General features: G+C 51.4%; 11 non-coding genes across 11 annotated transcripts; all 11 read right to left on the bottom strand.

Annotated features, from left to right (window-relative positions):
• Positions 1–1280: 1280 nt before the first annotated feature.
• LOC140629795 (U2 spliceosomal RNA) lies at positions 1281–1471 on the bottom strand. The gene has a single exon (XR_012027617.1). It is a non-coding gene; the product is annotated as a U2 spliceosomal RNA (small nuclear RNA).
• Positions 1472–7971: 6500 nt separating this feature from the next.
• On the bottom strand, positions 7972–8162 carry LOC140629797 (U2 spliceosomal RNA). Its single transcript, XR_012027618.1, has one exon. It is a non-coding gene; the product is annotated as a U2 spliceosomal RNA (small nuclear RNA).
• Positions 8163–14658: 6496 nt separating this feature from the next.
• On the bottom strand, positions 14659–14849 carry LOC140629798 (U2 spliceosomal RNA). Its single transcript, XR_012027619.1, has one exon. It is a non-coding gene; the product is annotated as a U2 spliceosomal RNA (small nuclear RNA).
• A 6494-nt stretch (positions 14850–21343) lies between these two features.
• Positions 21344–21534, bottom strand: LOC140629784 (U2 spliceosomal RNA). Its single transcript, XR_012027606.1, has one exon. It is a non-coding gene; the product is annotated as a U2 spliceosomal RNA (small nuclear RNA).
• A 6495-nt stretch (positions 21535–28029) lies between these two features.
• On the bottom strand, positions 28030–28220 carry LOC140629786 (U2 spliceosomal RNA). Its single transcript, XR_012027607.1, has one exon. It is a non-coding gene; the product is annotated as a U2 spliceosomal RNA (small nuclear RNA).
• A 6494-nt stretch (positions 28221–34714) lies between these two features.
• LOC140629787 (U2 spliceosomal RNA) lies at positions 34715–34905 on the bottom strand. Its single transcript, XR_012027608.1, has one exon. It is a non-coding gene; the product is annotated as a U2 spliceosomal RNA (small nuclear RNA).
• A 6509-nt stretch (positions 34906–41414) lies between these two features.
• Positions 41415–41605, bottom strand: LOC140629793 (U2 spliceosomal RNA). The gene has a single exon (XR_012027615.1). It is a non-coding gene; the product is annotated as a U2 spliceosomal RNA (small nuclear RNA).
• Positions 41606–48104: 6499 nt separating this feature from the next.
• On the bottom strand, positions 48105–48295 carry LOC140629788 (U2 spliceosomal RNA). Its single transcript, XR_012027609.1, has one exon. It is a non-coding gene; the product is annotated as a U2 spliceosomal RNA (small nuclear RNA).
• A 6505-nt stretch (positions 48296–54800) lies between these two features.
• Positions 54801–54991, bottom strand: LOC140629789 (U2 spliceosomal RNA). The gene has a single exon (XR_012027610.1). It is a non-coding gene; the product is annotated as a U2 spliceosomal RNA (small nuclear RNA).
• Positions 54992–61499: 6508 nt separating this feature from the next.
• Positions 61500–61690, bottom strand: LOC140629790 (U2 spliceosomal RNA). The gene has a single exon (XR_012027611.1). It is a non-coding gene; the product is annotated as a U2 spliceosomal RNA (small nuclear RNA).
• Positions 61691–68187: 6497 nt separating this feature from the next.
• Positions 68188–68378, bottom strand: LOC140629791 (U2 spliceosomal RNA). The gene has a single exon (XR_012027613.1). It is a non-coding gene; the product is annotated as a U2 spliceosomal RNA (small nuclear RNA).
• Between the last annotated feature and the right edge of the window lie 1878 nt (positions 68379–70256).

A 70256-nucleotide genomic window follows, 5' to 3' on the forward strand; every position in this document is an offset into this window, starting at 1 on the left:
ATAAATACATAGAATTGGAAAAAAAATAAAAAGTAAAAAAATACAAATAATAATAATGATAATTCACCTAGGAGTGCTTGGCTGGCTTAGTTGGTAGAGCATGCAAGTCTTGATCTCTGGGTCGCGGGTTCCAGCCCCACATTGGGTGTGGAGATTACTTAAATAAACAATAGAGCTGAAACATTCCATTGTAGGCACACAAAAAAACAGTTCATCTAAAAACGTTTTATCCTATTCGTATGTATTTGATTTACTTGTTTTGTTAAATTATATTCAGACTACCCACAGAATTTCATGAGACAGGAGACAAAATCTGCCTCACGCCGAGGTATTTTCCTTGCTGGCAAATTTTATAAGAGATCCTTTTTAAAAAGATTTTATTGATTTTATATATATATATATATATATATATATATATATATATATATATATTTTTTTTTTTTTTTTTTTTTATGATAGGCACACAGTGAGAGAGAGAGAGAGGCAGAGACACAACACAGGCAGAGGGAGAAGCAGGCTTCATGCACCGGGAGCCCGACGTGGGATTCGATCCTCGATCTCCAGGATCGCGCCCTGGGCCAAAGGCAGGCGCCAAACCGCTGCGCCACCCAGGGATCCCCCCTTATTGATTTTAAATATTCTCTTTATTCATGAGAAACACGGAGAGAGGTAGAGACCTAAGCAGAGGAAGAAGAGGGAGAAGCAAGCTCCCTGCAGAGAGCCCTTTGCGGACCTCGATCCCAGGACTCTGGGATCAGGCCCTAGATTCATGAGGGCAGACACTCGACCCCTGAACCGCCCAGGTGTCTTAAGGGTTTTAAGGGGGCAGGCCTGGGTGGCTCAGCGGTTTAGCGCCGTCTTCAGCCCCGGACGTGATCCTGGGGATCCAAGATCGGGTCCCACGTCAGGCTCCCTGCATGGAGCCTGCTTCTCTCTCCCTCTCTGCTTTTCATAAGTAAATGAAAACTTAAGGGAAAAAAAAAAAAAAGAGGCAAAACTAAAACTTAAAAACAGCTTTAGGGAAATGAACAACCTAAACCAGAAAGAGAAAAACAGTAGTACAACGGTCAGTTGCTCCCACAAACCGTGAAAGTGCGGCTGAGGTTAGCAGAGCTGGAGAAGAAAAGAAAACAAGAAGTCAACTTCGATTCGAGTCTCGCCCTGAGCTTTCCTCTTGCGCTAAGCCCCGCTCCCAACCCTCCCCGAGAACAGCAAAGAGCCTCTGTAAGCGCGGCTCCGGAGAACTTAGGCTCTGTCTTTGACAACCCAGTGTTTCCCCGAGGGGGTGCACCGTTCCTGGAGGTACTGCAATACCAGGTCGATGCGCGGAGTGGACGGAGCAAGCTCCTATTCCATCTCCCTGCTCCAAAAATCCATTTAATATATTGTCCTCGGATAGAGGACGTATCAGATATTAAACTGATAAGAACAGATACTACACTTGATCTTAGCCAAAAGGCCGAGAAGCGATACCGCCGCGCACCCCCCCGCGCACGCCCTCCCGACGACGTCCACCTTACACTCACGGTGACTCGCCTCCCGCTCCGCCCACGTCCCGCTCCCCCCGCTTCTCCCACCGTGGCACGGGCGGCACTAGCCGCTAGGCTCTCCTGAGCCCTTGTAAAGTCTCTTCCTTTTAAAAGACAAACGATGCGTCCGTCGTCGCGTCGTCGCCGGCCCCGCAAGGCCCTTCCTAATTTGAATGGCCCGCCCCTCCGCGCGCGGAGCCCTAGAGGCGCGGCGGGCGGCGGAACCCGGCTGCGGGCCAGGCGCCCTCGGCTTCCCGCTTTGGCCCGCCTCGGGGGAGGGCCGTGGAACCGGGCGTGGGGCTGGCGCCGGGGGCTGGCGCGGAGTCGTCCCAGGGCCCAGGAGGCTCCTCACCGTCGTCACTGCGGGACCCTACAGGCTGGCTGGGGCCAGGGCGTGGGGAGCCCAGAAGCGCCTGGCTGGCGTCACCTGCCAAGGGCTCCAGACACCAGTTGGGACCCGAGACCGGGCCCTGAACGGGTGGCCTCCCTACCGCCCCATCGGGAGGGCTCCCTGGGCATCTACCTAACCCCCTGGGCCTCCGTTTCCCCAGGGCAGAAGTGGCCACCTTCCTACGTTCCCTCCTTCGTGGGACTGAGGGAAGGCCGAGGTAGCTCGTGACCTGACCTGGGGGTTTGAGTGGTCCAGGATGTGGGTCCTAGGTGCCACGAGGTACCAGTGGAGGCGTCGTGCCTGTGACACCGAAACGAGTGAGCCGCGTGCGCTATACCGTAGCCAGACGCTTCTCCTCGGCTGGGCCAGACTTGCGCTCAGCGCTCTCTTCGCGTCCAACTTGCAGAGTTTACCTGCGGAAGGAGGGAAGGAGCGGTGGAGGCAGAGGTTAGGCAACTGGCCCGAGACCACACAGCTTGGCGAGTGCAAGGGGCAGGCTAGGCCGAGGAAGCCGGGGGCGCCGACAAACGAGGAATGGTTCTTCTGAGTCAGGCCCACGAGGAGACTGAGCATTGCCGATGCTGACACACGGGTCCTCTGGGGTCCTCTGCCCGCTGCCTCCGCCGACGGGACGCGGGCGGGGGTGGGGGGTGGGGCGGGTGCGCCCCGGAGCGTGGAGCTGGCGTGCGTGGGCGCTAAGCCCTGCGGACCTGTGGGACCTAGCGAGTCACCTGGCCTCCTCCGTCAACCCTTCCATCTGACATCTCTAAACCGGGAGATGATGAGATGACAACTTATCAGACATGATTATTAGCAGTAAGGATACAGGCTTCTTTCTTTTTTTTAAGATTCAATTCATTCATTCATTCATTCTTTCATGCATGCATGCATGTATGTATGTATGTATGTATGTATGTATGTATGAGAGACCGAGGGGGAGAGAGAGGCAGAGACATAGGCAGGGGGAGGAACGGGCTCCCTCCCAGGAGCCCCATGCACGACTCGATCCCAAGACCCGGGATCACCACCTGGGCCACAGACTGACTGACGCTCAACCGCTGAGCCACCCAGGTGGCCCACGACACATGTTCCGCATACGGTATATCGGTGAGAACCAGACGCAGGCCAAAACCTGTCAGGCAGGTCCTTTCTCTGTAGCCTCCTCGTCTGGAAAGGGAGACTATCAACAGCTGGCAGAGAGTCCTGTGCTTCATCTTCCCTCATCCACCCAGGGCCCCTGCTTCTCCCTTACCTGGCTTCCCTGTATTCCACAGCACGGCGTCACTTGACATTTTATACATTTATTTATTGCCGTTTAGCCTCATAGCATGTAAGCTCTAGAACGGGGAGCTTGTTCTGTTTGGTGCACATTTATACCTCCAGCGCTTCCATCGAACAGAACGTGGCATACGCTGACTATATTTCATTGAGTAAACGAATCAGTAAATATTATATAATGTGACCCGTACCTATAGAAAGTGACTAGCCAACCTCTGGGCCTGTCGTAATCATGACTCTGCCTGGGTTCTAGTATAGTTCCGCTCCCTTCCACGCTCCTAAGGCCATCTTGTGCTCGCCAATTTAGCTTTGTAGCATTTCATCTTAGAATGAGGTGCTTTGGATTGCAGATATGCATGTTCTGTCAAGGAAAAGGAATATTTGGGATCCCTGGGTGGCGCAGCGGTTTGGCGCCTGCCTTTGGCCCAGGGCGCGATCCTGGAGACCCGGGATCGAATCCCACATCGGGCTCCCGGTGCGTGGAGCCTGCTTCTCCCTCTGCCTGTGTCTCTGCCCCTCTCTCTCTCTCTCTCTCTCTCTGTGACTATCATAAATAATTTTTTAAAAAAATGTACATAAAAAAAAGGAAAAGGAATATTTATCATCGTGAAGTAGTGATTTCCTATTCTAGGGGGCACCTGGTTGGCTGGGTCCTCCGAGCACGTGACTCTTAATATCGAGGTCATGAGTTCAAGTCCCACGCCTGATGTGGAGCCTAATGAAAAATAAACAAATAAAATACTTAAAGAAAAAGATTTTATTTATTTATTCGTGAGAGACACATAAAGAGTGTCAGAGACGGCAGAGGGAGAAGCTGGCTCCTCGCCAGGAGCCGGATGCGGGACTCTGTCCCAGGATCCGGGATCACCCCCGGAGCCAAAGGCAGATGTCCAACCACTGAGCTACCCAGGTGCCCTTAAATAAAATACTTTATTTTTCTTAAAAAATTTTATTTATTTATTCATGAGAACACACACACACACACACACACACACACACACAGAGGCAGAGACACAGGGAGAAGCAGGGAGAAGCAGGCTCCATGCAGGGAGCCCGACGTGGGACTCGATCCCGGGTCTGCAGTATCACGCTCTGGGCCGAAGGCAGGCACCAAACCCCTGAGCCACCGGGGCTGCCCTAAAATACTTTAAAAAATGGTTTATCGGGGCACCTGGGTGGCTCAGTTGGTTAGGCATCTCCCTTCGTCTCAGGTCTTGAGCCTAGGATCCTGGGATCGAGTTCTGCATCGGGCTCCCTGCGAGGAGCCTGTTTCTCCCTCTGCCTATGTCTCTGCCTCTGTCTCTGTGTCTCTTGTGAATAAATAGATAAATAATCTTTAAAAAAATAATAGAATCTTTAGAAAAATCACTCGAGGTGGGACAGTTTGCCACCTTGCTGCTCAAAGTGTGGTCCCTACCCCAGCAGCACCGGGGTCCCATGAGCATGTTGGAAATGCAGAGCCACAGAGTATTTAACAAGACTCTCCTGGAACGCACGTGTACCTTACGGGTTGACGAGCGTTCTGCTACAGGACTTGATGACTGAGGGAGAGAGACGGGAGCAGCAGCAAACATAGTTTTTAGGATCTCAGCTCTCACAACCAATATACGCAACCCAATCTTCTCACCGCTCTTCTCTCACCTTTACCTTCTGAACCTCTGAGGAGAGTCTGCAAAGCAGTTTCCACAATCTTCTGGTGGTCAGACAGAGAAAAGGAGGGTGCCCAGAACACAGGAGGCAAGGTTTCGTTTTTTCTTTTTAAGTTGTTAGTGACTCAGAGCCTCCAAGAACTGTGGCTGGGATAATAAAAAAGCCTTAATGCTCCTGGAGAGAGACGAACAAAGAAGCGTGGAGCTGTCACACTGCGTTTCTTTGACACGTGTCGGTGTTGATCCAAGCCTGAAAGCCCAGGATGTTACGCGTGGTGGTCAAGGCAGTGCATGGGCCCACAGAGCGCCTGCCCCCAGCCTCTCATCCCGAATATATTCAGGATCCTGGGACTAAAATAGCAGGGCTTATGTGCTGGAGAGCAAGTTTCATGTCCCGCTAGATTAGATCTGTAATACTAGTGAGACTCAGAACCCAGAACGGGGCTTCACAAGTTGCCTGCCATTATTTAGCACCCACTGTGTGCCAGCTAATCCCTTCGTTTTCTGTTTTGGTCTTTCCACAATCCCAAAGGGAAAATGTTATCTATCATGTTTTTCACCTGAAGAAATCGAGGCTGCCAAGGACCACCGCCCAATATCTTCATTCAGCTTTCTTCCTCTTCCTCCTCTCACAGAATTAAGGGGACCCTTACTCTTGGCTGGTTGTTTTACATCTTGGTTATCGGTGGATCCTTATTCCCATCCACCATGTGAGGACGTGGGTCAGGGTTTATGATCTCCACTTAACAGATGGGAAAACTGAGCTTCAGAAAGAGATTTGAGCTAACTAGACGCGGAAACAGACTCAGGTGCATATGGCATGGCGGGGCGGGGCGGGGGGAGGGGGGGCGGGGGTTGCGTTGGCACGCACTGATTTAAGAAGCTGGAAAACACGCTCCCAAGAGCAGAATGTTGGGAGTCTGGCCCATTGTTTAAGATCCAAAGTGGGGGGCACCTGGATGGCACAGTCAGCTGCGTCCGACTGTTGGTTTCTGCTCAGGTCGTGACCTCAGGATCGTGAGATGAAGCCCCACAGCGGGGTGAGTCTTCAGCCAGGAGTCTGCTTAGATTTCTCTCGCCGTCTGCCCCTCCCCTCCCTTCCCTTCCAACAAATCAATAAATAAATCTTTTTTTTTTTAAATGTTTATTTATTTATGATAGTCACACACACACAGAGAGAGAGAGAGAGAGAAAGAGAGAGAGAGGCAGAGACATAGGCAGAGGGAAAAGCAGGCTCCATGCACCCGGAACCCGACGTGGGATTGGATCCCGGGTCTCCAGGATCACGCCGTGGGCCAAAGGCAGGCGCTAAACCGCTGCGCCACCCAGGGATCCCAAGGATGCTTAACTCTTAGAAATCTTTAATTTCCAGTGAAAACTAAGAAGCAAGCCACCGTGAACCATCTTAGCATTTTGTGGCTTGGCAGATTTATCCTTTTGTAATTTCTAGAAACACATGCTTTCTCATGTACATTTCTTACTGTGGCACTAAACACGTTTATTAATAGATCCAAATATATTCAATTCCTCTATTTAAGAAAAAAAGCAAAAAGCGGATAAGCCACTTTTTTTGTTCAGTAAGCGATGTTTCAATGTTTCATTTATTATCTTATTTGGATGTGATCCGGATATCTAACGAAAGTAACTCATCTCTTAGCTTAGCTTAGCAAAACTTTAAGGTTTCAGGCGGAGTCAGTTAGGTTGAGCGTCCGCTTTCAGCTCAGGTCATGATCCCAGGGTCCTGGGATCAAGGCCTGAGTCAGGCTCCCTGCCCAGCAGAGTCCGATTCTCCCTCTCCCTCTGCCCCCTGCTCATGCTCTCTCACACACACTCTATCTCAAATAAATACATAGAATTGGAAAAAAAATAAAAAGTAAAAAAATACAAATAATAATAATGATAATTCACCTAGGAGTGCTTGGCTGGCTTAGTTGGTAGAGCATGCAAGTCTTGATCTCTGGGTCGCGGGTTCCAGCCCCACATTGGGTGTGGAGATTACTTAAATAAACAATAGAGCTGAAACATTCCATTGTAGGCACACAAAAAAACAGTTCATCTAAAAACGTTTTATCCTATTCGTATGTATTTGATTTACTTGTTTTGTTAAATTATATTCAGACTACCCACAGAATTTCATGAGACAGGAGACAAAATCTGCCTCACGCCGAGGTATTTTCCTTGCTGGCAAATTTTATAAGAGATCCTTTTTAAAAAGATTTTATTGATTTTATATATATATATATATATATATATATATATATATATATATATATATTTTTTTTTTTTTTTTTTTTTTATGATAGGCACACAGTGAGAGAGAGAGAGAGGCAGAGACACAACACAGGCAGAGGGAGAAGCAGGCTTCATGCACCGGGAGCCCGACGTGGGATTCGATCCTCGATCTCCAGGATCGCGCCCTGGGCCAAAGGCAGGCGCCAAACCGCTGCGCCACCCAGGGATCCCCCCTTATTGATTTTAAATATTCTCTTTATTCATGAGAAACACGGAGAGAGGTAGAGACCTAAGCAGAGGAAGAAGAGGGAGAAGCAAGCTCCCTGCAGAGAGCCCTTTGCGGACCTCGATCCCAGGACTCTGGGATCAGGCCCTAGATTCATGAGGGCAGACACTCGACCCCTGAACCGCCCAGGTGTCTTAAGGGTTTTAAGGGGGCAGGCCTGGGTGGCTCAGCGGTTTAGCGCCGTCTTCAGCCCCGGACGTGATCCTGGGGATCCAAGATCGGGTCCCACGTCAGGCTCCCTGCATGGAGCCTGCTTCTCTCTCCCTCTCTGCTTTTCATAAGTAAATGAAAACTTAAGGGAAAAAAAAAAAAAAGAGGCAAAACTAAAACTTAAAAACAGCTTTAGGGAAATGAACAACCTAAACCAGAAAGAGAAAAACAGTAGTACAACGGTCAGTTGCTCCCACAAACCGTGAAAGTGCGGCTGAGGTTAGCAGAGCTGGAGAAGAAAAGAAAACAAGAAGTCAACTTCGATTCGAGTCTCGCCCTGAGCTTTCCTCTTGCGCTAAGCCCCGCTCCCAACCCTCCCCGAGAACAGCAAAGAGCCTCTGTAAGCGCGGCTCCGGAGAACTTAGGCTCTGTCTTTGACAACCCAGTGTTTCCCCGAGGGGGTGCACCGTTCCTGGAGGTACTGCAATACCAGGTCGATGCGCGGAGTGGACGGAGCAAGCTCCTATTCCATCTCCCTGCTCCAAAAATCCATTTAATATATTGTCCTCGGATAGAGGACGTATCAGATATTAAACTGATAAGAACAGATACTACACTTGATCTTAGCCAAAAGGCCGAGAAGCGATACCGCCGCGCACCCCCCCGCGCACGCCCTCCCGACGACGTCCACCTTACACTCACGGTGACTCGCCTCCCGCTCCGCCCACGTCCCGCTCCCCCCGCTTCTCCCACCGTGGCACGGGCGGCACTAGCCGCTAGGCTCTCCTGAGCCCTTGTAAAGTCTCTTCCTTTTAAAAGACAAACGATGCGTCCGTCGTCGCGTCGTCGCCGGCCCCGCAAGGCCCTTCCTAATTTGAATGGCCCGCCCCTCCGCGCGCGGAGCCCTAGAGGCGCGGCGGGCGGCGGAACCCGGCTGCGGGCCAGGCGCCCTCGGCTTCCCGCTTTGGCCCGCCTCGGGGGAGGGCCGTGGAACCGGGCGTGGGGCTGGCGCCGGGGGCTGGCGCGGAGTCGTCCCAGGGCCCAGGAGGCTCCTCACGTCGTCACTGCGGGACCCTACAGGCTGGCTGGGGCCAGGGCGTGGGGAGCCCAGAAGCGCCTGGCTGGCGTCACCTGCCAAGGGCTCCAGACACCAGTTAGGACCCGAGACCGGGCCCTGAACGGGTGGCCTCCCTACCGCCCCATCGGGAGGGCTCCCTGGGCATCTACCTAACCCCCTGGGCCTCCGTTTCCCCAGGGCAGAAGTGGCCACCTTCCTACGTTCCCTCCTTCGTGGGACTGAGGGAAGGCCGAGGTAGCTCGTGACCTGACCTGGGGGTTTGAGTGGTCCAGGATGTGGGTCCTAGGTGCCACGAGGTACCAGTGGAGGCGTCGTGCCTGTGACACCGAAACGAGTGAGCCGCGTGCGCTATACCGTAGCCAGACGCTTCTCCTCGGCTGGGCCAGACTTGCGCTCAGCGCTCTCTTCGCGTCCAACTTGCAGAGTTTACCTGCGGAAGGAGGGAAGGAGCGGTGGAGGCAGAGGTTAGGCAACTGGCCCGAGACCACACAGCTTGGCGAGTGCAAGGGGCAGGCTAGGCCGAGGAAGCCGGGGGCGCCGACAAACGAGGAATGGTTCTTCTGAGTCAGGCCCACGAGGAGACTGAGCATTGCCGATGCTGACACACGGGTCCTCTGGGGTCCTCTGCCCGCTGCCTCCGCCGACGGGACGCGGGCGGGGGTGGGGGGTGGGGCGGGTGCGCCCCGGAGCGTGGAGCTGGCGTGCGTGGGCGCTAAGCCCTGCGGACCTGTGGGACCTAGCGAGTCACCTGGCCTCCTCCGTCAACCCTTCCATCTGACATCTCTAAACCGGGAGATGATGAGATGACAACTTATCAGACATGATTATTAGCAGTAAGGATACAGGCTTCTTTCTTTTTTTTAAGATTCAATTCATTCATTCATTCATTCTTTCATGCATGCATGTATGTATGTATGTATGTATGTATGTATGTATGTATGAGAGACCGAGGGGGAGAGAGAGGCAGAGACATAGGCAGGGGGAGGAACGGGCTCCCTCCCAGGAGCCCCATGCACGACTCGATCCCAAGACCCGGGATCACCACCTGGGCCACAGACTGACTGACGCTCAACCGCTGAGCCACCCAGGTGGCCCACGACACATGTTCCGCATACGGTATATCGGTGAGAACCAGACGCAGGCCAAAACCTGTCAGGCAGGTCCTTTCTCTGTAGCCTCCTCGTCTGGAAAGGGAGACTATCAACAGCTGGCAGAGAGTCCTGTGCTTCATCTTCCCTCATCCACCCAGGGCCCCTGCTTCTCCCTTACCTGGCTTCCCTGTATTCCACAGCACGGCGTCACTTGACATTTTATACATTTATTTATTGCCGTTTAGCCTCATAGCATGTAAGCTCTAGAACGGGGAGCTTGTTCTGTTTGGTGCACATTTATACCTCCAGCGCTTCCATCGAACAGAACGTGGCATACGCTGACTATATTTCATTGAGTAAACGAATCAGTAAATATTATATAATGTGACCCGTACCTATAGAAAGTGACTAGCCAACCTCTGGGCCTGTCGTAATCATGACTCTGCCTGGGTTCTAGTATAGTTCCGCTCCCTTCCACGCTCCTAAGGCCATCTTGTGCTCGCCAATTTAGCTTTGTAGCATTTCATCTTAGAATGAGGTGCTTTGGATTGCAGATATGCATGTTCTGTCAAGGAAAAGGAATATTTGGGATCCCTGGGTGGCGCAGCGGTTTGGCGCCTGCCTTTGGCCCAGGGCGCGATCCTGGAGACCCGGGATCGAATCCCACATCGGGCTCCCGGTGCGTGGAGCCTGCTTCTCCCTCTGCCTGTGTCTCTGCCCCTCTCTCTCTCTCTCTCTCTCTCTGTGACTATCATAAATAATTTTTTAAAAAAATGTACATAAAAAAAAGGAAAAGGAATATTTATCATCGTGAAGTAGTGATTTCCTATTCTAGGGGGCACCTGGTTGGCTGGGTCCTCCGAGCACGTGACTCTTAATATCGAGGTCATGAGTTCAAGTCCCACGCCTGATGTGGAGCCTAATGAAAAATAAACAAATAAAATACTTAAAGAAAAAGATTTTATTTATTTATTCGTGAGAGACACATAAAGAGTGTCAGAGACGGCAGAGGGAGAAGCTGGCTCCTCGCCAGGAGCCGGATGCGGGACTCTGTCCCAGGATCCGGGATCACCCCCGGAGCCAAAGGCAGATGTCCAACCACTGAGCTACCCAGGTGCCCTTAAATAAAATACTTTATTTTTCTTAAAAAATTTTATTTATTTATTCATGAGAACACACACACACACACACACACACACACACACAGAGGCAGAGACACAGGGAGAAGCAGGGAGAAGCAGGCTCCATGCAGGGAGCCCGACGTGGGACTCGATCCCGGGTCTGCAGTATCACGCTCTGGGCCGAAGGCAGGCACCAAACCCCTGAGCCACCGGGGCTGCCCTAAAATACTTTAAAAAATGGTTTATCGGGGCACCTGGGTGGCTCAGTTGGTTAGGCATCTCCCTTCGTCTCAGGTCTTGAGCCTAGGATCCTGGGATCGAGTTCTGCATCGGGCTCCCTGCGAGGAGCCTGTTTCTCCCTCTGCCTATGTCTCTGCCTCTGTCTCTGTGTCTCTTGTGAATAAATAGATAAATAATCTTTAAAAAAATAATAGAATCTTTAGAAAAATCACTCGAGGTGGGACAGTTTGCCACCTTGCTGCTCAAAGTGTGGTCCCTACCCCAGCAGCACCGGGGTCCCATGAGCATGTTGGAAATGCAGAGCCACAGAGTATTTAACAAGACTCTCCTGGAACGCACGTGTACCTTACGGGTTGACGAGCGTTCTGCTACAGGACTTGATGACTGAGGGAGAGAGACGGGAGCAGCAGCAAACATAGTTTTTAGGATCTCAGCTCTCACAACCAATATACGCAACCCAATCTTCTCACCGCTCTTCTCTCACCTTTACCTTCTGAACCTCTGAGGAGAGTCTGCAAAGCAGTTTCCACAATCTTCTGGTGGTCAGACAGAGAAAAGGAGGGTGCCCAGAACACAGGAGGCAAGGTTTCGTTTTTTCTTTTTAAGTTGTTAGTGACTCAGAGCCTCCAAGAACTGTGGCTGGGATAATAAAAAAGCCTTAATGCTCCTGGAGAGAGACGAACAAAGAAGCGTGGAGCTGTCACACTGCGTTTCTTTGACACGTGTCGGTGTTGATCCAAGCCTGAAAGCCCAGGATGTTACGCGTGGTGGTCAAGGCAGTGCATGGGCCCACAGAGCGCCTGCCCCCAGCCTCTCATCCCGAATATATTCAGGATCCTGGGACTAAAATAGCAGGGCTTATGTGCTGGAGAGCAAGTTTCATGTCCCGCTAGATTAGATCTGTAATACTAGTGAGACTCAGAACCCAGAACGGGGCTTCACAAGTTGCCTGCCATTATTTAGCACCCACTGTGTGCCAGCTAATCCCTTCGTTTTCTGTTTTGGTCTTTCCACAATCCCAAAGGGAAAATGTTATCTATCATGTTTTTCACCTGAAGAAATCGAGGCTGCCAAGGACCACCGCCCAATATCTTCATTCAGCTTTCTTCCTCTTCCTCCTCTCACAGAATTAAGGGGACCCTTACTCTTGGCTGGTTGTTTTACATCTTGGTTATCGGTGGATCCTTATTCCCATCCACCATGTGAGGACGTGGGTCAGGGTTTATGATCTCCACTTAACAGATGGGAAAACTGAGCTTCAGAAAGAGATTTGAGCTAACTAGACGCGGAAACAGACTCAGGTGCATATGGCATGGCGGGGCGGGGCGGGGGGAGGGGGGGCGGGGGTTGCGTTGGCACGCACTGATTTAAGAAGCTGGAAAACACGCTCCCAAGAGCAGAATGTTGGGAGTCTGGCCCATTGTTTAAGATCCAAAGTGGGGGGCACCTGGATGGCACAGTCAGCTGCGTCCGACTGTTGGTTTCTGCTCAGGTCGTGACCTCAGGATCGTGAGATGAAGCCCCACAGCGGGGTGAGTCTTCAGCCAGGAGTCTGCTTAGATTTCTCTCGCCGTCTGCCCCTCCCCTCCCTTCCCTTCCAACAAATCAATAAATAAATCTTTTTTTTTTTTTAATGTTTATTTATTTATGATAGTCACACACACACACAGAGAGAGAGAGAGAGAAAGAGAGAGAGAGGCAGAGACATAGGCAGAGGGAAAAGCAGGCTCCATGCACCCGGAACCCGACGTGGGATTGGATCCCGGGTCTCCAGGATCACGCCGTGGGCCAAAGGCAGGCGCTAAACCGCTGCGCCACCCAGGGATCCCAAGGATGCTTAACTCTTAGAAATCTTTAATTTCCAGTGAAAACTAAGAAGCAAGCCACCGTGAACCATCTTAGCATTTTGTGGCTTGGCAGATTTATCCTTTTGTAATTTCTAGAAACACATGCTTTCTCATGTACATTTCTTACTGTGGCACTAAACACGTTTATTAATAGATCCAAATATATTCAATTCCTCTATTTAAGAAAAAAAGCAAAAAGCGGATAAGCCACTTTTTTTGTTCAGTAAGCGATGTTTCAATGTTTCATTTATTATCTTATTTGGATGTGATCCGGATATCTAACGAAAGTAACTCATCTCTTAGCTTAGCTTAGCAAAACTTTAAGGTTTCAGGCGGAGTCAGTTAGGTTGAGCGTCCGCTTTCAGCTCAGGTCATGATCCCAGGGTCCTGGGATCAAGGCCTGAGTCAGGCTCCCTGCCCAGCAGAGTCCGATTCTCCCTCTCCCTCTGCCCCCTGCTCATGCTCTCTCACACACACTCTATCTCAAATAAATACATAGAATTGGAAAAAAAATAAAAAGTAAAAAAATACAAATAATAATAATGATAATTCACCTAGGAGTGCTTGGCTGGCTTAGTTGGTAGAGCATGCAAGTCTTGATCTCTGGGTCGCGGGTTCCAGCCCCACATTGGGTGTGGAGATTACTTAAATAAACAATAGAGCTGAAACATTCCATTGTAGGCACACAAAAAAACAGTTCATCTAAAAACGTTTTATCCTATTCGTATGTATTTGATTTACTTGTTTTGTTAAATTATATTCAGACTACCCACAGAATTTCATGAGACAGGAGACAAAATCTGCCTCACGCCGAGGTATTTTCCTTGCTGGCAAATTTTATAAGAGATCCTTTTTAAAAAGATTTTATTGATTTTATATATATATATATATATATATATATATATATATATTTTTTTTTTTTTTTTTTTTTTTTTTTTATGATAGGCACACAGTGAGAGAGAGAGAGAGGCAGAGACACAACACAGGCAGAGGGAGAAGCAGGCTTCATGCACCGGGAGCCCGACGTGGGATTCGATCCTCGATCTCCAGGATCGCGCCCTGGGCCAAAGGCAGGCGCCAAACCGCTGCGCCACCCAGGGATCCCCCCTTATTGATTTTAAATATTCTCTTTATTCATGAGAAACACGGAGAGAGGTAGAGACCTAAGCAGAGGAAGAAGAGGGAGAAGCAAGCTCCCTGCAGAGAGCCCTTTGCGGACCTCGATCCCAGGACTCTGGGATCAGGCCCTAGATTCATGAGGGCAGACACTCGACCCCTGAACCGCCCAGGTGTCTTAAGGGTTTTAAGGGGGCAGGCCTGGGTGGCTCAGCGGTTTAGCGCCGTCTTCAGCCCCGGACGTGATCCTGGGGATCCAAGATCGGGTCCCACGTCAGGCTCCCTGCATGGAGCCTGCTTCTCTCTCCCTCTCTGCTTTTCATAAGTAAATGAAAACTTAAGGGAAAAAAAAAAAAAAGAGGCAAAACTAAAACTTAAAAACAGCTTTAGGGAAATGAACAACCTAAACCAGAAAGAGAAAAACAGTAGTACAACGGTCAGTTGCTCCCACAAACCGTGAAAGTGCGGCTGAGGTTAGCAGAGCTGGAGAAGAAAAGAAAACAAGAAGTCAACTTCGATTCGAGTCTCGCCCTGAGCTTTCCTCTTGCGCTAAGCCCCGCTCCCAACCCTCCCCGAGAACAGCAAAGAGCCTCTGTAAGCGCGGCTCCGGAGAACTTAGGCTCTGTCTTTGACAACCCAGTGTTTCCCCGAGGGGGTGCACCGTTCCTGGAGGTACTGCAATACCAGGTCGATGCGCGGAGTGGACGGAGCAAGCTCCTATTCCATCTCCCTGCTCCAAAAATCCATTTAATATATTGTCCTCGGATAGAGGACGTATCAGATATTAAACTGATAAGAACAGATACTACACTTGATCTTAGCCAAAAGGCCGAGAAGCGATACCGCCGCGCACCCCCCCGCGCACGCCCTCCCGACGACGTCCACCTTACACTCACGGTGACTCGCCTCCCGCTCCGCCCACGTCCCGCTCCCCCCGCTTCTCCCACCGTGGCACGGGCGGCACTAGCCGCTAGGCTCTCCTGAGCCCTTGTAAAGTCTCTTCCTTTTAAAAGACAAACGATGCGTCCGTCGTCGCGTCGTCGCCGGCCCCGCAAGGCCCTTCCTAATTTGAATGGCCCGCCCCTCCGCGCGCGGAGCCCTAGAGGCGCGGCGGGCGGCGGAACCCGGCTGCGGGCCAGGCGCCCTCGGCTTCCCGCTTTGGCCCGCCTCGGGGGAGGGCCGTGGAACCGGGCGTGGGGCTGGCGCCGGGGGCTGGCGCGGAGTCGTCCCAGGGCCCAGGAGGCTCCTCACGTCGTCACTGCGGGACCCTACAGGCTGGCTGGGGCCAGGGCGTGGGGAGCCCAGAAGCGCCTGGCTGGCGTCACCTGCCAAGGGCTCCAGACACCAGTTGGGACCCGAGACCGGGCCCTGAACGGGTGGCCTCCCTACCGCCCCATCGGGAGGGCTCCCTGGGCATCTACCTAACCCCCTGGGCCTCCGTTTCCCCAGGGCAGAAGTGGCCACCTTCCTACGTTCCCTCCTTCGTGGGACTGAGGGAAGGCCGAGGTAGCTCGTGACCTGACCTGGGGGTTTGAGTGGTCCAGGATGTGGGTCCTAGGTGCCACGAGGTACCAGTGGAGGCGTCGTGCCTGTGACACCGAAACGAGTGAGCCGCGTGCGCTATACCGTAGCCAGACGCTTCTCCTCGGCTGGGCCAGACTTGCGCTCAGCGCTCTCTTCGCGTCCAACTTGCAGAGTTTACCTGCGGAAGGAGGGAAGGAGCGGTGGAGGCAGAGGTTAGGCAACTGGCCCGAGACCACACAGCTTGGCGAGTGCAAGGGGCAGGCTAGGCCGAGGAAGCCGGGGGCGCCGACAAACGAGGAATGGTTCTTCTGAGTCAGGCCCACGAGGAGACTGAGCATTGCCGATGCTGACACACGGGTCCTCTGGGGTCCTCTGCCCGCTGCCTCCGCCGACGGGACGCGGGCGGGGGTGGGGGGTGGGGCGGGTGCGCCCCGGAGCGTGGAGCTGGCGTGCGTGGGCGCTAAGCCCTGCGGACCTGTGGGACCTAGCGAGTCACCTGGCCTCCTCCGTCAACCCTTCCATCTGACATCTCTAAACCGGGAGATGATGAGATGACAACTTATCAGACATGATTATTAGCAGTAAGGATACAGGCTTCTTTCTTTTTTTTAAGATTCAATTCATTCATTCATTCATTCTTTCATGCATGCATGTATGTATGTATGTATGTATGTATGTATGTATGTATGAGAGACCGAGGGGGAGAGAGAGGCAGAGACATAGGCAGGGGGAGGAACGGGCTCCCTCCCAGGAGCCCCATGCACGACTCGATCCCAAGACCCGGGATCACCACCTGGGCCACAGACTGACTGACGCTCAACCGCTGAGCCACCCAGGTGGCCCACGACACATGTTCCGCATACGGTATATCGGTGAGAACCAGACGCAGGCCAAAACCTGTCAGGCAGGTCCTTTCTCTGTAGCCTCCTCGTCTGGAAAGGGAGACTATCAACAGCTGGCAGAGAGTCCTGTGCTTCATCTTCCCTCATCCACCCAGGGCCCCTGCTTCTCCCTTACCTGGCTTTCCTGTATTCCACAGCACGGCGTCACTTGACATTTTATACATTTATTTATTGCCGTTTAGCCTCATAGCATGTAAGCTCTAGAACGGGGAGCTTGTTCTGTTTGGTGCACATTTATACCTCCAGCGCTTCCATCGAACAGAACGTGGCATACGCTGACTATATTTCATTGAGTAAACGAATCAGTAAATATTATATAATGTGACCCGTACCTATAGAAAGTGACTAGCCAACCTCTGGGCCTGTCGTAATCATGACTCTGCCTGGGTTCTAGTATAGTTCCGCTCCCTTCCACGCTCCTAAGGCCATCTTGTGCTCGCCAATTTAGCTTTGTAGCATTTCATCTTAGAATGAGGTGCTTTGGATTGCAGATATGCATGTTCTGTCAAGGAAAAGGAATATTTGGGATCCCTGGGTGGCGCAGCGGTTTGGCGCCTGCCTTTGGCCCAGGGCGCGATCCTGGAGACCCGGGATCGAATCCCACATCGGGCTCCCGGTGCGTGGAGCCTGCTTCTCCCTCTGCCTGTGTCTCTGCCCCTCTCTCTCTCTCTCTCTCTCTCTGTGACTATCATAAATAATTTTTTAAAAAAATGTACATAAAAAAAAGGAAAAGGAATATTTATCATCGTGAAGTAGTGATTTCCTATTCTAGGGGGCACCTGGTTGGCTGGGTCCTCCGAGCACGTGACTCTTAATATCGAGGTCATGAGTTCAAGTCCCACGCCTGATGTGGAGCCTAATGAAAAATAAACAAATAAAATACTTAAAGAAAAAGATTTTATTTATTTATTCGTGAGAGACACATAAAGAGTGTCAGAGACGGCAGAGGGAGAAGCTGGCTCCTCGCCAGGAGCCGGATGCGGGACTCTGTCCCAGGATCCGGGATCACCCCCGGAGCCAAAGGCAGATGTCCAACCACTGAGCTACCCAGGTGCCCTTAAATAAAATACTTTATTTTTCTTAAAAAATTTTATTTATTTATTCATGAGAACACACACACACACACACACACACACACACACAGAGGCAGAGACACAGGGAGAAGCAGGGAGAAGCAGGCTCCATGCAGGGAGCCCGACGTGGGACTCGATCCCGGGTCTGCAGTATCACGCTCTGGGCCGAAGGCAGGCACCAAACCCCTGAGCCACCGGGGCTGCCCTAAAATACTTTAAAAAATGGTTTATCGGGGCACCTGGGTGGCTCAGTTGGTTAGGCATCTCCCTTCGTCTCAGGTCTTGAGCCTAGGATCCTGGGATCGAGTTCTGCATCGGGCTCCCTGCGAGGAGCCTGTTTCTCCCTCTGCCTATGTCTCTGCCTCTGTCTCTGTGTCTCTTGTGAATAAATAGATAAATAATCTTTAAAAAAATAATAGAATCTTTAGAAAAATCACTCGAGGTGGGACAGTTTGCCACCTTGCTGCTCAAAGTGTGGTCCCTACCCCAGCAGCACCGGGGTCCCATGAGCATGTTGGAAATGCAGAGCCACAGAGTATTTAACAAGACTCTCCTGGAACGCACGTGTACCTTACGGGTTGACGAGCGTTCTGCTACAGGACTTGATGACTGAGGGAGAGAGACGGGAGCAGCAGCAAACATAGTTTTTAGGATCTCAGCTCTCACAACCAATATACGCAACCCAATCTTCTCACCGCTCTTCTCTCACCTTTACCTTCTGAACCTCTGAGGAGAGTCTGCAAAGCAGTTTCCACAATCTTCTGGTGGTCAGACAGAGAAAAGGAGGGTGCCCAGAACACAGGAGGCAAGGTTTCGTTTTTTCTTTTTAAGTTGTTAGTGACTCAGAGCCTCCAAGAACTGTGGCTGGGATAATAAAAAAGCCTTAATGCTCCTGGAGAGAGACGAACAAAGAAGCGTGGAGCTGTCACACTGCGTTTCTTTGACACGTGTCGGTGTTGATCCAAGCCTGAAAGCCCAGGATGTTACGCGTGGTGGTCAAGGCAGTGCATGGGCCCACAGAGCGCCTGCCCCCAGCCTCTCATCCCGAATATATTCAGGATCCTGGGACTAAAATAGCAGGGCTTATGTGCTGGAGAGCAAGTTTCATGTCCCGCTAGATTAGATCTGTAATACTAGTGAGACTCAGAACCCAGAACGGGGCTTCACAAGTTGCCTGCCATTATTTAGCACCCACTGTGTGCCAGCTAATCCCTTCGTTTTCTGTTTTGGTCTTTCCACAATCCCAAAGGGAAAATGTTATCTATCATGTTTTTCACCTGAAGAAATCGAGGCTGCCAAGGACCACCGCCCAATATCTTCATTCAGCTTTCTTCCTCTTCCTCCTCTCACAGAATTAAGGGGACCCTTACTCTTGGCTGGTTGTTTTACATCTTGGTTATCGGTGGATCCTTATTCCCATCCACCATGTGAGGACGTGGGTCAGGGTTTATGATCTCCACTTAACAGATGGGAAAACTGAGCTTCAGAAAGAGATTTGAGCTAACTAGACGCGGAAACAGACTCAGGTGCATATGGCATGGCGGGGCGGGGCGGGGGGAGGGGGGGCGGGGGTTGCGTTGGCACGCACTGATTTAAGAAGCTGGAAAACACGCTCCCAAGAGCAGAATGTTGGGAGTCTGGCCCATTGTTTAAGATCCAAAGTGGGGGGCACCTGGATGGCACAGTCAGCTGCGTCCGACTGTTGGTTTCTGCTCAGGTCGTGACCTCAGGATCGTGAGATGAAGCCCCACAGCGGGGTGAGTCTTCAGCCAGGAGTCTGCTTAGATTTCTCTCGCCGTCTGCCCCTCCCCTCCCTTCCCTTCCAACAAATCAATAAATAAATCTTTTTTTTTTTTAATGTTTATTTATTTATGATAGTCACACACACACACAGAGAGAGAGAGAGAGAAAGAGAGAGAGAGGCAGAGACATAGGCAGAGGGAAAAGCAGGCTCCATGCACCCGGAACCCGACGTGGGATTGGATCCCGGGTCTCCAGGATCACGCCGTGGGCCAAAGGCAGGCGCTAAACCGCTGCGCCACCCAGGGATCCCAAGGATGCTTAACTCTTAGAAATCTTTAATTTCCAGTGAAAACTAAGAAGCAAGCCACCGTGAACCATCTTAGCATTTTGTGGCTTGGCAGATTTATCCTTTTGTAATTTCTAGAAACACATGCTTTCTCATGTACATTTCTTACTGTGGCACTAAACACGTTTATTAATAGATCCAAATATATTCAATTCCTCTATTTAAGAAAAAAAGCAAAAAGCGGATAAGCCACTTTTTTTGTTCAGTAAGCGATGTTTCAATGTTTCATTTATTATCTTATTTGGATGTGATCCGGATATCTAACGAAAGTAACTCATCTCTTAGCTTAGCTTAGCAAAACTTTAAGGTTTCAGGCGGAGTCAGTTAGGTTGAGCGTCCGCTTTCAGCTCAGGTCATGATCCCAGGGTCCTGGGATCAAGGCCTGAGTCAGGCTCCCTGCCCAGCAGAGTCCGATTCTCCCTCTCCCTCTGCCCCCTGCTCATGCTCTCTCACACACACTCTATCTCAAATAAATACATAGAATTGGAAAAAAAATAAAAAGTAAAAAAATACAAATAATAATAATGATAATTCACCTAGGAGTGCTTGGCTGGCTTAGTTGGTAGAGCATGCAAGTCTTGATCTCTGGGTCGCGGGTTCCAGCCCCACATTGGGTGTGGAGATTACTTAAATAAACAATAGAGCTGAAACATTCCATTGTAGGCACACAAAAAAACAGTTCATCTAAAAACGTTTTATCCTATTCGTATGTATTTGATTTACTTGTTTTGTTAAATTATATTCAGACTACCCACAGAATTTCATGAGACAGGAGACAAAATCTGCCTCACGCCGAGGTATTTTCCTTGCTGGCAAATTTTATAAGAGATCCTTTTTAAAAAGATTTTATTGATTTTATATATATATATATATATATATATATATATATATATATATTTTTTTTTTTTTTTTTTTTTTTATGATAGGCACACAGTGAGAGAGAGAGAGAGGCAGAGACACAACACAGGCAGAGGGAGAAGCAGGCTTCATGCACCGGGAGCCCGACGTGGGATTCGATCCTCGATCTCCAGGATCGCGCCCTGGGCCAAAGGCAGGCGCCAAACCGCTGCGCCACCCAGGGATCCCCCCTTATTGATTTTAAATATTCTCTTTATTCATGAGAAACACGGAGAGAGGTAGAGACCTAAGCAGAGGAAGAAGAGGGAGAAGCAAGCTCCCTGCAGAGAGCCCTTTGCGGACCTCGATCCCAGGACTCTGGGATCAGGCCCTAGATTCATGAGGGCAGACACTCGACCCCTGAACCGCCCAGGTGTCTTAAGGGTTTTAAGGGGGCAGGCCTGGGTGGCTCAGCGGTTTAGCGCCGTCTTCAGCCCCGGACGTGATCCTGGGGATCCAAGATCGGGTCCCACGTCAGGCTCCCTGCATGGAGCCTGCTTCTCTCTCCCTCTCTGCTTTTCATAAGTAAATGAAAACTTAAGGGAAAAAAAAAAAAAAGAGGCAAAACTAAAACTTAAAAACAGCTTTAGGGAAATGAACAACCTAAACCAGAAAGAGAAAAACAGTAGTACAACGGTCAGTTGCTCCCACAAACCGTGAAAGTGCGGCTGAGGTTAGCAGAGCTGGAGAAGAAAAGAAAACAAGAAGTCAACTTCGATTCGAGTCTCGCCCTGAGCTTTCCTCTTGCGCTAAGCCCCGCTCCCAACCCTCCCCGAGAACAGCAAAGAGCCTCTGTAAGCGCGGCTCCGGAGAACTTAGGCTCTGTCTTTGACAACCCAGTGTTTCCCCGAGGGGGTGCACCGTTCCTGGAGGTACTGCAATACCAGGTCGATGCGCGGAGTGGACGGAGCAAGCTCCTATTCCATCTCCCTGCTCCAAAAATCCATTTAATATATTGTCCTCGGATAGAGGACGTATCAGATATTAAACTGATAAGAACAGATACTACACTTGATCTTAGCCAAAAGGCCGAGAAGCGATACCGCCGCGCACCCCCCCGCGCACGCCCTCCCGACGACGTCCACCTTACACTCACGGTGACTCGCCTCCCGCTCCGCCCACGTCCCGCTCCCCCCGCTTCTCCCACCGTGGCACGGGCGGCACTAGCCGCTAGGCTCTCCTGAGCCCTTGTAAAGTCTCTTCCTTTTAAAAGACAAACGATGCGTCCGTCGTCGCGTCGTCGCCGGCCCCGCAAGGCCCTTCCTAATTTGAATGGCCCGCCCCTCCGCGCGCGGAGCCCTAGAGGCGCGGCGGGCGGCGGAACCCGGCTGCGGGCCAGGCGCCCTCGGCTTCCCGCTTTGGCCCGCCTCGGGGGAGGGCCGTGGAACCGGGCGTGGGGCTGGCGCCGGGGGCTGGCGCGGAGTCGTCCCAGGGCCCAGGAGGCTCCTCACGTCGTCACTGCGGGACCCTACAGGCTGGCTGGGGCCAGGGCGTGGGGAGCCCAGAAGCGCCTGGCTGGCGTCACCTGCCAAGGGCTCCAGACACCAGTTGGGACCCGAGACCGGGCCCTGAACGGGTGGCCTCCCTACCGCCCCATCGGGAGGGCTCCCTGGGCATCTACCTAACCCCCTGGGCCTCCGTTTCCCCAGGGCAGAAGTGGCCACCTTCCTACGTTCCCTCCTTCGTGGGACTGAGGGAAGGCCGAGGTAGCTCGTGACCTGACCTGGGGGTTTGAGTGGTCCAGGATGTGGGTCCTAGGTGCCACGAGGTACCAGTGGAGGCGTCGTGCCTGTGACACCGAAACGAGTGAGCCGCGTGCGCTATACCGTAGCCAGACGCTTCTCCTCGGCTGGGCCAGACTTGCGCTCAGCGCTCTCTTCGCGTCCAACTTGCAGAGTTTACCTGCGGAAGGAGGGAAGGAGCGGTGGAGGCAGAGGTTAGGCAACTGGCCCGAGACCACACAGCTTGGCGAGTGCAAGGGGCAGGCTAGGCCGAGGAAGCCGGGGGCGCCGACAAACGAGGAATGGTTCTTCTGAGTCAGGCCCACGAGGAGACTGAGCATTGCCGATGCTGACACACGGGTCCTCTGGGGTCCTCTGCCCGCTGCCTCCGCCGACGGGACGCGGGCGGGGGTGGGGGGTGGGGCGGGTGCGCCCCGGAGCGTGGAGCTGGCGTGCGTGGGCGCTAAGCCCTGCGGACCTGTGGGACCTAGCGAGTCACCTGGCCTCCTCCGTCAACCCTTCCATCTGACATCTCTAAACCGGGAGATGATGAGATGACAACTTATCAGACATGATTATTAGCAGTAAGGATACAGGCTTCTTTCTTTTTTTTAAGATTCAATTCATTCATTCATTCATTCTTTCATGCATGCATGTATGTATGTATGTATGTATGTATGTATGTATGTATGAGAGACCGAGGGGGAGAGAGAGGCAGAGACATAGGCAGGGGGAGGAACGGGCTCCCTCCCAGGAGCCCCATGCACGACTCGATCCCAAGACCCGGGATCACCACCTGGGCCACAGACTGACTGACGCTCAACCGCTGAGCCACCCAGGTGGCCCACGACACATGTTCCGCATACGGTATATCGGTGAGAACCAGACGCAGGCCAAAACCTGTCAGGCAGGTCCTTTCTCTGTAGCCTCCTCGTCTGGAAAGGGAGACTATCAACAGCTGGCAGAGAGTCCTGTGCTTCATCTTCCCTCATCCACCCAGGGCCCCTGCTTCTCCCTTACCTGGCTTTCCTGTATTCCACAGCACGGCGTCACTTGACATTTTATACATTTATTTATTGCCGTTTAGCCTCATAGCATGTAAGCTCTAGAACGGGGAGCTTGTTCTGTTTGGTGCACATTTATACCTCCAGCGCTTCCATCGAACAGAACGTGGCATACGCTGACTATATTTCATTGAGTAAACGAATCAGTAAATATTATATAATGTGACCCGTACCTATAGAAAGTGACTAGCCAACCTCTGGGCCTGTCGTAATCATGACTCTGCCTGGGTTCTAGTATAGTTCCGCTCCCTTCCACGCTCCTAAGGCCATCTTGTGCTCGCCAATTTAGCTTTGTAGCATTTCATCTTAGAATGAGGTGCTTTGGATTGCAGATATGCATGTTCTGTCAAGGAAAAGGAATATTTGGGATCCCTGGGTGGCGCAGCGGTTTGGCGCCTGCCTTTGGCCCAGGGCGCGATCCTGGAGACCCGGGATCGAATCCCACATCGGGCTCCCGGTGCGTGGAGCCTGCTTCTCCCTCTGCCTGTGTCTCTGCCCCTCTCTCTCTCTCTCTCTCTCTCTGTGACTATCATAAATAATTTTTTAAAAAAATGTACATAAAAAAAAGGAAAAGGAATATTTATCATCGTGAAGTAGTGATTTCCTATTCTAGGGGGCACCTGGTTGGCTGGGTCCTCCGAGCACGTGACTCTTAATATCGAGGTCATGAGTTCAAGTCCCACGCCTGATGTGGAGCCTAATGAAAAATAAACAAATAAAATACTTAAAGAAAAAGATTTTATTTATTTATTCGTGAGAGACACATAAAGAGTGTCAGAGACGGCAGAGGGAGAAGCTGGCTCCTCGCCAGGAGCCGGATGCGGGACTCTGTCCCAGGATCCGGGATCACCCCCGGAGCCAAAGGCAGATGTCCAACCACTGAGCTACCCAGGTGCCCTTAAATAAAATACTTTATTTTTCTTAAAAAATTTTATTTATTTATTCATGAGAACACACACACACACACACACACACACACACACAGAGGCAGAGACACAGGGAGAAGCAGGGAGAAGCAGGCTCCATGCAGGGAGCCCGACGTGGGACTCGATCCCGGGTCTGCAGTATCACGCTCTGGGCCGAAGGCAGGCACCAAACCCCTGAGCCACCGGGGCTGCCCTAAAATACTTTAAAAAATGGTTTATCGGGGCACCTGGGTGGCTCAGTTGGTTAGGCATCTCCCTTCGTCTCAGGTCTTGAGCCTAGGATCCTGGGATCGAGTTCTGCATCGGGCTCCCTGCGAGGAGCCTGTTTCTCCCTCTGCCTATGTCTCTGCCTCTGTCTCTGTGTCTCTTGTGAATAAATAGATAAATAATCTTTAAAAAAATAATAGAATCTTTAGAAAAATCACTCGAGGTGGGACAGTTTGCCACCTTGCTGCTCAAAGTGTGGTCCCTACCCCAGCAGCACCGGGGTCCCATGAGCATGTTGGAAATGCAGAGCCACAGAGTATTTAACAAGACTCTCCTGGAACGCACGTGTACCTTACGGGTTGACGAGCGTTCTGCTACAGGACTTGATGACTGAGGGAGAGAGACGGGAGCAGCAGCAAACATAGTTTTTAGGATCTCAGCTCTCACAACCAATATACGCAACCCAATCTTCTCACCGCTCTTCTCTCACCTTTACCTTCTGAACCTCTGAGGAGAGTCTGCAAAGCAGTTTCCACAATCTTCTGGTGGTCAGACAGAGAAAAGGAGGGTGCCCAGAACACAGGAGGCAAGGTTTCGTTTTTTCTTTTTAAGTTGTTAGTGACTCAGAGCCTCCAAGAACTGTGGCTGGGATAATAAAAAAGCCTTAATGCTCCTGGAGAGAGACGAACAAAGAAGCGTGGAGCTGTCACACTGCGTTTCTTTGACACGTGTCGGTGTTGATCCAAGCCTGAAAGCCCAGGATGTTACGCGTGGTGGTCAAGGCAGTGCATGGGCCCACAGAGCGCCTGCCCCCAGCCTCTCATCCCGAATATATTCAGGATCCTGGGACTAAAATAGCAGGGCTTATGTGCTGGAGAGCAAGTTTCATGTCCCGCTAGATTAGATCTGTAATACTAGTGAGACTCAGAACCCAGAACGGGGCTTCACAAGTTGCCTGCCATTATTTAGCACCCACTGTGTGCCAGCTAATCCCTTCGTTTTCTGTTTTGGTCTTTCCACAATCCCAAAGGGAAAATGTTATCTATCATGTTTTTCACCTGAAGAAATCGAGGCTGCCAAGGACCACCGCCCAATATCTTCATTCAGCTTTCTTCCTCTTCCTCCTCTCACAGAATTAAGGGGACCCTTACTCTTGGCTGGTTGTTTTACATCTTGGTTATCGGTGGATCCTTATTCCCATCCACCATGTGAGGACGTGGGTCAGGGTTTATGATCTCCACTTAACAGATGGGAAAACTGAGCTTCAGAAAGAGATTTGAGCTAACTAGACGCGGAAACAGACTCAGGTGCATATGGCATGGCGGGGCGGGGCGGGGGGAGGGGGGGCGGGGGTTGCGTTGGCACGCACTGATTTAAGAAGCTGGAAAACACGCTCCCAAGAGCAGAATGTTGGGAGTCTGGCCCATTGTTTAAGATCCAAAGTGGGGGGCACCTGGATGGCACAGTCAGCTGCGTCCGACTGTTGGTTTCTGCTCAGGTCGTGACCTCAGGATCGTGAGATGAAGCCCCACAGCGGGGTGAGTCTTCAGCCAGGAGTCTGCTTAGATTTCTCTCGCCGTCTGCCCCTCCCCTCCCTTCCCTTCCAACAAATCAATAAATAAATCTTTTTTTTTTTTAATGTTTATTTATTTATGATAGTCACACACACACACAGAGAGAGAGAGAGAGAAAGAGAGAGAGAGGCAGAGACATAGGCAGAGGGAAAAGCAGGCTCCATGCACCCGGAACCCGACGTGGGATTGGATCCCGGGTCTCCAGGATCACGCCGTGGGCCAAAGGCAGGCGCTAAACCGCTGCGCCACCCAGGGATCCCAAGGATGCTTAACTCTTAGAAATCTTTAATTTCCAGTGAAAACTAAGAAGCAAGCCACCGTGAACCATCTTAGCATTTTGTGGCTTGGCAGATTTATCCTTTTGTAATTTCTAGAAACACATGCTTTCTCATGTACATTTCTTACTGTGGCACTAAACACGTTTATTAATAGATCCAAATATATTCAATTCCTCTATTTAAGAAAAAAAGCAAAAAGCGGATAAGCCACTTTTTTTGTTCAGTAAGCGATGTTTCAATGTTTCATTTATTATCTTATTTGGATGTGATCCGGATATCTAACGAAAGTAACTCATCTCTTAGCTTAGCTTAGCAAAACTTTAAGGTTTCAGGCGGAGTCAGTTAGGTTGAGCGTCCGCTTTCAGCTCAGGTCATGATCCCAGGGTCCTGGGATCAAGGCCTGAGTCAGGCTCCCTGCCCAGCAGAGTCCGATTCTCCCTCTCCCTCTGCCCCCTGCTCATGCTCTCTCACACACACTCTATCTCAAATAAATACATAGAATTGGAAAAAAAATAAAAAGTAAAAAAATACAAATAATAATAATGATAATTCACCTAGGAGTGCTTGGCTGGCTTAGTTGGTAGAGCATGCAAGTCTTGATCTCTGGGTCGCGGGTTCCAGCCCCACATTGGGTGTGGAGATTACTTAAATAAACAATAGAGCTGAAACATTCCATTGTAGGCACACAAAAAAACAGTTCATCTAAAAACGTTTTATCCTATTCGTATGTATTTGATTTACTTGTTTTGTTAAATTATATTCAGACTACCCACAGAATTTCATGAGACAGGAGACAAAATCTGCCTCACGCCGAGGTATTTTCCTTGCTGGCAAATTTTATAAGAGATCCTTTTTAAAAAGATTTTATTGATTTTATATATATATATATATATATATATATATATATATATTTTTTTTTTTTTTTTTTTTTTTTTTTTATGATAGGCACACAGTGAGAGAGAGAGAGAGGCAGAGACACAACACAGGCAGAGGGAGAAGCAGGCTTCATGCACCGGGAGCCCGACGTGGGATTCGATCCTCGATCTCCAGGATCGCGCCCTGGGCCAAAGGCAGGCGCCAAACCGCTGCGCCACCCAGGGATCCCCCCTTATTGATTTTAAATATTCTCTTTATTCATGAGAAACACGGAGAGAGGTAGAGACCTAAGCAGAGGAAGAAGAGGGAGAAGCAAGCTCCCTGCAGAGAGCCCTTTGCGGACCTCGATCCCAGGACTCTGGGATCAGGCCCTAGATTCATGAGGGCAGACACTCGACCCCTGAACCGCCCAGGTGTCTTAAGGGTTTTAAGGGGGCAGGCCTGGGTGGCTCAGCGGTTTAGCGCCGTCTTCAGCCCCGGACGTGATCCTGGGGATCCAAGATCGGGTCCCACGTCAGGCTCCCTGCATGGAGCCTGCTTCTCTCTCCCTCTCTGCTTTTCATAAGTAAATGAAAACTTAAGGGAAAAAAAAAAAAAAGAGGCAAAACTAAAACTTAAAAACAGCTTTAGGGAAATGAACAACCTAAACCAGAAAGAGAAAAACAGTAGTACAACGGTCAGTTGCTCCCACAAACCGTGAAAGTGCGGCTGAGGTTAGCAGAGCTGGAGAAGAAAAGAAAACAAGAAGTCAACTTCGATTCGAGTCTCGCCCTGAGCTTTCCTCTTGCGCTAAGCCCCGCTCCCAACCCTCCCCGAGAACAGCAAAGAGCCTCTGTAAGCGCGGCTCCGGAGAACTTAGGCTCTGTCTTTGACAACCCAGTGTTTCCCCGAGGGGGTGCACCGTTCCTGGAGGTACTGCAATACCAGGTCGATGCGCGGAGTGGACGGAGCAAGCTCCTATTCCATCTCCCTGCTCCAAAAATCCATTTAATATATTGTCCTCGGATAGAGGACGTATCAGATATTAAACTGATAAGAACAGATACTACACTTGATCTTAGCCAAAAGGCCGAGAAGCGATACCGCCGCGCACCCCCCCGCGCACGCCCTCCCGACGACGTCCACCTTACACTCACGGTGACTCGCCTCCCGCTCCGCCCACGTCCCGCTCCCCCCGCTTCTCCCACCGTGGCACGGGCGGCACTAGCCGCTAGGCTCTCCTGAGCCCTTGTAAAGTCTCTTCCTTTTAAAAGACAAACGATGCGTCCGTCGTCGCGTCGTCGCCGGCCCCGCAAGGCCCTTCCTAATTTGAATGGCCCGCCCCTCCGCGCGCGGAGCCCTAGAGGCGCGGCGGGCGGCGGAACCCGGCTGCGGGCCAGGCGCCCTCGGCTTCCCGCTTTGGCCCGCCTCGGGGGAGGGCCGTGGAACCGGGCGTGGGGCTGGCGCCGGGGGCTGGCGCGGAGTCGTCCCAGGGCCCAGGAGGCTCCTCACGTCGTCACTGCGGGACCCTACAGGCTGGCTGGGGCCAGGGCGTGGGGAGCCCAGAAGCGCCTGGCTGGCGTCACCTGCCAAGGGCTCCAGACACCAGTTGGGACCCGAGACCGGGCCCTGAACGGGTGGCCTCCCTACCGCCCCATCGGGAGGGCTCCCTGGGCATCTACCTAACCCCCTGGGCCTCCGTTTCCCCAGGGCAGAAGTGGCCACCTTCCTACGTTCCCTCCTTCGTGGGACTGAGGGAAGGCCGAGGTAGCTCGTGACCTGACCTGGGGGTTTGAGTGGTCCAGGATGTGGGTCCTAGGTGCCACGAGGTACCAGTGGAGGCGTCGTGCCTGTGACACCGAAACGAGTGAGCCGCGTGCGCTATACCGTAGCCAGACGCTTCTCCTCGGCTGGGCCAGACTTGCGCTCAGCGCTCTCTTCGCGTCCAACTTGCAGAGTTTACCTGCGGAAGGAGGGAAGGAGCGGTGGAGGCAGAGGTTAGGCAACTGGCCCGAGACCACACAGCTTGGCGAGTGCAAGGGGCAGGCTAGGCCGAGGAAGCCGGGGGCGCCGACAAACGAGGAATGGTTCTTCTGAGTCAGGCCCACGAGGAGACTGAGCATTGCCGATGCTGACACACGGGTCCTCTGGGGTCCTCTGCCCGCTGCCTCCGCCGACGGGACGCGGGCGGGGGTGGGGGGTGGGGCGGGTGCGCCCCGGAGCGTGGAGCTGGCGTGCGTGGGCGCTAAGCCCTGCGGACCTGTGGGACCTAGCGAGTCACCTGGCCTCCTCCGTCAACCCTTCCATCTGACATCTCTAAACCGGGAGATGATGAGATGACAACTTATCAGACATGATTATTAGCAGTAAGGATACAGGCTTCTTTCTTTTTTTTAAGATTCAATTCATTCATTCATTCATTCTTTCATGCATGCATGTATGTATGTATGTATGTATGTATGTATGTATGTATGAGAGACCGAGGGGGAGAGAGAGGCAGAGACATAGGCAGGGGGAGGAACGGGCTCCCTCCCAGGAGCCCCATGCACGACTCGATCCCAAGACCCGGGATCACCACCTGGGCCACAGACTGACTGACGCTCAACCGCTGAGCCACCCAGGTGGCCCACGACACATGTTCCGCATACGGTATATCGGTGAGAACCAGACGCAGGCCAAAACCTGTCAGGCAGGTCCTTTCTCTGTAGCCTCCTCGTCTGGAAAGGGAGACTATCAACAGCTGGCAGAGAGTCCTGTGCTTCATCTTCCCTCATCCACCCAGGGCCCCTGCTTCTCCCTTACCTGGCTTTCCTGTATTCCACAGCACGGCGTCACTTGACATTTTATACATTTATTTATTGCCGTTTAGCCTCATAGCATGTAAGCTCTAGAACGGGGAGCTTGTTCTGTTTGGTGCACATTTATACCTCCAGCGCTTCCATCGAACAGAACGTGGCATACGCTGACTATATTTCATTGAGTAAACGAATCAGTAAATATTATATAATGTGACCCGTACCTATAGAAAGTGACTAGCCAACCTCTGGGCCTGTCGTAATCATGACTCTGCCTGGGTTCTAGTATAGTTCCGCTCCCTTCCACGCTCCTAAGGCCATCTTGTGCTCGCCAATTTAGCTTTGTAGCATTTCATCTTAGAATGAGGTGCTTTGGATTGCAGATATGCATGTTCTGTCAAGGAAAAGGAATATTTGGGATCCCTGGGTGGCGCAGCGGTTTGGCGCCTGCCTTTGGCCCAGGGCGCGATCCTGGAGACCCGGGATCGAATCCCACATCGGGCTCCCGGTGCGTGGAGCCTGCTTCTCCCTCTGCCTGTGTCTCTGCCCCTCTCTCTCTCTCTCTCTCTCTCTGTGACTATCATAAATAATTTTTTAAAAAAATGTACATAAAAAAAAGGAAAAGGAATATTTATCATCGTGAAGTAGTGATTTCCTATTCTAGGGGGCACCTGGTTGGCTGGGTCCTCCGAGCACGTGACTCTTAATATCGAGGTCATGAGTTCAAGTCCCACGCCTGATGTGGAGCCTAATGAAAAATAAACAAATAAAATACTTAAAGAAAAAGATTTTATTTATTTATTCGTGAGAGACACATAAAGAGTGTCAGAGACGGCAGAGGGAGAAGCTGGCTCCTCGCCAGGAGCCGGATGCGGGACTCTGTCCCAGGATCCGGGATCACCCCCGGAGCCAAAGGCAGATGTCCAACCACTGAGCTACCCAGGTGCCCTTAAATAAAATACTTTATTTTTCTTAAAAAATTTTATTTATTTATTCATGAGAACACACACACACACACACACACACACACACACAGAGGCAGAGACACAGGGAGAAGCAGGGAGAAGCAGGCTCCATGCAGGGAGCCCGACGTGGGACTCGATCCCGGGTCTGCAGTATCACGCTCTGGGCCGAAGGCAGGCACCAAACCCCTGAGCCACCGGGGCTGCCCTAAAATACTTTAAAAAATGGTTTATCGGGGCACCTGGGTGGCTCAGTTGGTTAGGCATCTCCCTTCGTCTCAGGTCTTGAGCCTAGGATCCTGGGATCGAGTTCTGCATCGGGCTCCCTGCGAGGAGCCTGTTTCTCCCTCTGCCTATGTCTCTGCCTCTGTCTCTGTGTCTCTTGTGAATAAATAGATAAATAATCTTTAAAAAAATAATAGAATCTTTAGAAAAATCACTCGAGGTGGGACAGTTTGCCACCTTGCTGCTCAAAGTGTGGTCCCTACCCCAGCAGCACCGGGGTCCCATGAGCATGTTGGAAATGCAGAGCCACAGAGTATTTAACAAGACTCTCCTGGAACGCACGTGTACCTTACGGGTTGACGAGCGTTCTGCTACAGGACTTGATGACTGAGGGAGAGAGACGGGAGCAGCAGCAAACATAGTTTTTAGGATCTCAGCTCTCACAACCAATATACGCAACCCAATCTTCTCACCGCTCTTCTCTCACCTTTACCTTCTGAACCTCTGAGGAGAGTCTGCAAAGCAGTTTCCACAATCTTCTGGTGGTCAGACAGAGAAAAGGAGGGTGCCCAGAACACAGGAGGCAAGGTTTCGTTTTTTCTTTTTAAGTTGTTAGTGACTCAGAGCCTCCAAGAACTGTGGCTGGGATAATAAAAAAGCCTTAATGCTCCTGGAGAGAGACGAACAAAGAAGCGTGGAGCTGTCACACTGCGTTTCTTTGACACGTGTCGGTGTTGATCCAAGCCTGAAAGCCCAGGATGTTACGCGTGGTGGTCAAGGCAGTGCATGGGCCCACAGAGCGCCTGCCCCCAGCCTCTCATCCCGAATATATTCAGGATCCTGGGACTAAAATAGCAGGGCTTATGTGCTGGAGAGCAAGTTTCATGTCCCGCTAGATTAGATCTGTAATACTAGTGAGACTCAGAACCCAGAACGGGGCTTCACAAGTTGCCTGCCATTATTTAGCACCCACTGTGTGCCAGCTAATCCCTTCGTTTTCTGTTTTGGTCTTTCCACAATCCCAAAGGGAAAATGTTATCTATCATGTTTTTCACCTGAAGAAATCGAGGCTGCCAAGGACCACCGCCCAATATCTTCATTCAGCTTTCTTCCTCTTCCTCCTCTCACAGAATTAAGGGGACCCTTACTCTTGGCTGGTTGTTTTACATCTTGGTTATCGGTGGATCCTTATTCCCATCCACCATGTGAGGACGTGGGTCAGGGTTTATGATCTCCACTTAACAGATGGGAAAACTGAGCTTCAGAAAGAGATTTGAGCTAACTAGACGCGGAAACAGACTCAGGTGCATATGGCATGGCGGGGCGGGGCGGGGGGAGGGGGGGCGGGGGTTGCGTTGGCACGCACTGATTTAAGAAGCTGGAAAACACGCTCCCAAGAGCAGAATGTTGGGAGTCTGGCCCATTGTTTAAGATCCAAAGTGGGGGGCACCTGGATGGCACAGTCAGCTGCGTCCGACTGTTGGTTTCTGCTCAGGTCGTGACCTCAGGATCGTGAGATGAAGCCCCACAGCGGGGTGAGTCTTCAGCCAGGAGTCTGCTTAGATTTCTCTCGCCGTCTGCCCCTCCCCTCCCTTCCCTTCCAACAAATCAATAAATAAATCTTTTTTTTTTTAAATGTTTATTTATTTATGATAGTCACACACACACAGAGAGAGAGAGAGAGAGAAAGAGAGAGAGAGGCAGAGACATAGGCAGAGGGAAAAGCAGGCTCCATGCACCCGGAACCCGACGTGGGATTGGATCCCGGGTCTCCAGGATCACGCCGTGGGCCAAAGGCAGGCGCTAAACCGCTGCGCCACCCAGGGATCCCAAGGATGCTTAACTCTTAGAAATCTTTAATTTCCAGTGAAAACTAAGAAGCAAGCCACCGTGAACCATCTTAGCATTTTGTGGCTTGGCAGATTTATCCTTTTGTAATTTCTAGAAACACATGCTTTCTCATGTACATTTCTTACTGTGGCACTAAACACGTTTATTAATAGATCCAAATATATTCAATTCCTCTATTTAAGAAAAAAAGCAAAAAGCGGATAAGCCACTTTTTTTGTTCAGTAAGCGATGTTTCAATGTTTCATTTATTATCTTATTTGGATGTGATCCGGATATCTAACGAAAGTAACTCATCTCTTAGCTTAGCTTAGCAAAACTTTAAGGTTTCAGGCGGAGTCAGTTAGGTTGAGCGTCCGCTTTCAGCTCAGGTCATGATCCCAGGGTCCTGGGATCAAGGCCTGAGTCAGGCTCCCTGCCCAGCAGAGTCCGATTCTCCCTCTCCCTCTGCCCCCTGCTCATGCTCTCTCACACACACTCTATCTCAAATAAATACATAGAATTGGAAAAAAAATAAAAAGTAAAAAAATACAAATAATAATAATGATAATTCACCTAGGAGTGCTTGGCTGGCTTAGTTGGTAGAGCATGCAAGTCTTGATCTCTGGGTCGCGGGTTCCAGCCCCACATTGGGTGTGGAGATTACTTAAATAAACAATAGAGCTGAAACATTCCATTGTAGGCACACAAAAAAACAGTTCATCTAAAAACGTTTTATCCTATTCGTATGTATTTGATTTACTTGTTTTGTTAAATTATATTCAGACTACCCACAGAATTTCATGAGACAGGAGACAAAATCTGCCTCACGCCGAGGTATTTTCCTTGCTGGCAAATTTTATAAGAGATCCTTTTTAAAAAGATTTTATTGATTTTTATATATATATATATATATATATATATATATATATATATATTTTTTTTTTTTTTTTTTTTTTATGATAGGCACACAGTGAGAGAGAGAGAGAGGCAGAGACACAACACAGGCAGAGGGAGAAGCAGGCTTCATGCACCGGGAGCCCGACGTGGGATTCGATCCTCGATCTCCAGGATCGCGCCCTGGGCCAAAGGCAGGCGCCAAACCGCTGCGCCACCCAGGGATCCCCCCTTATTGATTTTAAATATTCTCTTTATTCATGAGAAACACGGAGAGAGGTAGAGACCTAAGCAGAGGAAGAAGAGGGAGAAGCAAGCTCCCTGCAGAGAGCCCTTTGCGGACCTCGATCCCAGGACTCTGGGATCAGGCCCTAGATTCATGAGGGCAGACACTCGACCCCTGAACCGCCCAGGTGTCTTAAGGGTTTTAAGGGGGCAGGCCTGGGTGGCTCAGCGGTTTAGCGCCGTCTTCAGCCCCGGACGTGATCCTGGGGATCCAAGATCGGGTCCCACGTCAGGCTCCCTGCATGGAGCCTGCTTCTCTCTCCCTCTCTGCTTTTCATAAGTAAATGAAAACTTAAGGGAAAAAAAAAAAAAAGAGGCAAAACTAAAACTTAAAAACAGCTTTAGGGAAATGAACAACCTAAACCAGAAAGAGAAAAACAGTAGTACAACGGTCAGTTGCTCCCACAAACCGTGAAAGTGCGGCTGAGGTTAGCAGAGCTGGAGAAGAAAAGAAAACAAGAAGTCAACTTCGATTCGAGTCTCGCCCTGAGCTTTCCTCTTGCGCTAAGCCCCGCTCCCAACCCTCCCCGAGAACAGCAAAGAGCCTCTGTAAGCGCGGCTCCGGAGAACTTAGGCTCTGTCTTTGACAACCCAGTGTTTCCCCGAGGGGGTGCACCGTTCCTGGAGGTACTGCAATACCAGGTCGATGCGCGGAGTGGACGGAGCAAGCTCCTATTCCATCTCCCTGCTCCAAAAATCCATTTAATATATTGTCCTCGGATAGAGGACGTATCAGATATTAAACTGATAAGAACAGATACTACACTTGATCTTAGCCAAAAGGCCGAGAAGCGATACCGCCGCGCACCCCCCCGCGCACGCCCTCCCGACGACGTCCACCTTACACTCACGGTGACTCGCCTCCCGCTCCGCCCACGTCCCGCTCCCCCCGCTTCTCCCACCGTGGCACGGGCGGCACTAGCCGCTAGGCTCTCCTGAGCCCTTGTAAAGTCTCTTCCTTTTAAAAGACAAACGATGCGTCCGTCGTCGCGTCGTCGCCGGCCCCGCAAGGCCCTTCCTAATTTGAATGGCCCGCCCCTCCGCGCGCGGAGCCCTAGAGGCGCGGCGGGCGGCGGAACCCGGCTGCGGGCCAGGCGCCCTCGGCTTCCCGCTTTGGCCCGCCTCGGGGGAGGGCCGTGGAACCGGGCGTGGGGCTGGCGCCGGGGGCTGGCGCGGAGTCGTCCCAGGGCCCAGGAGGCTCCTCACGTCGTCACTGCGGGACCCTACAGGCTGGCTGGGGCCAGGGCGTGGGGAGCCCAGAAGCGCCTGGCTGGCGTCACCTGCCAAGGGCTCCAGACACCAGTTGGGACCCGAGACCGGGCCCTGAACGGGTGGCCTCCCTACCGCCCCATCGGGAGGGCTCCCTGGGCATCTACCTAACCCCCTGGGCCTCCGTTTCCCCAGGGCAGAAGTGGCCACCTTCCTACGTTCCCTCCTTCGTGGGACTGAGGGAAGGCCGAGGTAGCTCGTGACCTGACCTGGGGGTTTGAGTGGTCCAGGATGTGGGTCCTAGGTGCCACGAGGTACCAGTGGAGGCGTCGTGCCTGTGACACCGAAACGAGTGAGCCGCGTGCGCTATACCGTAGCCAGACGCTTCTCCTCGGCTGGGCCAGACTTGCGCTCAGCGCTCTCTTCGCGTCCAACTTGCAGAGTTTACCTGCGGAAGGAGGGAAGGAGCGGTGGAGGCAGAGGTTAGGCAACTGGCCCGAGACCACACAGCTTGGCGAGTGCAAGGGGCAGGCTAGGCCGAGGAAGCCGGGGGCGCCGACAAACGAGGAATGGTTCTTCTGAGTCAGGCCCACGAGGAGACTGAGCATTGCCGATGCTGACACACGGGTCCTCTGGGGTCCTCTGCCCGCTGCCTCCGCCGACGGGACGCGGGCGGGGGTGGGGGGTGGGGCGGGTGCGCCCCGGAGCGTGGAGCTGGCGTGCGTGGGCGCTAAGCCCTGCGGACCTGTGGGACCTAGCGAGTCACCTGGCCTCCTCCGTCAACCCTTCCATCTGACATCTCTAAACCGGGAGATGATGAGATGACAACTTATCAGACATGATTATTAGCAGTAAGGATACAGGCTTCTTTCTTTTTTTTAAGATTCAATTCATTCATTCATTCATTCTTTCATGCATGCATGTATGTATGTATGTATGTATGTATGTATGTATGTATGTATGAGAGACCGAGGGGGAGAGAGAGGCAGAGACATAGGCAGGGGGAGGAACGGGCTCCCTCCCAGGAGCCCCATGCACGACTCGATCCCAAGACCCGGGATCACCACCTGGGCCACAGACTGACTGACGCTCAACCGCTGAGCCACCCAGGTGGCCCACGACACATGTTCCGCATACGGTATATCGGTGAGAACCAGACGCAGGCCAAAACCTGTCAGGCAGGTCCTTTCTCTGTAGCCTCCTCGTCTGGAAAGGGAGACTATCAACAGCTGGCAGAGAGTCCTGTGCTTCATCTTCCCTCATCCACCCAGGGCCCCTGCTTCTCCCTTACCTGGCTTCCCTGTATTCCACAGCACGGCGTCACTTGACATTTTATACATTTATTTATTGCCGTTTAGCCTCATAGCATGTAAGCTCTAGAACGGGGAGCTTGTTCTGTTTGGTGCACATTTATACCTCCAGCGCTTCCATCGAACAGAACGTGGCATACGCTGACTATATTTCATTGAGTAAACGAATCAGTAAATATTATATAATGTGACCCGTACCTATAGAAAGTGACTAGCCAACCTCTGGGCCTGTCGTAATCATGACTCTGCCTGGGTTCTAGTATAGTTCCGCTCCCTTCCACGCTCCTAAGGCCATCTTGTGCTCGCCAATTTAGCTTTGTAGCATTTCATCTTAGAATGAGGTGCTTTGGATTGCAGATATGCATGTTCTGTCAAGGAAAAGGAATATTTGGGATCCCTGGGTGGCGCAGCGGTTTGGCGCCTGCCTTTGGCCCAGGGCGCGATCCTGGAGACCCGGGATCGAATCCCACATCGGGCTCCCGGTGCGTGGAGCCTGCTTCTCCCTCTGCCTGTGTCTCTGCCCCTCTCTCTCTCTCTCTCTCTCTCTGTGACTATCATAAATAATTTTTTAAAAAAATGTACATAAAAAAAAGGAAAAGGAATATTTATCATCGTGAAGTAGTGATTTCCTATTCTAGGGGGCACCTGGTTGGCTGGGTCCTCCGAGCACGTGACTCTTAATATCGAGGTCATGAGTTCAAGTCCCACGCCTGATGTGGAGCCTAATGAAAAATAAACAAATAAAATACTTAAAGAAAAAGATTTTATTTATTTATTCGTGAGAGACACATAAAGAGTGTCAGAGACGGCAGAGGGAGAAGCTGGCTCCTCGCCAGGAGCCGGATGCGGGACTCTGTCCCAGGATCCGGGATCACCCCCGGAGCCAAAGGCAGATGTCCAACCACTGAGCTACCCAGGTGCCCTTAAATAAAATACTTTATTTTTCTTAAAAAATTTTATTTATTTATTCATGAGAACACACACACACACACACACACACACACACACACACAGAGGCAGAGACACAGGGAGAAGCAGGGAGAAGCAGGCTCCATGCAGGGAGCCCGACGTGGGACTCGATCCCGGGTCTGCAGTATCACGCTCTGGGCCGAAGGCAGGCACCAAACCCCTGAGCCACCGGGGCTGCCCTAAAATACTTTAAAAAATGGTTTATCGGGGCACCTGGGTGGCTCAGTTGGTTAGGCATCTCCCTTCGTCTCAGGTCTTGAGCCTAGGATCCTGGGATCGAGTTCTGCATCGGGCTCCCTGCGAGGAGCCTGTTTCTCCCTCTGCCTATGTCTCTGCCTCTGTCTCTGTGTCTCTTGTGAATAAATAGATAAATAATCTTTAAAAAAATAATAGAATCTTTAGAAAAATCACTCGAGGTGGGACAGTTTGCCACCTTGCTGCTCAAAGTGTGGTCCCTACCCCAGCAGCACCGGGGTCCCATGAGCATGTTGGAAATGCAGAGCCACAGAGTATTTAACAAGACTCTCCTGGAACGCACGTGTACCTTACGGGTTGACGAGCGTTCTGCTACAGGACTTGATGACTGAGGGAGAGAGACGGGAGCAGCAGCAAACATAGTTTTTAGGATCTCAGCTCTCACAACCAATATACGCAACCCAATCTTCTCACCGCTCTTCTCTCACCTTTACCTTCTGAACCTCTGAGGAGAGTCTGCAAAGCAGTTTCCACAATCTTCTGGTGGTCAGACAGAGAAAAGGAGGGTGCCCAGAACACAGGAGGCAAGGTTTCGTTTTTTCTTTTTAAGTTGTTAGTGACTCAGAGCCTCCAAGAACTGTGGCTGGGATAATAAAAAAGCCTTAATGCTCCTGGAGAGAGACGAACAAAGAAGCGTGGAGCTGTCACACTGCGTTTCTTTGACACGTGTCGGTGTTGATCCAAGCCTGAAAGCCCAGGATGTTACGCGTGGTGGTCAAGGCAGTGCATGGGCCCACAGAGCGCCTGCCCCCAGCCTCTCATCCCGAATATATTCAGGATCCTGGGACTAAAATAGCAGGGCTTATGTGCTGGAGAGCAAGTTTCATGTCCCGCTAGATTAGATCTGTAATACTAGTGAGACTCAGAACCCAGAACGGGGCTTCACAAGTTGCCTGCCATTATTTAGCACCCACTGTGTGCCAGCTAATCCCTTCGTTTTCTGTTTTGGTCTTTCCACAATCCCAAAGGGAAAATGTTATCTATCATGTTTTTCACCTGAAGAAATCGAGGCTGCCAAGGACCACCGCCCAATATCTTCATTCAGCTTTCTTCCTCTTCCTCCTCTCACAGAATTAAGGGGACCCTTACTCTTGGCTGGTTGTTTTACATCTTGGTTATCGGTGGATCCTTATTCCCATCCACCATGTGAGGACGTGGGTCAGGGTTTATGATCTCCACTTAACAGATGGGAAAACTGAGCTTCAGAAAGAGATTTGAGCTAACTAGACGCGGAAACAGACTCAGGTGCATATGGCATGGCGGGGCGGGGCGGGGGGAGGGGGGGCGGGGGTTGCGTTGGCACGCACTGATTTAAGAAGCTGGAAAACACGCTCCCAAGAGCAGAATGTTGGGAGTCTGGCCCATTGTTTAAGATCCAAAGTGGGGGGCACCTGGATGGCACAGTCAGCTGCGTCCGACTGTTGGTTTCTGCTCAGGTCGTGACCTCAGGATCGTGAGATGAAGCCCCACAGCGGGGTGAGTCTTCAGCCAGGAGTCTGCTTAGATTTCTCTCGCCGTCTGCCCCTCCCCTCCCTTCCCTTCCAACAAATCAATAAATAAATCTTTTTTTTTTTTAAATGTTTATTTATTTATGATAGTCACACACACACACAGAGAGAGAGAGAGAGAGAAGAGAGAGAGAGGCAGAGACATAGGCAGAGGGAAAAGCAGGCTCCATGCACCCGGAACCCGACGTGGGATTGGATCCCGGGTCTCCAGGATCACGCCGTGGGCCAAAGGCAGGCGCTAAACCGCTGCGCCACCCAGGGATCCCAAGGATGCTTAACTCTTAGAAATCTTTAATTTCCAGTGAAAACTAAGAAGCAAGCCACCGTGAACCATCTTAGCATTTTGTGGCTTGGCAGATTTATCCTTTGTAATTTCTAGAAACACATGCTTTCTCATGTACATTTCTTACTGTGGCACTAAACACGTTTATTAATAGATCCAAATATATTCAATTCCTCTATTTAAGAAAAAAAGCAAAAAGCGGATAAGCCACTTTTTTTGTTCAGTAAGCGATGTTTCAATGTTTCATTTATTATCTTATTTGGATGTGATCCGGATATCTAACGAAAGTAACTCATCTCTTAGCTTAGCTTAGCAAAACTTTAAGGTTTCAGGCGGAGTCAGTTAGGTTGAGCGTCCGCTTTCAGCTCAGGTCATGATCCCAGGGTCCTGGGATCAAGGCCTGAGTCAGGCTCCCTGCCCAGCAGAGTCCGATTCTCCCTCTCCCTCTGCCCCCTGCTCATGCTCTCTCACACACACTCTATCTCAAATAAATACATAGAATTGGAAAAAAAATAAAAAGTAAAAAAATACAAATAATAATAATGATAATTCACCTAGGAGTGCTTGGCTGGCTTAGTTGGTAGAGCATGCAAGTCTTGATCTCTGGGTCGCGGGTTCCAGCCCCACATTGGGTGTGGAGATTACTTAAATAAACAATAGAGCTGAAACATTCCATTGTAGGCACACAAAAAAACAGTTCATCTAAAAACGTTTTATCCTATTCGTATGTATTTGATTTACTTGTTTTGTTAAATTATATTCAGACTACCCACAGAATTTCATGAGACAGGAGACAAAATCTGCCTCACGCCGAGGTATTTTCCTTGCTGGCAAATTTTATAAGAGATCCTTTTTAAAAAGATTTTATTGATTTTATATATATATATATATATATATATATATATATATATATATATATTTTTTTTTTTTTTTTTTTTTTTTTATGATAGGCACACAGTGAGAGAGAGAGAGAGGCAGAGACACAACACAGGCAGAGGGAGAAGCAGGCTTCATGCACCGGGAGCCCGACGTGGGATTCGATCCTCGATCTCCAGGATCGCGCCCTGGGCCAAAGGCAGGCGCCAAACCGCTGCGCCACCCAGGGATCCCCCCTTATTGATTTTAAATATTCTCTTTATTCATGAGAAACACGGAGAGAGGTAGAGACCTAAGCAGAGGAAGAAGAGGGAGAAGCAAGCTCCCTGCAGAGAGCCCTTTGCGGACCTCGATCCCAGGACTCTGGGATCAGGCCCTAGATTCATGAGGGCAGACACTCGACCCCTGAACCGCCCAGGTGTCTTAAGGGTTTTAAGGGGGCAGGCCTGGGTGGCTCAGCGGTTTAGCGCCGTCTTCAGCCCCGGACGTGATCCTGGGGATCCAAGATCGGGTCCCACGTCAGGCTCCCTGCATGGAGCCTGCTTCTCTCTCCCTCTCTGCTTTTCATAAGTAAATGAAAACTTAAGGGAAAAAAAAAAAAAAGAGGCAAAACTAAAACTTAAAAACAGCTTTAGGGAAATGAACAACCTAAACCAGAAAGAGAAAAACAGTAGTACAACGGTCAGTTGCTCCCACAAACCGTGAAAGTGCGGCTGAGGTTAGCAGAGCTGGAGAAGAAAAGAAAACAAGAAGTCAACTTCGATTCGAGTCTCGCCCTGAGCTTTCCTCTTGCGCTAAGCCCCGCTCCCAACCCTCCCCGAGAACAGCAAAGAGCCTCTGTAAGCGCGGCTCCGGAGAACTTAGGCTCTGTCTTTGACAACCCAGTGTTTCCCCGAGGGGGTGCACCGTTCCTGGAGGTACTGCAATACCAGGTCGATGCGCGGAGTGGACGGAGCAAGCTCCTATTCCATCTCCCTGCTCCAAAAATCCATTTAATATATTGTCCTCGGATAGAGGACGTATCAGATTTTAAACTGATAAAAACAGATACTACACTTGATCTTAGCCAAAAGGCCGAGAAGCGATACCGCCGCGCACCCCCCCGCGCACGCCCTCCCGACGACGTCCACCTTACACTCACGGTGACTCGCCTCCCGCTCCGCCCACGTCCCGCTCCCCCCGCTTCTCCCACCGTGGCACGGGCGGCACTAGCCGCTAGGCTCTCCTGAGCCCTTGTAAAGTCTCTTCCTTTTAAAAGACAAACGATGCGTCCGTCGTCGCGTCGTCGCCGGCCCCGCAAGGCCCTTCCTAATTTGAATGGCCCGCCCCTCCGCGCGCGGAGCCCTAGAGGCGCGGCGGGCGGCGGAACCCGGCTGCGGGCCAGGCGCCCTCGGCTTCCCGCTTTGGCCCGCCTCGGGGGAGGGCCGTGGAACCGGGCGTGGGGCTGGCGCCGGGGGCTGGCGCGGAGTCGTCCCAGGGCCCAGGAGGCTCCTCACGTCGTCACTGCGGGACCCTACAGGCTGGCTGGGGCCAGGGCGTGGGGAGCCCAGAAGCGCCTGGCTGGCGTCACCTGCCAAGGGCTCCAGACACCAGTTGGGACCCGAGACCGGGCCCTGAACGGGTGGCCTCCCTACCGCCCCATCGGGAGGGCTCCCTGGGCATCTACCTAACCCCCTGGGCCTCCGTTTCCCCAGGGCAGAAGTGGCCACCTTCCTACGTTCCCTCCTTCGTGGGACTGAGGGAAGGCCGAGGTAGCTCGTGACCTGACCTGGGGGTTTGAGTGGTCCAGGATGTGGGTCCTAGGTGCCACGAGGTACCAGTGGAGGCGTCGTGCCTGTGACACCGAAACGAGTGAGCCGCGTGCGCTATACCGTAGCCAGACGCTTCTCCTCGGCTGGGCCAGACTTGCGCTCAGCGCTCCCTTCGCGTCCAACTTGCAGAGTTTACCTGCGGAAGGAGGGAAGGAGCGGTGGAGGCAGAGGTTAGGCAACTGGCCCGAGACCACACAGCTTGGCGAGTGCAAGGGGCAGGCTAGGCCGAGGAAGCCGGGGGCGCCGACAAACGAGGAATGGTTCTTCTGAGTCAGGCCCACGAGGAGACTGAGCATTGCCGATGCTGACACACGGGTCCTCTGGGGTCCTCTGCCCGCTGCCTCCGCCGACGGGACGCGGGCGGGGGTGGGGGGTGGGGCGGGTGCGCCCCGGAGCGTGGAGCTGGCGTGCGTGGGCGCTAAGCCCTGCGGACCTGTGGGACCTAGCGAGTCACCTGGCCTCCTCCGTCAACCCTTCCATCTGACATCTCTAAACCGGGAGATGATGAGATGACAACTTATCAGACATGATTATTAGCAGTAAGGATACAGGCTTCTTTCTTTTTTTTAAGATTCAATTCATTCATTCATTCATTCTTTCATGCATGCATGTATGTATGTATGTATGTATGTATGTATGTATGTATGAGAGACCGAGGGGGAGAGAGAGGCAGAGACATAGGCAGGGGGAGGAACGGGCTCCCTCCCAGGAGCCCCATGCACGACTCGATCCCAAGACCCGGGATCACCACCTGGGCCACAGACTGACTGACGCTCAACCGCTGAGCCACCCAGGTGGCCCACGACACATGTTCCGCATACGGTATATCGGTGAGAACCAGACGCAGGCCAAAACCTGTCAGGCAGGTCCTTTCTCTGTAGCCTCCTCGTCTGGAAAGGGAGACTATCAACAGCTGGCAGAGAGTCCTGTGCTTCATCTTCCCTCATCCACCCAGGGCCCCTGCTTCTCCCTTACCTGGCTTCCCTGTATTCCACAGCACGGCGTCACTTGACATTTTATACATTTATTTATTGCCGTTTAGCCTCATAGCATGTAAGCTCTAGAACGGGGAGCTTGTTCTGTTTGGTGCACATTTATACCTCCAGCGCTTCCATCGAACAGAACGTGGCATACGCTGACTATATTTCATTGAGTAAACGAATCAGTAAATATTATATAATGTGACCCGTACCTATAGAAAGTGACTAGCCAACCTCTGGGCCTGTCGTAATCATGACTCTGCCTGGGTTCTAGTATAGTTCCGCTCCCTTCCACGCTCCTAAGGCCATCTTGTGCTCGCCAATTTAGCTTTGTAGCATTTCATCTTAGAATGAGGTGCTTTGGATTGCAGATATGCATGTTCTGTCAAGGAAAAGGAATATTTGGGATCCCTGGGTGGCGCAGCGGTTTGGCGCCTGCCTTTGGCCCAGGGCGCGATCCTGGAGACCCGGGATCGAATCCCACATCGGGCTCCCGGTGCGTGGAGCCTGCTTCTCCCTCTGCCTGTGTCTCTGCCCCTCTCTCTCTCTCTCTCTCTCTCTGTGACTATCATAAATAATTTTTTAAAAAAATGTACATAAAAAAAAGGAAAAGGAATATTTATCATCGTGAAGTAGTGATTTCCTATTCTAGGGGGCACCTGGTTGGCTGGGTCCTCCGAGCACGTGACTCTTAATATCGAGGTCATGAGTTCAAGTCCCACGCCTGATGTGGAGCCTAATGAAAAATAAACAAATAAAATACTTAAAGAAAAAGATTTTATTTATTTATTCGTGAGAGACACATAAAGAGTGTCAGAGACGGCAGAGGGAGAAGCTGGCTCCTCGCCAGGAGCCGGATGCGGGACTCTGTCCCAGGATCCGGGATCACCCCCGGAGCCAAAGGCAGATGTCCAACCACTGAGCTACCCAGGTGCCCTTAAATAAAATACTTTATTTTTCTTAAAAAATTTTATTTATTTATTCATGAGAACACACACACACACACACACACACACACACACACAGAGGCAGAGACACAGGGAGAAGCAGGGAGAAGCAGGCTCCATGCAGGGAGCCCGACGTGGGACTCGATCCCGGGTCTGCAGTATCACGCTCTGGGCCGAAGGCAGGCACCAAACCCCTGAGCCACCGGGGCTGCCCTAAAATACTTTAAAAAATGGTTTATCGGGGCACCTGGGTGGCTCAGTTGGTTAGGCATCTCCCTTCGTCTCAGGTCTTGAGCCTAGGATCCTGGGATCGAGTTCTGCATCGGGCTCCCTGCGAGGAGCCTGTTTCTCCCTCTGCCTATGTCTCTGCCTCTGTCTCTGTGTCTCTTGTGAATAAATAGATAAATAATCTTTAAAAAAATAATAGAATCTTTAGAAAAATCACTCGAGGTGGGACAGTTTGCCACCTTGCTGCTCAAAGTGTGGTCCCTACCCCAGCAGCACCGGGGTCCCATGAGCATGTTGGAAATGCAGAGCCACAGAGTATTTAACAAGACTCTCCTGGAACGCACGTGTACCTTACGGGTTGACGAGCGTTCTGCTACAGGACTTGATGACTGAGGGAGAGAGACGGGAGCAGCAGCAAACATAGTTTTTAGGATCTCAGCTCTCACAACCAATATACGCAACCCAATCTTCTCACCGCTCTTCTCTCACCTTTACCTTCTGAACCTCTGAGGAGAGTCTGCAAAGCAGTTTCCACAATCTTCTGGTGGTCAGACAGAGAAAAGGAGGGTGCCCAGAACACAGGAGGCAAGGTTTCGTTTTTTCTTTTTAAGTTGTTAGTGACTCAGAGCCTCCAAGAACTGTGGCTGGGATAATAAAAAAGCCTTAATGCTCCTGGAGAGAGACGAACAAAGAAGCGTGGAGCTGTCACACTGCGTTTCTTTGACACGTGTCGGTGTTGATCCAAGCCTGAAAGCCCAGGATGTTACGCGTGGTGGTCAAGGCAGTGCATGGGCCCACAGAGCGCCTGCCCCCAGCCTCTCATCCCGAATATATTCAGGATCCTGGGACTAAAATAGCAGGGCTTATGTGCTGGAGAGCAAGTTTCATGTCCCGCTAGATTAGATCTGTAATACTAGTGAGACTCAGAACCCAGAACGGGGCTTCACAAGTTGCCTGCCATTATTTAGCACCCACTGTGTGCCAGCTAATCCCTTCGTTTTCTGTTTTGGTCTTTCCACAATCCCAAAGGGAAAATGTTATCTATCATGTTTTTCACCTGAAGAAATCGAGGCTGCCAAGGACCACCGCCCAATATCTTCATTCAGCTTTCTTCCTCTTCCTCCTCTCACAGAATTAAGGGGACCCTTACTCTTGGCTGGTTGTTTTACATCTTGGTTATCGGTGGATCCTTATTCCCATCCACCATGTGAGGACGTGGGTCAGGGTTTATGATCTCCACTTAACAGATGGGAAAACTGAGCTTCAGAAAGAGATTTGAGCTAACTAGACGCGGAAACAGACTCAGGTGCATATGGCATGGCGGGGCGGGGCGGGGGGAGGGGGGGCGGGGGTTGCGTTGGCACGCACTGATTTAAGAAGCTGGAAAACACGCTCCCAAGAGCAGAATGTTGGGAGTCTGGCCCATTGTTTAAGATCCAAAGTGGGGGGCACCTGGATGGCACAGTCAGCTGCGTCCGACTGTTGGTTTCTGCTCAGGTCGTGACCTCAGGATCGTGAGATGAAGCCCCACAGCGGGGTGAGTCTTCAGCCAGGAGTCTGCTTAGATTTCTCTCGCCGTCTGCCCCTCCCCTCCCTTCCCTTCCAACAAATCAATAAATAAATCTTTTTTTTTTTTAATGTTTATTTATTTATGATAGTCACACACACAGAGAGAGAGAGAGAGAGAGAAAGAGAGAGAGAGGCAGAGACATAGGCAGAGGGAAAAGCAGGCTCCATGCACCCGGAACCCGACGTGGGATTGGATCCCGGGTCTCCAGGATCACGCCGTGGGCCAAAGGCAGGCGCTAAACCGCTGCGCCACCCAGGGATCCCAAGGATGCTTAACTCTTAGAAATCTTTAATTTCCAGTGAAAACTAAGAAGCAAGCCACCGTGAACCATCTTAGCATTTTGTGGCTTGGCAGATTTATCCTTTTGTAATTTCTAGAAACACATGCTTTCTCATGTACATTTCTTACTGTGGCACTAAACACGTTTATTAATAGATCCAAATATATTCAATTCCTCTATTTAAGAAAAAAAGCAAAAAGCGGATAAGCCACTTTTTTTGTTCAGTAAGCGATGTTTCAATGTTTCATTTATTATCTTATTTGGATGTGATCCGGATATCTAACGAAAGTAACTCATCTCTTAGCTTAGCTTAGCAAAACTTTAAGGTTTCAGGCGGAGTCAGTTAGGTTGAGCGTCCGCTTTCAGCTCAGGTCATGATCCCAGGGTCCTGGGATCAAGGCCTGAGTCAGGCTCCCTGCCCAGCAGAGTCCGATTCTCCCTCTCCCTCTGCCCCCTGCTCATGCTCTCTCACACACACTCTATCTCAAATAAATACATAGAATTGGAAAAAAAATAAAAAGTAAAAAAATACAAATAATAATAATGATAATTCACCTAGGAGTGCTTGGCTGGCTTAGTTGGTAGAGCATGCAAGTCTTGATCTCTGGGTCGCGGGTTCCAGCCCCACATTGGGTGTGGAGATTACTTAAATAAACAATAGAGCTGAAACATTCCATTGTAGGCACACAAAAAAACAGTTCATCTAAAAACGTTTTATCCTATTCGTATGTATTTGATTTACTTGTTTTGTTAAATTATATTCAGACTACCCACAGAATTTCATGAGACAGGAGACAAAATCTGCCTCACGCCGAGGTATTTTCCTTGCTGGCAAATTTTATAAGAGATCCTTTTTAAAAAGATTTTATTGATTTTATATATATATATATATATATATATATATATATATATATATATATTTTTTTTTTTTTTTTTTTTATGATAGGCACACAGTGAGAGAGAGAGAGAGAGGCAGAGACACAACACAGGCAGAGGGAGAAGCAGGCTTCATGCACCGGGAGCCCGACGTGGGATTCGATCCTCGATCTCCAGGATCGCGCCCTGGGCCAAAGGCAGGCGCCAAACCGCTGCGCCACCCAGGGATCCCCCCTTATTGATTTTAAATATTCTCTTTATTCATGAGAAACACGGAGAGAGGTAGAGACCTAAGCAGAGGAAGAAGAGGGAGAAGCAAGCTCCCTGCAGAGAGCCCTTTGCGGACCTCGATCCCAGGACTCTGGGATCAGGCCCTAGATTCATGAGGGCAGACACTCGACCCCTGAACCGCCCAGGTGTCTTAAGGGTTTTAAGGGGGCAGGCCTGGGTGGCTCAGCGGTTTAGCGCCGTCTTCAGCCCCGGACGTGATCCTGGGGATCCAAGATCGGGTCCCACGTCAGGCTCCCTGCATGGAGCCTGCTTCTCTCTCCCTCTCTGCTTTTCATAAGTAAATGAAAACTTAAGGGAAAAAAAAAAAAAAGAGGCAAAACTAAAACTTAAAAACAGCTTTAGGGAAATGAACAACCTAAACCAGAAAGAGAAAAACAGTAGTACAACGGTCAGTTGCTCCCACAAACCGTGAAAGTGCGGCTGAGGTTAGCAGAGCTGGAGAAGAAAAGAAAACAAGAAGTCAACTTCGATTCGAGTCTCGCCCTGAGCTTTCCTCTTGCGCTAAGCCCCGCTCCCAACCCTCCCCGAGAACAGCAAAGAGCCTCTGTAAGCGCGGCTCCGGAGAACTTAGGCTCTGTCTTTGACAACCCAGTGTTTCCCCGAGGGGGTGCACCGTTCCTGGAGGTACTGCAATACCAGGTCGATGCGCGGAGTGGACGGAGCAAGCTCCTATTCCATCTCCCTGCTCCAAAAATCCATTTAATATATTGTCCTCGGATAGAGGACGTATCAGATATTAAACTGATAAGAACAGATACTACACTTGATCTTAGCCAAAAGGCCGAGAAGCGATACCGCCGCGCACCCCCCCGCGCACGCCCTCCCGACGACGTCCACCTTACACTCACGGTGACTCGCCTCCCGCTCCGCCCACGTCCCGCTCCCCCCGCTTCTCCCACCGTGGCACGGGCGGCACTAGCCGCTAGGCTCTCCTGAGCCCTTGTAAAGTCTCTTCCTTTTAAAAGACAAACGATGCGTCCGTCGTCGCGTCGTCGCCGGCCCCGCAAGGCCCTTCCTAATTTGAATGGCCCGCCCCTCCGCGCGCGGAGCCCTAGAGGCGCGGCGGGCGGCGGAACCCGGCTGCGGGCCAGGCGCCCTCGGCTTCCCGCTTTGGCCCGCCTCGGGGGAGGGCCGTGGAACCGGGCGTGGGGCTGGCGCCGGGGGCTGGCGCGGAGTCGTCCCAGGGCCCAGGAGGCTCCTCACGTCGTCACTGCGGGACCCTACAGGCTGGCTGGGGCCAGGGCGTGGGGAGCCCAGAAGCGCCTGGCTGGCGTCACCTGCCAAGGGCTCCAGACACCAGTTGGGACCCGAGACCGGGCCCTGAACGGGTGGCCTCCCTACCGCCCCATCGGGAGGGCTCCCTGGGCATCTACCTAACCCCCTGGGCCTCCGTTTCCCCAGGGCAGAAGTGGCCACCTTCCTACGTTCCCTCCTTCGTGGGACTGAGGGAAGGCCGAGGTAGCTCGTGACCTGACCTGGGGGTTTGAGTGGTCCAGGATGTGGGTCCTAGGTGCCACGAGGTACCAGTGGAGGCGTCGTGCCTGTGACACCGAAACGAGTGAGCCGCGTGCGCTATACCGTAGCCAGACGCTTCTCCTCGGCTGGGCCAGACTTGCGCTCAGCGCTCTCTTCGCGTCCAACTTGCAGAGTTTACCTGCGGAAGGAGGGAAGGAGCGGTGGAGGCAGAGGTTAGGCAACTGGCCCGAGACCACACAGCTTGGCGAGTGCAAGGGGCAGGCTAGGCCGAGGAAGCCGGGGGCGCCGACAAACGAGGAATGGTTCTTCTGAGTCAGGCCCACGAGGAGACTGAGCATTGCCGATGCTGACACACGGGTCCTCTGGGGTCCTCTGCCCGCTGCCTCCGCCGACGGGACGCGGGCGGGGGTGGGGGGTGGGGCGGGTGCGCCCCGGAGCGTGGAGCTGGCGTGCGTGGGCGCTAAGCCCTGCGGACCTGTGGGACCTAGCGAGTCACCTGGCCTCCTCCGTCAACCCTTCCATCTGACATCTCTAAACCGGGAGATGATGAGATGACAACTTATCAGACATGATTATTAGCAGTAAGGATACAGGCTTCTTTCTTTTTTTTAAGATTCAATTCATTCATTCATTCATTCTTTCATGCATGCATGTATGTATGTATGTATGTATGTATGTATGTATGTATGAGAGACCGAGGGGGAGAGAGAGGCAGAGACATAGGCAGGGGGAGGAACGGGCTCCCTCCCAGGAGCCCCATGCACGACTCGATCCCAAGACCCGGGATCACCACCTGGGCCACAGACTGACTGACGCTCAACCGCTGAGCCACCCAGGTGGCCCACGACACATGTTCCGCATACGGTATATCGGTGAGAACCAGACGCAGGCCAAAACCTGTCAGGCAGGTCCTTTCTCTGTAGCCTCCTCGTCTGGAAAGGGAGACTATCAACAGCTGGCAGAGAGTCCTGTGCTTCATCTTCCCTCATCCACCCAGGGCCCCTGCTTCTCCCTTACCTGGCTTTCCTGTATTCCACAGCACGGCGTCACTTGACATTTTATACATTTATTTATTGCCGTTTAGCCTCATAGCATGTAAGCTCTAGAACGGGGAGCTTGTTCTGTTTGGTGCACATTTATACCTCCAGCGCTTCCATCGAACAGAACGTGGCATACGCTGACTATATTTCATTGAGTAAACGAATCAGTAAATATTATATAATGTGACCCGTACCTATAGAAAGTGACTAGCCAACCTCTGGGCCTGTCGTAATCATGACTCTGCCTGGGTTCTAGTATAGTTCCGCTCCCTTCCACGCTCCTAAGGCCATCTTGTGCTCGCCAATTTAGCTTTGTAGCATTTCATCTTAGAATGAGGTGCTTTGGATTGCAGATATGCATGTTCTGTCAAGGAAAAGGAATATTTGGGATCCCTGGGTGGCGCAGCGGTTTGGCGCCTGCCTTTGGCCCAGGGCGCGATCCTGGAGACCCGGGATCGAATCCCACATCGGGCTCCCGGTGCGTGGAGCCTGCTTCTCCCTCTGCCTGTGTCTCTGCCCCTCTCTCTCTCTCTCTCTCTCTCTGTGACTATCATAAATAATTTTTTAAAAAAATGTACATAAAAAAAAGGAAAAGGAATATTTATCATCGTGAAGTAGTGATTTCCTATTCTAGGGGGCACCTGGTTGGCTGGGTCCTCCGAGCACGTGACTCTTAATATCGAGGTCATGAGTTCAAGTCCCACGCCTGATGTGGAGCCTAATGAAAAATAAACAAATAAAATACTTAAAGAAAAAGATTTTATTTATTTATTCGTGAGAGACACATAAAGAGTGTCAGAGACGGCAGAGGGAGAAGCTGGCTCCTCGCCAGGAGCCGGATGCGGGACTCTGTCCCAGGATCCGGGATCACCCCCGGAGCCAAAGGCAGATGTCCAACCACTGAGCTACCCAGGTGCCCTTAAATAAAATACTTTATTTTTCTTAAAAAATTTTATTTATTTATTCATGAGAACACACACACACACACACACACACACACACACACACACAGAGGCAGAGACACAGGGAGAAGCAGGGAGAAGCAGGCTCCATGCAGGGAGCCCGACGTGGGACTCGATCCCGGGTCTGCAGTATCACGCTCTGGGCCGAAGGCAGGCACCAAACCCCTGAGCCACCGGGGCTGCCCTAAAATACTTTAAAAAATGGTTTATCGGGGCACCTGGGTGGCTCAGTTGGTTAGGCATCTCCCTTCGTCTCAGGTCTTGAGCCTAGGATCCTGGGATCGAGTTCTGCATCGGGCTCCCTGCGAGGAGCCTGTTTCTCCCTCTGCCTATGTCTCTGCCTCTGTCTCTGTGTCTCTTGTGAATAAATAGATAAATAATCTTTAAAAAAATAATAGAATCTTTAGAAAAATCACTCGAGGTGGGACAGTTTGCCACCTTGCTGCTCAAAGTGTGGTCCCTACCCCAGCAGCACCGGGGTCCCATGAGCATGTTGGAAATGCAGAGCCACAGAGTATTTAACAAGACTCTCCTGGAACGCACGTGTACCTTACGGGTTGACGAGCGTTCTGCTACAGGACTTGATGACTGAGGGAGAGAGACGGGAGCAGCAGCAAACATAGTTTTTAGGATCTCAGCTCTCACAACCAATATACGCAACCCAATCTTCTCACCGCTCTTCTCTCACCTTTACCTTCTGAACCTCTGAGGAGAGTCTGCAAAGCAGTTTCCACAATCTTCTGGTGGTCAGACAGAGAAAAGGAGGGTGCCCAGAACACAGGAGGCAAGGTTTCGTTTTTTCTTTTTAAGTTGTTAGTGACTCAGAGCCTCCAAGAACTGTGGCTGGGGGATAATAAAAAAGCCTTAATGCTCCTGGAGAGAGACGAACAAAGAAGCGTGGAGCTGTCACACTGCGTTTCTTTGACACGTGTCGGTGTTGATCCAAGCCTGAAAGCCCAGGATGTTACGCGTGGTGGTCAAGGCAGTGCATGGGCCCACAGAGCGCCTGCCCCCAGCCTCTCATCCCGAATATATTCAGGATCCTGGGACTAAAATAGCAGGGCTTATGTGCTGGAGAGCAAGTTTCATGTCCCGCTAGATTAGATCTGTAATACTAGTGAGACTCAGAACCCAGAACGGGGCTTCACAAGTTGCCTGCCATTATTTAGCACCCACTGTGTGCCAGCTAATCCCTTCGTTTTCTGTTTTGGTCTTTCCACAATCCCAAAGGGAAAATGTTATCTATCATGTTTTTCACCTGAAGAAATCGAGGCTGCCAAGGACCACCGCCCAATATCTTCATTCAGCTTTCTTCCTCTTCCTCCTCTCACAGAATTAAGGGGACCCTTACTCTTGGCTGGTTGTTTTACATCTTGGTTATCGGTGGATCCTTATTCCCATCCACCATGTGAGGACGTGGGTCAGGGTTTATGATCTCCACTTAACAGATGGGAAAACTGAGCTTCAGAAAGAGATTTGAGCTAACTAGACGCGGAAACAGACTCAGGTGCATATGGCATGGCGGGGCGGGGCGGGGGGAGGGGGGGCGGGGGTTGCGTTGGCACGCACTGATTTAAGAAGCTGGAAAACACGCTCCCAAGAGCAGAATGTTGGGAGTCTGGCCCATTGTTTAAGATCCAAAGTGGGGGGCACCTGGATGGCACAGTCAGCTGCGTCCGACTGTTGGTTTCTGCTCAGGTCGTGACCTCAGGATCGTGAGATGAAGCCCCACAGCGGGGTGAGTCTTCAGCCAGGAGTCTGCTTAGATTTCTCTCGCCGTCTGCCCCTCCCCTCCCTTCCCTTCCAACAAATCAATAAATAAATCTTTTTTTTTTTTAATGTTTATTTATTTATGATAGTCACACACACAGAGAGAGAGAGAGAGAGAGAAAGAGAGAGAGAGGCAGAGACATAGGCAGAGGGAAAAGCAGGCTCCATGCACCCGGAACCCGACGTGGGATTGGATCCCGGGTCTCCAGGATCACGCCGTGGGCCAAAGGCAGGCGCTAAACCGCTGCGCCACCCAGGGATCCCAAGGATGCTTAACTCTTAGAAATCTTTAATTTCCAGTGAAAACTAAGAAGCAAGCCACCGTGAACCATCTTAGCATTTTGTGGCTTGGCAGATTTATCCTTTTGTAATTTCTAGAAACACATGCTTTCTCATGTACATTTCTTACTGTGGCACTAAACACGTTTATTAATAGATCCAAATATATTCAATTCCTCTATTTAAGAAAAAAAGCAAAAAGCGGATAAGCCACTTTTTTTGTTCAGTAAGCGATGTTTCAATGTTTCATTTATTATCTTATTTGGATGTGATCCGGATATCTAACGAAAGTAACTCATCTCTTAGCTTAGCTTAGCAAAACTTTAAGGTTTCAGGCGGAGTCAGTTAGGTTGAGCGTCCGCTTTCAGCTCAGGTCATGATCCCAGGGTCCTGGGATCAAGGCCTGAGTCAGGCTCCCTGCCCAGCAGAGTCCGATTCTCCCTCTCCCTCTGCCCCCTGCTCATGCTCTCTCACACACACTCTATCTCAAATAAATACATAGAATTGGAAAAAAAATAAAAAGTAAAAAAATACAAATAATAATAATGATAATTCACCTAGGAGTGCTTGGCTGGCTTAGTTGGTAGAGCATGCAAGTCTTGATCTCTGGGTCGCGGGTTCCAGCCCCACATTGGGTGTGGAGATTACTTAAATAAACAATAGAGCTGAAACATTCCATTGTAGGCACACAAAAAAACAGTTCATCTAAAAACGTTTTATCCTATTCGTATGTATTTGATTTACTTGTTTTGTTAAATTATATTCAGACTACCCACAGAATTTCATGAGACAGGAGACAAAATCTGCCTCACGCCGAGGTATTTTCCTTGCTGGCAAATTTTATAAGAGATCCTTTTTAAAAAGATTTTATTGATTTTATATATATATATATATATATATATATATATATATATATATATATTTTTTTTTTTTTTTTTTTTTTATGATAGGCACACAGTGAGAGAGAGAGAGAGGCAGAGACACAACACAGGCAGAGGGAGAAGCAGGCTTCATGCACCGGGAGCCCGACGTGGGATTCGATCCTCGATCTCCAGGATCGCGCCCTGGGCCAAAGGCAGGCACCAAACCGCTGCGCCACCCAGGGATCCCCCCTTATTGATTTTAAATATTCTCTTTATTCATGAGAAACACGGAGAGAGGTAGAGACCTAAGCAGAGGAAGAAGAGGGAGAAGCAAGCTCCCTGCAGAGAGCCCTTTGCGGACCTCGATCCCAGGACTCTGGGATCAGGCCCTAGATTCATGAGGGCAGACACTCGACCCCTGAACCGCCCAGGTGTCTTAAGGGTTTTAAGGGGGCAGGCCTGGGTGGCTCAGCGGTTTAGCGCCGTCTTCAGCCCCGGACGTGATCCTGGGGATCCAAGATCGGGTCCCACGTCAGGCTCCCTGCATGGAGCCTGCTTCTCTCTCCCTCTCTGCTTTTCATAAGTAAATGAAAACTTAAGGGAAAAAAAAAAAAAAGAGGCAAAACTAAAACTTAAAAACAGCTTTAGGGAAATGAACAACCTAAACCAGAAAGAGAAAAACAGTAGTACAACGGTCAGTTGCTCCCACAAACCGTGAAAGTGCGGCTGAGGTTAGCAGAGCTGGAGAAGAAAAGAAAACAAGAAGTCAACTTCGATTCGAGTCTCGCCCTGAGCTTTCCTCTTGCGCTAAGCCCCGCTCCCAACCCTCCCCGAGAACAGCAAAGAGCCTCTGTAAGCGCGGCTCCGGAGAACTTAGGCTCTGTCTTTGACAACCCAGTGTTTCCCCGAGGGGGTGCACCGTTCCTGGAGGTACTGCAATACCAGGTCGATGCGCGGAGTGGACGGAGCAAGCTCCTATTCCATCTCCCTGCTCCAAAAATCCATTTAATATATTGTCCTCGGATAGAGGACGTATCAGATATTAAACTGATAAGAACAGATACTACACTTGATCTTAGCCAAAAGGCCGAGAAGCGATACCGCCGCGCACCCCCCCGCGCACGCCCTCCCGACGACGTCCACCTTACACTCACGGTGACTCGCCTCCCGCTCCGCCCACGTCCCGCTCCCCCCGCTTCTCCCACCGTGGCACGGGCGGCACTAGCCGCTAGGCTCTCCTGAGCCCTTGTAAAGTCTCTTCCTTTTAAAAGACAAACGATGCGTCCGTCGTCGCGTCGTCGCCGGCCCCGCAAGGCCCTTCCTAATTTGAATGGCCCGCCCCTCCGCGCGCGGAGCCCTAGAGGCGCGGCGGGCGGCGGAACCCGGCTGCGGGCCAGGCGCCCTCGGCTTCCCGCTTTGGCCCGCCTCGGGGGAGGGCCGTGGAACCGGGCGTGGGGCTGGCGCCGGGGGCTGGCGCGGAGTCGTCCCAGGGCCCAGGAGGCTCCTCACGTCGTCACTGCGGGACCCTACAGGCTGGCTGGGGCCAGGGCGTGGGGAGCCCAGAAGCGCCTGGCTGGCGTCACCTGCCAAGGGCTCCAGACACCAGTTGGGACCCGAGACCGGGCCCTGAACGGGTGGCCTCCCTACCGCCCCATCGGGAGGGCTCCCTGGGCATCTACCTAACCCCCTGGGCCTCCGTTTCCCCAGGGCAGAAGTGGCCACCTTCCTACGTTCCCTCCTTCGTGGGACTGAGGGAAGGCCGAGGTAGCTCGTGACCTGACCTGGGGGTTTGAGTGGTCCAGGATGTGGGTCCTAGGTGCCACGAGGTACCAGTGGAGGCGTCGTGCCTGTGACACCGAAACGAGTGAGCCGCGTGCGCTATACCGTAGCCAGACGCTTCTCCTCGGCTGGGCCAGACTTGCGCTCAGCGCTCTCTTCGCGTCCAACTTGCAGAGTTTACCTGCGGAAGGAGGGAAGGAGCGGTGGAGGCAGAGGTTAGGCAACTGGCCCGAGACCACACAGCTTGGCGAGTGCAAGGGGCAGGCTAGGCCGAGGAAGCCGGGGGCGCCGACAAACGAGGAATGGTTCTTCTGAGTCAGGCCCACGAGGAGACTGAGCATTGCCGATGCTGACACACGGGTCCTCTGGGGTCCTCTGCCCGCTGCCTCCGCCGACGGGACGCGGGCGGGGGTGGGGGGTGGGGCGGGTGCGCCCCGGAGCGTGGAGCTGGCGTGCGTGGGCGCTAAGCCCTGCGGACCTGTGGGACCTAGCGAGTCACCTGGCCTCCTCCGTCAACCCTTCCATCTGACATCTCTAAACCGGGAGATGATGAGATGACAACTTATCAGACATGATTATTAGCAGTAAGGATACAGGCTTCTTTCTTTTTTTTAAGATTCAATTCATTCATTCATTCATTCTTTCATGCATGCATGTATGTATGTATGTATGTATGTATGTATGTATGTATGAGAGACCGAGGGGGAGAGAGAGGCAGAGACATAGGCAGGGGGAGGAACGGGCTCCCTCCCAGGAGCCCCATGCACGACTCGATCCCAAGACCCGGGATCACCACCTGGGCCACAGACTGACTGACGCTCAACCGCTGAGCCACCCAGGTGGCCCACGACACATGTTCCGCATACGGTATATCGGTGAGAACCAGACGCAGGCCAAAACCTGTCAGGCAGGTCCTTTCTCTGTAGCCTCCTCGTCTGGAAAGGGAGACTATCAACAGCTGGCAGAGAGTCCTGTGCTTCATCTTCCCTCATCCACCCAGGGCCCCTGCTTCTCCCTTACCTGGCTTTCCTGTATTCCACAGCACGGCGTCACTTGACATTTTATACATTTATTTATTGCCGTTTAGCCTCATAGCATGTAAGCTCTAGAACGGGGAGCTTGTTCTGTTTGGTGCACATTTATACCTCCAGCGCTTCCATCGAACAGAACGTGGCATACGCTGACTATATTTCATTGAGTAAACGAATCAGTAAATATTATATAATGTGACCCGTACCTATAGAAAGTGACTAGCCAACCTCTGGGCCTGTCGTAATCATGACTCTGCCTGGGTTCTAGTATAGTTCCGCTCCCTTCCACGCTCCTAAGGCCATCTTGTGCTCGCCAATTTAGCTTTGTAGCATTTCATCTTAGAATGAGGTGCTTTGGATTGCAGATATGCATGTTCTGTCAAGGAAAAGGAATATTTGGGATCCCTGGGTGGCGCAGCGGTTTGGCGCCTGCCTTTGGCCCAGGGCGCGATCCTGGAGACCCGGGATCGAATCCCACATCGGGCTCCCGGTGCGTGGAGCCTGCTTCTCCCTCTGCCTGTGTCTCTGCCCCTCTCTCTCTCTCTCTCTCTCTCTGTGACTATCATAAATAATTTTTTAAAAAAATGTACATAAAAAAAAGGAAAAGGAATATTTATCATCGTGAAGTAGTGATTTCCTATTCTAGGGGGCACCTGGTTGGCTGGGTCCTCCGAGCACGTGACTCTTAATATCGAGGTCATGAGTTCAAGTCCCACGCCTGATGTGGAGCCTAATGAAAAATAAACAAATAAAATACTTAAAGAAAAAGATTTTATTTATTTATTCGTGAGAGACACATAAAGAGTGTCAGAGACGGCAGAGGGAGAAGCTGGCTCCTCGCCAGGAGCCGGATGCGGGACTCTGTCCCAGGATCCGGGATCACCCCCGGAGCCAAAGGCAGATGTCCAACCACTGAGCTACCCAGGTGCCCTTAAATAAAATACTTTATTTTTCTTAAAAAATTTTATTTATTTATTCATGAGAACACACACACACACACACACACACACACACACACACACACAGAGGCAGAGACACAGGGAGAAGCAGGGAGAAGCAGGCTCCATGCAGGGAGCCCGACGTGGGACTCGATCCCGGGTCTGCAGTATCACGCTCTGGGCCGAAGGCAGGCACCAAACCCCTGAGCCACCGGGGCTGCCCTAAAATACTTTAAAAAATGGTTTATCGGGGCACCTGGGTGGCTCAGTTGGTTAGGCATCTCCCTTCGTCTCAGGTCTTGAGCCTAGGATCCTGGGATCGAGTTCTGCATCGGGCTCCCTGCGAGGAGCCTGTTTCTCCCTCTGCCTATGTCTCTGCCTCTGTCTCTGTGTCTCTTGTGAATAAATAGATAAATAATCTTTAAAAAAATAATAGAATCTTTAGAAAAATCACTCGAGGTGGGACAGTTTGCCACCTTGCTGCTCAAAGTGTGGTCCCTACCCCAGCAGCACCGGGGTCCCATGAGCATGTTGGAAATGCAGAGCCACAGAGTATTTAACAAGACTCTCCTGGAACGCACGTGTACCTTACGGGTTGACGAGCGTTCTGCTACAGGACTTGATGACTGAGGGAGAGAGACGGGAGCAGCAGCAAACATAGTTTTTAGGATCTCAGCTCTCACAACCAATATACGCAACCCAATCTTCTCACCGCTCTTCTCTCACCTTTACCTTCTGAACCTCTGAGGAGAGTCTGCAAAGCAGTTTCCACAATCTTCTGGTGGTCAGACAGAGAAAAGGAGGGTGCCCAGAACACAGGAGGCAAGGTTTCGTTTTTTCTTTTTAAGTTGTTAGTGACTCAGAGCCTCCAAGAACTGTGGCTGGGATAATAAAAAAGCCTTAATGCTCCTGGAGAGAGACGAACAAAGAAGCGTGGAGCTGTCACACTGCGTTTCTTTGACACGTGTCGGTGTTGATCCAAGCCTGAAAGCCCAGGATGTTACGCGTGGTGGTCAAGGCAGTGCATGGGCCCACAGAGCGCCTGCCCCCAGCCTCTCATCCCGAATATATTCAGGATCCTGGGACTAAAATAGCAGGGCTTATGTGCTGGAGAGCAAGTTTCATGTCCCGCTAGATTAGATCTGTAATACTAGTGAGACTCAGAACCCAGAACGGGGCTTCACAAGTTGCCTGCCATTATTTAGCACCCACTGTGTGCCAGCTAATCCCTTCGTTTTCTGTTTTGGTCTTTCCACAATCCCAAAGGGAAAATGTTATCTATCATGTTTTTCACCTGAAGAAATCGAGGCTGCCAAGGACCACCGCCCAATATCTTCATTCAGCTTTCTTCCTCTTCCTCCTCTCACAGAATTAAGGGGACCCTTACTCTTGGCTGGTTGTTTTACATCTTGGTTATCGGTGGATCCTTATTCCCATCCACCATGTGAGGACGTGGGTCAGGGTTTATGATCTCCACTTAACAGATGGGAAAACTGAGCTTCAGAAAGAGATTTGAGCTAACTAGACGCGGAAACAGACTCAGGTGCATATGGCATGGCGGGGCGGGGCGGGGGGAGGGGGGGCGGGGGTTGCGTTGGCACGCACTGATTTAAGAAGCTGGAAAACACGCTCCCAAGAGCAGAATGTTGGGAGTCTGGCCCATTGTTTAAGATCCAAAGTGGGGGGCACCTGGATGGCACAGTCAGCTGCGTCCGACTGTTGGTTTCTGCTCAGGTCGTGACCTCAGGATCGTGAGATGAAGCCCCACAGCGGGGTGAGTCTTCAGCCAGGAGTCTGCTTAGATTTCTCTCGCCGTCTGCCCCTCCCCTCCCTTCCCTTCCAACAAATCAATAAATAAATCTTTTTTTTTTTTAATGTTTATTTATTTATGATAGTCACACACACAGAGAGAGAGAGAGAGAGAGAAAGAGAGAGAGAGGCAGAGACATAGGCAGAGGGAAAAGCAGGCTCCATGCACCCGGAACCCGACGTGGGATTGGATCCCGGGTCTCCAGGATCACGCCGTGGGCCAAAGGCAGGCGCTAAACCGCTGCGCCACCCAGGGATCCCAAGGATGCTTAACTCTTAGAAATCTTTAATTTCCAGTGAAAACTAAGAAGCAAGCCACCGTGAACCATCTTAGCATTTTGTGGCTTGGCAGATTTATCCTTTTGTAATTTCTAGAAACACATGCTTTCTCATGTACATTTCTTACTGTGGCACTAAACACGTTTATTAATAGATCCAAATATATTCAATTCCTCTATTTAAGAAAAAAAGCAAAAAGCGGATAAGCCACTTTTTTTGTTCAGTAAGCGATGTTTCAATGTTTCATTTATTATCTTATTTGGATGTGATCCGGATATCTAACGAAAGTAACTCATCTCTTAGCTTAGCTTAGCAAAACTTTAAGGTTTCAGGCGGAGTCAGTTAGGTTGAGCGTCCGCTTTCAGCTCAGGTCATGATCCCAGGGTCCTGGGATCAAGGCCTGAGTCAGGCTCCCTGCCCAGCAGAGTCCGATTCTCCCTCTCCCTCTGCCCCCTGCTCATGCTCTCTCACACACACTCTATCTCAAATAAATACATAGAATTGGAAAAAAAATAAAAAGTAAAAAAATACAAATAATAATAATGATAATTCACCTAGGAGTGCTTGGCTGGCTTAGTTGGTAGAGCATGCAAGTCTTGATCTCTGGGTCGCGGGTTCCAGCCCCACATTGGGTGTGGAGATTACTTAAATAAACAATAGAGCTGAAACATTCCATTGTAGGCACACAAAAAAACAGTTCATCTAAAAACGTTTTATCCTATTCGTATGTATTTGATTTACTTGTTTTGTTAAATTATATTCAGACTACCCACAGAATTTCATGAGACAGGAGACAAAATCTGCCTCACGCCGAGGTATTTTCCTTGCTGGCAAATTTTATAAGAGATCCTTTTTAAAAAGATTTTATTGATTTTATATATATATATATATATATATATATATATATATATATATATATATATTTTTTTTTTTTTTTTTTTTTATGATAGGCACACAGTGAGAGAGAGAGAGAGGCAGAGACACAACACAGGCAGAGGGAGAAGCAGGCTTCATGCACCGGGAGCCCGACGTGGGATTCGATCCTCGATCTCCAGGATCGCGCCCTGGGCCAAAGGCAGGCACCAAACCGCTGCGCCACCCAGGGATCCCCCCTTATTGATTTTAAATATTCTCTTTATTCATGAGAAACACGGAGAGAGGTAGAGACCTAAGCAGAGGAAGAAGAGGGAGAAGCAAGCTCCCTGCAGAGAGCCCTTTGCGGACCTCGATCCCAGGACTCTGGGATCAGGCCCTAGATTCATGAGGGCAGACACTCGACCCCTGAACCGCCCAGGTGTCTTAAGGGTTTTAAGGGGGCAGGCCTGGGTGGCTCAGCGGTTTAGCGCCGTCTTCAGCCCCGGACGTGATCCTGGGGATCCAAGATCGGGTCCCACGTCAGGCTCCCTGCATGGAGCCTGCTTCTCTCTCCCTCTCTGCTTTTCATAAGTAAATGAAAACTTAAGGGAAAAAAAAAAAAAAGAGGCAAAACTAAAACTTAAAAACAGCTTTAGGGAAATGAACAACCTAAACCAGAAAGAGAAAAACAGTAGTACAACGGTCAGTTGCTCCCACAAACCGTGAAAGTGCGGCTGAGGTTAGCAGAGCTGGAGAAGAAAAGAAAACAAGAAGTCAACTTCGATTCGAGTCTCGCCCTGAGCTTTCCTCTTGCGCTAAGCCCCGCTCCCAACCCTCCCCGAGAACAGCAAAGAGCCTCTGTAAGCGCGGCTCCGGAGAACTTAGGCTCTGTCTTTGACAACCCAGTGTTTCCCCGAGGGGGTGCACCGTTCCTGGAGGTACTGCAATACCAGGTCGATGCGCGGAGTGGACGGAGCAAGCTCCTATTCCATCTCCCTGCTCCAAAAATCCATTTAATATATTGTCCTCGGATAGAGGACGTATCAGATATTAAACTGATAAGAACAGATACTACACTTGATCTTAGCCAAAAGGCCGAGAAGCGATACCGCCGCGCACCCCCCCGCGCACGCCCTCCCGACGACGTCCACCTTACACTCACGGTGACTCGCCTCCCGCTCCGCCCACGTCCCGCTCCCCCCGCTTCTCCCACCGTGGCACGGGCGGCACTAGCCGCTAGGCTCTCCTGAGCCCTTGTAAAGTCTCTTCCTTTTAAAAGACAAACGATGCGTCCGTCGTCGCGTCGTCGCCGGCCCCGCAAGGCCCTTCCTAATTTGAATGGCCCGCCCCTCCGCGCGCGGAGCCCTAGAGGCGCGGCGGGCGGCGGAACCCGGCTGCGGGCCAGGCGCCCTCGGCTTCCCGCTTTGGCCCGCCTCGGGGGAGGGCCGTGGAACCGGGCGTGGGGCTGGCGCCGGGGGCTGGCGCGGAGTCGTCCCAGGGCCCAGGAGGCTCCTCACGTCGTCACTGCGGGACCCTACAGGCTGGCTGGGGCCAGGGCGTGGGGAGCCCAGAAGCGCCTGGCTGGCGTCACCTGCCAAGGGCTCCAGACACCAGTTGGGACCCGAGACCGGGCCCTGAACGGGTGGCCTCCCTACCGCCCCATCGGGAGGGCTCCCTGGGCATCTACCTAACCCCCTGGGCCTCCGTTTCCCCAGGGCAGAAGTGGCCACCTTCCTACGTTCCCTCCTTCGTGGGACTGAGGGAAGGCCGAGGTAGCTCGTGACCTGACCTGGGGGTTTGAGTGGTCCAGGATGTGGGTCCTAGGTGCCACGAGGTACCAGTGGAGGCGTCGTGCCTGTGACACCGAAACGAGTGAGCCGCGTGCGCTATACCGTAGCCAGACGCTTCTCCTCGGCTGGGCCAGACTTGCGCTCAGCGCTCTCTTCGCGTCCAACTTGCAGAGTTTACCTGCGGAAGGAGGGAAGGAGCGGTGGAGGCAGAGGTTAGGCAACTGGCCCGAGACCACACAGCTTGGCGAGTGCAAGGGGCAGGCTAGGCCGAGGAAGCCGGGGGCGCCGACAAACGAGGAATGGTTCTTCTGAGTCAGGCCCACGAGGAGACTGAGCATTGCCGATGCTGACACACGGGTCCTCTGGGGTCCTCTGCCCGCTGCCTCCGCCGACGGGACGCGGGCGGGGGTGGGGGGTGGGGCGGGTGCGCCCCGGAGCGTGGAGCTGGCGTGCGTGGGCGCTAAGCCCTGCGGACCTGTGGGACCTAGCGAGTCACCTGGCCTCCTCCGTCAACCCTTCCATCTGACATCTCTAAACCGGGAGATGATGAGATGACAACTTATCAGACATGATTATTAGCAGTAAGGATACAGGCTTCTTTCTTTTTTTTAAGATTCAATTCATTCATTCATTCATTCTTTCATGCATGCATGTATGTATGTATGTATGTATGTATGTATGTATGTATGAGAGACCGAGGGGGAGAGAGAGGCAGAGACATAGGCAGGGGGAGGAACGGGCTCCCTCCCAGGAGCCCCATGCACGACTCGATCCCAAGACCCGGGATCACCACCTGGGCCACAGACTGACTGACGCTCAACCGCTGAGCCACCCAGGTGGCCCACGACACATGTTCCGCATACGGTATATCGGTGAGAACCAGACGCAGGCCAAAACCTGTCAGGCAGGTCCTTTCTCTGTAGCCTCCTCGTCTGGAAAGGGAGACTATCAACAGCTGGCAGAGAGTCCTGTGCTTCATCTTCCCTCATCCACCCAGGGCCCCTGCTTCTCCCTTACCTGGCTTCCCTGTATTCCACAGCACGGCGTCACTTGACATTTTATACATTTATTTATTGCCGTTTAGCCTCATAGCATGTAAGCTCTAGAACGGGGAGCTTGTTCTGTTTGGTGCACATTTATACCTCCAGCGCTTCCATCGAACAGAACGTGGCATACGCTGACTATATTTCATTGAGTAAACGAATCAGTAAATATTATATAATGTGACCCGTACCTATAGAAAGTGACTAGCCAACCTCTGGGCCTGTCGTAATCATGACTCTGCCTGGGTTCTAGTATAGTTCCGCTCCCTTCCACGCTCCTAAGGCCATCTTGTGCTCGCCAATTTAGCTTTGTAGCATTTCATCTTAGAATGAGGTGCTTTGGATTGCAGATATGCATGTTCTGTCAAGGAAAAGGAATATTTGGGATCCCTGGGTGGCGCAGCGGTTTGGCGCCTGCCTTTGGCCCAGGGCGCGATCCTGGAGACCCGGGATCGAATCCCACATCGGGCTCCCGGTGCGTGGAGCCTGCTTCTCCCTCTGCCTGTGTCTCTGCCCCTCTCTCTCTCTCTCTCTCTCTCTGTGACTATCATAAATAATTTTTTAAAAAAATGTACATAAAAAAAAGGAAAAGGAATATTTATCATCGTGAAGTAGTGATTTCCTATTCTAGGGGGCACCTGGTTGGCTGGGTCCTCCGAGCACGTGACTCTTAATATCGAGGTCATGAGTTCAAGTCCCACGCCTGATGTGGAGCCTAATGAAAAATAAACAAATAAAATACTTAAAGAAAAAGATTTTATTTATTTATTCGTGAGAGACACATAAAGAGTGTCAGAGACGGCAGAGGGAGAAGCTGGCTCCTCGCCAGGAGCCGGATGCGGGACTCTGTCCCAGGATCCGGGATCACCCCCGGAGCCAAAGGCAGATGTCCAACCACTGAGCTACCCAGGTGCCCTTAAATAAAATACTTTATTTTTCTTAAAAAATTTTATTTATTTATTCATGAGAACACACACACACACACACACACACACACACACAGAGGCAGAGACACAGGGAGAAGCAGGGAGAAGCAGGCTCCATGCAGGGAGCCCGACGTGGGACTCGATCCCGGGTCTGCAGTATCACGCTCTGGGCCGAAGGCAGGCACCAAACCCCTGAGCCACCGGGGCTGCCCTAAAATACTTTAAAAAATGGTTTATCGGGGCACCTGGGTGGCTCAGTTGGTTAGGCATCTCCCTTCGTCTCAGGTCTTGAGCCTAGGATCCTGGGATCGAGTTCTGCATCGGGCTCCCTGCGAGGAGCCTGTTTCTCCCTCTGCCTATGTCTCTGCCTCTGTCTCTGTGTCTCTTGTGAATAAATAGATAAATAATCTTTAAAAAAATAATAGAATCTTTAGAAAAATCACTCGAGGTGGGACAGTTTGCCACCTTGCTGCTCAAAGTGTGGTCCCTACCCCAGCAGCACCGGGGTCCCATGAGCATGTTGGAAATGCAGAGCCACAGAGTATTTAACAAGACTCTCCTGGAACGCACGTGTACCTTACGGGTTGACGAGCGTTCTGCTACAGGACTTGATGACTGAGGGAGAGAGACGGGAGCAGCAGCAAACATAGTTTTTAGGATCTCAGCTCTCACAACCAATATACGCAACCCAATCTTCTCACCGCTCTTCTCTCACCTTTACCTTCTGAACCTCTGAGGAGAGTCTGCAAAGCAGTTTCCACAATCTTCTGGTGGTCAGACAGAGAAAAGGAGGGTGCCCAGAACACAGGAGGCAAGGTTTCGTTTTTTCTTTTTAAGTTGTTAGTGACTCAGAGCCTCCAAGAACTGTGGCTGGGATAATAAAAAAGCCTTAATGCTCCTGGAGAGAGACGAACAAAGAAGCGTGGAGCTGTCACACTGCGTTTCTTTGACACGTGTCGGTGTTGATCCAAGCCTGAAAGCCCAGGATGTTACGCGTGGTGGTCAAGGCAGTGCATGGGCCCACAGAGCGCCTGCCCCCAGCCTCTCATCCCGAATATATTCAGGATCCTGGGACTAAAATAGCAGGGCTTATGTGCTGGAGAGCAAGTTTCATGTCCCGCTAGATTAGATCTGTAATACTAGTGAGACTCAGAACCCAGAACGGGGCTTCACAAGTTGCCTGCCATTATTTAGCACCCACTGTGTGCCAGCTAATCCCTTCGTTTTCTGTTTTGGTCTTTCCACAATCCCAAAGGGAAAATGTTATCTATCATGTTTTTCACCTGAAGAAATCGAGGCTGCCAAGGACCACCGCCCAATATCTTCATTCAGCTTTCTTCCTCTTCCTCCTCTCACAGAATTAAGGGGACCCTTACTCTTGGCTGGTTGTTTTACATCTTGGTTATCGGTGGATCCTTATTCCCATCCACCATGTGAGGACGTGGGTCAGGGTTTATGATCTCCACTTAACAGATGGGAAAACTGAGCTTCAGAAAGAGATTTGAGCTAACTAGACGCGGAAACAGACTCAGGTGCATATGGCATGGCGGGGCGGGGCGGGGGGAGGGGGGGCGGGGGTTGCGTTGGCACGCACTGATTTAAGAAGCTGGAAAACACGCTCCCAAGAGCAGAATGTTGGGAGTCTGGCCCATTGTTTAAGATCCAAAGTGGGGGGCACCTGGATGGCACAGTCAGCTGCGTCCGACTGTTGGTTTCTGCTCAGGTCGTGACCTCAGGATCGTGAGATGAAGCCCCACAGCGGGGTGAGTCTTCAGCCAGGAGTCTGCTTAGATTTCTCTCGCCGTCTGCCCCTCCCCTCCCTTCCCTTCCAACAAATCAATAAATAAATCTTTTTTTTTTTAAATGTTTATTTATTTATGATAGTCACACACACAGAGAGAGAGAGAGAGAGAGAAAGAGAGAGAGAGGCAGAGACATAGGCAGAGGGAAAAGCAGGCTCCATGCACCCGGAACCCGACGTGGGATTGGATCCCGGGTCTCCAGGATCACGCCGTGGGCCAAAGGCAGGCGCTAAACCGCTGCGCCACCCAGGGATCCCAAGGATGCTTAACTCTTAGAAATCTTTAATTTCCAGTGAAAACTAAGAAGCAAGCCACCGTGAACCATCTTAGCATTTTGTGGCTTGGCAGATTTATCCTTTTGTAATTTCTAGAAACACATGCTTTCTCATGTACATTTCTTACTGTGGCACTAAACACGTTTATTAATAGATCCAAATATATTCAATTCCTCTATTTAAGAAAAAAAGCAAAAAGCGGATAAGCCACTTTTTTTGTTCAGTAAGCGATGTTTCAATGTTTCATTTATTATCTTATTTGGATGTGATCCGGATATCTAACGAAAGTAACTCATCTCTTAGCTTAGCTTAGCAAAACTTTAAGGTTTCAGGCGGAGTCAGTTAGGTTGAGCGTCCGCTTTCAGCTCAGGTCATGATCCCAGGGTCCTGGGATCAAGGCCTGAGTCAGGCTCCCTGCCCAGCAGAGTCCGATTCTCCCTCTCCCTCTGCCCCCTGCTCATGCTCTCTCACACACACTCTATCTCAAATAAATACATAGAATTGGAAAAAAAATAAAAAGTAAAAAAATACAAATAATAATAATGATAATTCACCTAGGAGTGCTTGGCTGGCTTAGTTGGTAGAGCATGCAAGTCTTGATCTCTGGGTCGCGGGTTCCAGCCCCACATTGGGTGTGGAGATTACTTAAATAAACAATAGAGCTGAAACATTCCATTGTAGGCACACAAAAAAACAGTTCATCTAAAAACGTTTTATCCTATTCGTATGTATTTGATTTACTTGTTTTGTTAAATTATATTCAGACTACCCACAGAATTTCATGAGACAGGAGACAAAATCTGCCTCACGCCGAGGTATTTTCCTTGCTGGCAAATTTTATAAGAGATCCTTTTTAAAAAGATTTTATTGATTTTATATATATATATATATATATATATATATATATATATATATATTTTTTTTTTTTTTTTTTTTTTTTATGATAGGCACACAGTGAGAGAGAGAGAGAGGCAGAGACACAACACAGGCAGAGGGAGAAGCAGGCTTCATGCACCGGGAGCCCGACGTGGGATTCGATCCTCGATCTCCAGGATCGCGCCCTGGGCCAAAGGCAGGCGCCAAACCGCTGCGCCACCCAGGGATCCCCCCTTATTGATTTTAAATATTCTCTTTATTCATGAGAAACACGGAGAGAGGTAGAGACCTAAGCAGAGGAAGAAGAGGGAGAAGCAAGCTCCCTGCAGAGAGCCCTTTGCGGACCTCGATCCCAGGACTCTGGGATCAGGCCCTAGATTCATGAGGGCAGACACTCGACCCCTGAACCGCCCAGGTGTCTTAAGGGTTTTAAGGGGGCAGGCCTGGGTGGCTCAGCGGTTTAGCGCCGTCTTCAGCCCCGGACGTGATCCTGGGGATCCAAGATCGGGTCCCACGTCAGGCTCCCTGCATGGAGCCTGCTTCTCTCTCCCTCTCTGCTTTTCATAAGTAAATGAAAACTTAAGGGAAAAAAAAAAAAAAGAGGCAAAACTAAAACTTAAAAACAGCTTTAGGGAAATGAACAACCTAAACCAGAAAGAGAAAAACAGTAGTACAACGGTCAGTTGCTCCCACAAACCGTGAAAGTGCGGCTGAGGTTAGCAGAGCTGGAGAAGAAAAGAAAACAAGAAGTCAACTTCGATTCGAGTCTCGCCCTGAGCTTTCCTCTTGCGCTAAGCCCCGCTCCCAACCCTCCCCGAGAACAGCAAAGAGCCTCTGTAAGCGCGGCTCCGGAGAACTTAGGCTCTGTCTTTGACAACCCAGTGTTTCCCCGAGGGGGTGCACCGTTCCTGGAGGTACTGCAATACCAGGTCGATGCGCGGAGTGGACGGAGCAAGCTCCTATTCCATCTCCCTGCTCCAAAAATCCATTTAATATATTGTCCTCGGATAGAGGACGTATCAGATATTAAACTGATAAGAACAGATACTACACTTGATCTTAGCCAAAAGGCCGAGAAGCGATACCGCCGCGCACCCCCCCGCGCACGCCCTCCCGACGACGTCCACCTTACACTCACGGTGACTCGCCTCCCGCTCCGCCCACGTCCCGCTCCCCCCGCTTCTCCCACCGTGGCACGGGCGGCACTAGCCGCTAGGCTCTCCTGAGCCCTTGTAAAGTCTCTTCCTTTTAAAAGACAAACGATGCGTCCGTCGTCGCGTCGTCGCCGGCCCCGCAAGGCCCTTCCTAATTTGAATGGCCCGCCCCTCCGCGCGCGGAGCCCTAGAGGCGCGGCGGGCGGCGGAACCCGGCTGCGGGCCAGGCGCCCTCGGCTTCCCGCTTTGGCCCGCCTCGGGGGAGGGCCGTGGAACCGGGCGTGGGGCTGGCGCCGGGGGCTGGCGCGGAGTCGTCCCAGGGCCCAGGAGGCTCCTCACGTCGTCACTGCGGGACCCTACAGGCTGGCTGGGGCCAGGGCGTGGGGAGCCCAGAAGCGCCTGGCTGGCGTCACCTGCCAAGGGCTCCAGACACCAGTTGGGACCCGAGACCGGGCCCTGAACGGGTGGCCTCCCTACCGCCCCATCGGGAGGGCTCCCTGGGCATCTACCTAACCCCCTGGGCCTCCGTTTCCCCAGGGCAGAAGTGGCCACCTTCCTACGTTCCCTCCTTCGTGGGACTGAGGGAAGGCCGAGGTAGCTCGTGACCTGACCTGGGGGTTTGAGTGGTCCAGGATGTGGGTCCTAGGTGCCACGAGGTACCAGTGGAGGCGTCGTGCCTGTGACACCGAAACGAGTGAGCCGCGTGCGCTATACCGTAGCCAGACGCTTCTCCTCGGCTGGGCCAGACTTGCGCTCAGCGCTCTCTTCGCGTCCAACTTGCAGAGTTTACCTGCGGAAGGAGGGAAGGAGCGGTGGAGGCAGAGGTTAGGCAACTGGCCCGAGACCACACAGCTTGGCGAGTGCAAGGGGCAGGCTAGGCCGAGGAAGCCGGGGGCGCCGACAAACGAGGAATGGTTCTTCTGAGTCAGGCCCACGAGGAGACTGAGCATTGCCGATGCTGACACACGGGTCCTCTGGGGTCCTCTGCCCGCTGCCTCCGCCGACGGGACGCGGGCGGGGGTGGGGGGTGGGGCGGGTGCGCCCCGGAGCGTGGAGCTGGCGTGCGTGGGCGCTAAGCCCTGCGGACCTGTGGGACCTAGCGAGTCACCTGGCCTCCTCCGTCAACCCTTCCATCTGACATCTCTAAACCGGGAGATGATGAGATGACAACTTATCAGACATGATTATTAGCAGTAAGGATACAGGCTTCTTTCTTTTTTTTAAGATTCAATTCATTCATTCATTCATTCTTTCATGCATGCATGTATGTATGTATGTATGTATGTATGTATGTATGAGAGACCGAGGGGGAGAGAGAGGCAGAGACATAGGCAGGGGGAGGAACGGGCTCCCTCCCAGGAGCCCCATGCACGACTCGATCCCAAGACCCGGGATCACCACCTGGGCCACAGACTGACTGACGCTCAACCGCTGAGCCACCCAGGTGGCCCACGACACATGTTCCGCATACGGTATATCGGTGAGAACCAGACGCAGGCCAAAACCTGTCAGGCAGGTCCTTTCTCTGTAGCCTCCTCGTCTGGAAAGGGAGACTATCAACAGCTGGCAGAGAGTCCTGTGCTTCATCTTCCCTCATCCACCCAGGGCCCCTGCTTCTCCCTTACCTGGCTTCCCTGTATTCCACAGCACGGCGTCACTTGACATTTTATACATTTATTTATTGCCGTTTAGCCTCATAGCATGTAAGCTCTAGAACGGGGAGCTTGTTCTGTTTGGTGCACATTTATACCTCCAGCGCTTCCATCGAACAGAACGTGGCATACGCTGACTATATTTCATTGAGTAA

Source organism: Canis lupus, unplaced genomic scaffold (assembly GCF_048164855.1).
Source record: "Canis lupus baileyi unplaced genomic scaffold, mCanLup2.hap1 Scaffold_256, whole genome shotgun sequence".
Classification (NCBI taxonomy): Eukaryota; Metazoa; Chordata; class Mammalia; order Carnivora; family Canidae; genus Canis; species Canis lupus.